Source organism: Coregonus lavaretus, assembly GCF_964263955.1.
Source record: "Coregonus lavaretus genome assembly, chromosome: 26".
Taxonomy (NCBI): Eukaryota; Metazoa; Chordata; class Actinopteri; order Salmoniformes; family Salmonidae; genus Coregonus; species Coregonus lavaretus.
In genome coordinates this window covers 10,499,217-10,571,305 of record NC_140013.1, presented here as the reverse complement: position 1 = coordinate 10,571,305, position 72,089 = coordinate 10,499,217, and the positions used below count along the sequence as shown (strand labels likewise).

General features: G+C 41.7%; 2 protein-coding genes across 2 annotated transcripts; both read left to right on the top strand.

Moving 5' to 3' along the window:
- Positions 1-31,233: 31,233 nt before the first annotated feature.
- Positions 31,234-32,421, top strand: LOC311101508 (echinoderm microtubule-associated protein-like 1; the record flags this gene model as incomplete). Its single annotated transcript, XM_084142656.1, has 3 exons — positions 31,234-31,434; positions 31,935-32,067; positions 32,313-32,421. The coding sequence occupies exons 1-3, from the start codon at positions 31,254-31,256 to the stop codon at positions 32,419-32,421; spliced, it is 423 nt and encodes a 140-aa protein (XP_083998782.1). The 5' UTR covers positions 31,234-31,253.
- Positions 32,422-33,698: 1,277 nt separating this feature from the next.
- LOC311102187 (echinoderm microtubule-associated protein-like 2) lies at positions 33,699-47,664 on the top strand. Its single transcript, XM_084143437.1, has 19 exons — positions 33,699-33,822; positions 36,879-36,901; positions 39,331-39,460; positions 40,195-40,344; positions 41,224-41,293; positions 41,628-41,738; positions 41,929-42,024; positions 42,259-42,393; positions 42,522-42,621; positions 42,810-42,964; positions 43,224-43,349; positions 43,548-43,679; positions 45,388-45,455; positions 45,646-45,734; positions 45,930-46,027; positions 46,130-46,217; positions 46,306-46,401; positions 46,819-46,949; positions 47,155-47,664. The coding sequence occupies exons 1-19, from the start codon at positions 33,806-33,808 to the stop codon at positions 47,278-47,280; spliced, it is 1,941 nt and encodes a 646-aa protein (XP_083999563.1). The 5' UTR covers positions 33,699-33,805; the 3' UTR covers positions 47,281-47,664.
- Positions 47,665-72,089: the final 24,425 nt, after the last annotated feature.

Below are 72,089 nucleotides of genomic sequence, written 5' to 3'. Positions count from 1 at the left end.
TCTACTTTGAATTTCAACAGAGAGAAACCACAATATTTTTTCCATATAACCCGCAACGTTTTCCTAAAACATGGTGACTCAATCCAAAATAAATCCATTATCATTTAAGAGCGACTGCACTTCTGATTTGGCCTCATTTTTCATGAATGCTCATAAAAAAATGCTAGCGGCCATGACTGATGGGAAACGAGAGTTTTTTATTTATTTATTTTTAGTAGACACTCTTATCCAGAGTGCCTTACATGAGCAATTAGGGTTAAGTGCCTTGCTCAAGGGCACATCGACAGATTTTTCACCTAGTCGGCTCGGGGATTAGAACCAGCGACCTTTCAGTTACTGGCACAACGCTCTTAACCACTAAGCTACCTGCCGCCCCGTCTTGGGGGTGTGGTTTGATGTGGGTGTTTCTTGGGTGTGTCTTTGCCATTCAATCATAACAAACATGGACAGTAGCTAGCCAGTTCGAGTTGAAACATTTTTTAAAGCAAGCTGGCATCATGCATCAAACATGTCGTCAGCTTTGCTTGATACACTGTATTGTAATCCAAACCCTCACCCTCAAGTAAGTCATTACCAAATTCAGTTTTGGACAAGACTGACTTTATGACAAACATTATCCTATTTATACTTTGTAGTAGATTTTGACACTATAATAAATATTTCTGACTCACATCAGGCTCCCGAGTGGCGCAGCGGTCTAAGGCACTGCATCTCAGCGCTTGAGGTGTCACTACAGACCCCCTGGTTCAATTCCAGGCTGTATCACAACCGGCTGTGTTTGGGAGTCCCATAGGGCAGCGCACAATTGGCCCAGGTTTGGCCGGTGTAGGCCGTCATTGTAAATAAGAATTTGTTCTTAACTGACTTGCCTAGTTAAATAAAGGTAAAATAAATAAATATCGATGCCACATAGGCTGTTTTCAAAAGGAGGAGTTGGAAAGGGCAGTTGATCTTTAATAGTTCACCTCTGCATCTATATTGATTAAAGAGATAGTTTGGGATTTTGGCAATGAATCCCTTTATCTACTTCCATTTTTATGTCTCTATGTCCAGTATGAAGGAAGTTAGAGGTAGTTTCGCGAGCCAATGCTAACTTGCTTAATTAGCTAAGCTAACTAAGCAAAATCCTGAACTAGGCTATCACATTAATACTACATTTGTATTTGTATTTATTATGGAACCCCATCCTGGGGTCCAGCAAAATTAAGGCAGTTCATACAATTAATGTATTAAAACATTACAATACATTCACATATTTCACAACACACTGTGTGCCCTCAGGCCCCTACTCCACCACTACCACATATCTACAGTACAAAAATCCATGTGTACTTGTGTGTATAGTGCGTATGTTATCGTGTGTGTGTATGCATGTGTCTGCGCCTATGTTTGTGTTGCTTCACAGTCCCCGCTGTTCCATAAGGTGTTTTTCTATCTGTTTTTTAAATCTAATTTTACTACTTGCATCAGTTACTTGATGTGGAATAGAGTTCCATGTAGTCTCTATCTTGAAATAAGTACAAAGATTGGCTGCAGTTCACGCTAGATGTTGCCAGATGGGGGACTGGCATTGTAGGCAAACATTGTTTTTGCATGATATTTGAATATTTTTCGATGGCCTTATGAAATTAGCAATGATTTAAATCACATAATTTACTTAGAAACAAATTGGTAGACATTTTGGAACCTGTCATCCCACACTTTTAAGGTTTCTTGTCCAGCTCGGATCAAAGACGGAGCGGTCAGGTTCAGCTCTCTCTCAAAGCCAACTCCATGTGAATACACTCTGGTCTCTCTAGATCTCCAACATCTCCAACATCTCCAGGTGTCAGGGCTGTGGTGGTAAACTGTAGTTTCATCCCTGAGTGTTGAGGCTGAAAGATGGTTCAATCTCTCTCTCTCCCTCCCTCTCCTCTCTCTTTTCCTCTCAGTTTCTCTTTCTTAATCAAAGCTTAGCTGTCTACAGTATTACAGCCACAACACTCCAATACTCCAAGGTCAGTCAAGGTCAGTTGCCCGTTAGCTGTCTGGGGAGGTGCTGTCCAACCAAAGACTGCTAACTCTTAATGCCACACAGAAGATATATTGACCCAAAAGCAAAAGATGGAGAAAAGTAAGTCAGTCGTATAAACATCAACTACAAGGCATCCATCAACATCAACATAAACTACAAGGCACCCATCAACATCTACTACAAGGCATCCATCAACATCAACATAAACTACAAGACATCTATCAACATCTACTACAAGGCACCCTCTCCTTAGCAGCATACTCTAAATTCTATTTGTACTGTATGCTGCTCTTCAGAAGCAAACACACCTACAGTGCAAGCTGGAACAAACTAACAGTAAGGACTTGACTCTATTAAAGCACTCTTTAGAGAATGACAGGATGTTCATGTGAAATGCAACCATTTGAAAAAACTGTATGTAGCCTACTGATAGACGGATTCCCCCTTCGCCTGACTATAAACTACAGATATTTCAGCAGTCAATTAGTCTCTAATCCAGAACGATTCAGGAAGAATAGGTGTTCAGGCAAGCAGCTCTCAGCTGTTGCCTCTCGGCTGGTGTGAGTGTGTGTGACCAACTCGACCACTCGTTGACAAGCCCGGTGGCAGCTCTCTTTGTGCAAACATGTTAAATAAAGTGAACAAATTCAAACAAAAGCCACAAGCTTAATGGACTCCCACTATGATGACTGAGAAAGGCAGCAGTCATTTGGCTATGTACGGGAAAGCCCTACAATAATCTACTGTACATTATGCAATGTGGAACAGACCAAAATTATCATCAACAAACTTCAGACATATGGAAAATCCCTCTGAGAAGCTTTTGTCTTTCTGGTGATGTTTATATTAGCTGATCCTGATACTGTTTTAGATGTGATTTAGTGTTTCATTGTCATTGTGGCATTGACACCCCAAAGCCACAAAGCTACAGTGTTATGAGATGGAGCATCTGGCAGTGGCTCAACAGATATGAGTTAGGGCCTACCATACTGACAGTCATTAAATATTGTTTTTAATGTGCTGTCCTTACGCACTTCACACTCCACAGACCTTGTTGCCCGCATAATTTACTGGTTTATACTTGCCATTAAATTATCTTAATTCAATTTAATCAGCCCATATGTTTTATGTTCATATGGAATCAAGAGCAAACAGCCAAACAGCATAAGTGGTCACAGTGAAATTGGACATTAGTTGTCCTCAATGTAACTGTTTAACACTTCAAAAGGTTAGGCGAATTGTATCACTTGTATGTTGTTGTTTACATCTATGCAGAGGCCTTTTGCTCCACTAGGAGTTAATTAAGTAAAAGTTAAGTAAGTCATGACATCTATGCATGTGAGTAGCAGTGGAGGCTGCTCAGAGGAGGAAGGGGAGGATCATCCTCAGTGAATTTCATCAAAATACATTTTTTTAAACATTTAAAAAGTTATCCTTTTTAGATAAAACTATACTAAATATAATCACGTCACCAAATAATAGATTAAAACACACTGTTTTGCAATGAAGGTCTACAGTACCTCAACAGCACTCTGTAGGGTAGCACCATGGTGTAGCAGGAGGACAGCTAGATTCCGTCCTCCTCGGGTACATTGACTTCTACACAAAACCTAGGAGGCTCATGGTTGTCACCCCCTTCCATAGACTTACACAGTAATTATGACAACTTCCGGAGGACGTCCTCCAACCTATCAGAGCTCTTGCAGCATGAACTGACATGTTGTCCATCCAATCAAAGGATCAGATAATGAATCTAGTACTGAAAGCATCAGCTACAGCTAGCTAGACTGCAGTGCATAACATGTGGTGAGTAGTTGACTCAAAGTGAGAGAATGACAATAGTTTAACAGTTTTGAACAAATGAATTTCTTCCAGAAAGAAGGAGAAGCAAGAGAGTGATATATATATATAGAGAGATTGTCATTTATTTTCAGTTTCACTTACTTAGCTAGCAAATGCAGCTACCTAGTTTAGCCTATTCAAATGCCCTGCTTAAACAGAGGGATGCTACGTTAGCTAGCTGGCTTTGAGTATCCAACACAACACCCTTCCAAGTCAAGGTAAGCTTTTGGTTTTACTAATTTATTGCCACCGGGGCCCACCGGTGTAATTGCTAAACTGCTTAGTGACTGTCCACTGTAACGTTACTGCATGATTGTAGCGGGTTTACTAACTCATTAGTTCTATTAGCTATGTTGACTATGACGTTATTTAGCTAATATGGTGACAACGATGTAGGCTGTGTGTAGTGGTTATGATGTGGTTTGGCTTGGAAAGGTTTTTTCACCTGGTCACATACAGCTGATGTGTTGTGCATTGAAGTCCACAAGCAAAGTGAGAAGGTGAAAGGAGAAGAGCGCATAGACGCGAGAAGGAATACAACGTGGCTGCTATGAAAGTGAACGTTGTTTACGCGTGATCAGGGGTGTATTTATTCTGCCGATTCTGTCACTGTCTGTCACCTCACATTTTTCTCTCGACCTGTGTGCACCTAAGTTGTAAGCTTTCATTCATAGGCGTGTATCATGTAGTAGCCTACACTTATCGCTCTTACATTGAACTGGGTGAATGGATTATGAATGACAGTCATCCAATATGCTGTAATAGAAATAAGGCCAAGCTCATGAAAAAATAAATTGTCCTCCCTCATCTTAAACGGCACCGACCGCCACTGGTGAGTAGCCGTAGGACCACATAGCATTTGACAGCTACTGTACAGTCTAGCTGTCAAATGCTTGCCAGATAATATCATAGTTAACATGACCTTTACGAATTATGAAGCCTTTAGATGCTTTATGTGCTTGTTTTGATTACATACTGTAAATGCTTCAAAATTCACAAAAAGGGACGTTAGCTGATGAAGATTATGTCATAGAACAAAACATATAAGATTTCCTAAGCCTGTGTTTACCACAGACCTTGTTTTCGGCGTTTATCCAAAACTCCTACAAAAACCCATTACTTTCCCCATAGGCTTTGTCCAACGAACCATGGCAGAGTTAGTGCCCACAAAAAGATGCCAGTACTATTGCTCTCTATAGCTACACTGTTTAGTACAGTATAAAATGATTGAAGAGGGAAATGAAGGAACACATGAACAAACGGCAGCCTATGTTAGTGCATTCTCCCATTAATAAACTGAACACACGTCATACATTCTCCTGATGTGACCTGACTTAGTCTATAGCTGCTCGAGGCTGACATAACAGGATTAAAAGTAACCTACACTGAGGTCTGACCAGACATGAGTAGTACAGAAACCAGAGTTGTATGTGATCCCTCCCATGTTGGGATTACAGTAAGATCAAAAAGTATCACTAAAGACTAAAGACCTTTTGAAAGTCAGTCTACATGGTAGGCTTACATCTACAGTTGGAATTACAGATTACAAAAAACAATCATGCATACTTGTCAATCATTTTTGATATATAATCAATTCTTCACTTGCACAAGAGAAAAACAGGATTAGAAGTGACACTGCTCATCATTACTCAACATCACCTGTTCCTCAGCTCACATTAGCATGAAAACCTCAGTAGCTATTCGCTAATAAAGGTTTAATGAAGGGATTCATCCAGGGCTGCCCCAGATTGCTTTAACCCCGCTCTGATCAGTGATCACACAGCATCCAACTAACACATCCATCCAAAAGAGACCTGGCTCTTAATTAACTTAGTTTGAGTCCATCATGGAGCAGCTTAGAGAGTCGAGAGACAATGCTTAATACATTTTGTTTCAATTAAAAGGAATCCAGCAAGTTATTTTTCATTTACTGGGTTTGTTGTCTGTGGTCAGTGAGCAGCAGTAGTTCTCTGATCTTTGTCAAAGTCATAAATAGTCATTGTTGAAATAACCATCCTTGTGCCAAAATGTGGACAATTTCAATTTGCCCTGAGCATATACACAGGTATTTTGTTAGAGGTAAAAGTTAAAGAGAGTAGTGTAATTTAAAGTCTCCAATTTTCCTACAAGTCTTTTTTTCTTAGTAGACCGTAGCACATTACCAACGCTCAGGTACACAATTTGACAATGATCGTAATTTCACATCATCACTTCCACGGCCAGACCTGCATGTTTTCTGAGGCAGACTCATTCCCTTTGTGATGCACTGACCGAGCTAAAGGAAGGCTAGCTACTGGCCAGTGTTCTAGGCTTTCCCCTCGCGCTGCTTGCGTATTCATCAGTATTAATGCAGCTCACGTGGTGGAGGGCCATTATGGGTTATCACACACTGCAATTGTAATGTATCTCCCACCCCATCAAAGAGCAATGAACAGACAGAGAGGGGGGAAGATATTGACAGACGCGCATTCCTAAAGCCAGTATTGTCTGCTTCAGACTAGTCTCCTGCTGAGAGCGTGACGGCTCTAGAATCTGGTCTCCCTTCATGCCTGGTAACCCCTCTGCTCCACACATTCAACCCCCCTCTATAATAATCAGCCACGATGAATGGTTTTCAGAAAAACACATTATATAGCGCAGAATGCATGAAGACAAGCTTTATGTTTGTTTGTGTTAGCAACCTGGACTCAGTGGTAGACATAACATATGTTACGTTTCATATGGTACGTATTAATTTGTGAATGTCCATCATCCATTTCATATGATATGTTACGAATTACAATTTGTACAATATGTTGCGAATTGCACTTCGTACAATAAGTTAATAATTTGCAAAACATATGATATGTTATGAATTCCAATTTGTTGTGGCTAACGTTAGCTAGGTGGCTCTCTTCCCCCTCAGGAGGTTGAAAAGGTTTGGCATGGGCCCTCAAATCGCATGGTGCTACAGAGGGTGGTGCGAACAGCCCAGTACATCACTGGAGCCAAGTTCCCTTCCATCCAGGACCTCTATATCAGGCGGTGTGAAAGGAAGGCCCTGAAAATCATTAAAGACTCCAACCACCCAAGCCATAGACTGTTCTCTCTGCTTCCGCACAGCAAGCGATACTGGTGACTCAAGTCTGACCCCAACAGGCTTCTGAACAGCTTCTATCACAATGCCATAAGACTGCTAAATAGCTAACTAAATAGATAACATAATGGCTACACGGACTATCTGAGTTGACCTTTGTATTTTATTCTTATCGCTATACACACAGGGCTCAACACACCGATACTCCAACACACATACATTTACATTTTAGTCATTTAGCAGACGCTCTTATCCAGAGCGACTTACAGTGCATACATTTTCATACTGGCCCCCCGTGGGAAACGAACCCACAACCCTGGCGTTGCAAGCGCCATGCTCTACCAACTGAGCTATAGGGGACTACATACTCACTCCATCATTTGCTCACTCACACATAATATGCACATACATTTATACTGACTCTACACACACCGACTCACATACAATCATCATATACGCTGCTGCTACTCTGTTTATCATATATCCTGATGCCTAGTCATGTAACCCCTATACATATCTACCTCTATCAATCCAGTATCCCTGCACATTGTAAATATGGTACTGGAACTGACCCTGTATCATAGTATGTTTACTTTATTGTGTTCTTCTTATTTCTTATTTTTATCTTGTGTGTTTTTGTTCTACCTTGTTATTTTTAGTATTACATTGTTATTAATTACTGTGTTGTTGGGGTTAGAGCTTGCAAGAAAGGCATTTCACTGTACTTGTGCATGTGACATTAAAACTTGAAACTAGGCTAGGGGTTAGGGGTTAAGGTTAGGGTTAAAAGTTAGGTTCAAGGGTTAAGATTAGGGTTAGGGGAAGGGTTAGCTAACATGCTAAGTAGTTGCAAAGTTGCTAATTAGCAAAATACTAAAGTTGTCCGTGATGAGATTCGAACACGCAACCTTTGGGTTGCTAGACATTCGCATTATACGCAACCAAACCATAATACTTTTGATTTTGCCTTAAGTAACCTTCTGTCTCATGTAACCATACCAAACATAACATATCATCCTAATTTGAGTGTCCCGGATTTACATGTACTATGTTACGACTAGCCTATGAGACCAGGCCGGTGTTAGTGCAGTGGAGTGGAGTTGAGCAGCGATGCTCAGAGGCATGTCGGCTCCTCTGTTAAGCTCCTGGATGTTAAAGGTAGACTGTCTGGTGTTCTGGGGGCAGCACAGTGGGGCATCCATGCCAAATGCAAAGAGCCACGGTGGTGGCCCTGGAGTGCTGGAACAAGGCTAGCATGTAAACACTGTGGATGGAGCTGGTCTCTTTCATTGACTTCATATTCTTACTCACGTTCACACTTCTTCACTGGATTGATGTTAGGCCTGGGGTCCTGTCAAACACTACAGTGTAGCTAATGATGTGATGAAAGAAAGAGCAGTTGTGCCATTATCACTGTATCTATGAATATGAGATAATACTGTATTCTGAACACACACACTAATGGATTTCCATTCTAAGCTGTGGTACTTCACTACAGTTCCTTTCACATGCATACACACGCCCACTGACACACACACATACACACATGCATACGTGCACGAAAGCAACCAAACCCAACCCAACCCAAAAAGAAAACAGTTAAATTCTACACATTTTGCCATGGGCCAAAGAAAAATAAAGCGCTGTTTTATTGTTAATCTCATGCTATTCTACACACCCTGCCATGAGACAGAGAACATTTTGTTGTTACACATTTTGTCATGAGGCTGAGATATTGTTTTTGCCTTTTTAGAGCTAATGTCCTGCGGGTGGGGGTCCTCCAGGTGTCCCTTTGTCCCTTCTCCATCAATGGCAAGCGTAGCCTCTCTTTGACCAGCCATCTGAGAAGTGTGGCATTGCCATGTGGGAAAAGAACATGAGGAAGAGAGAAAGAGCAATGAGTCATAATAATTCATTTAATTTGTAAAGCACTTTTCTCACACCCAAGACAGTGGACTTGCATCAACAGAGTGTATGCATCGGGCATATTGTTGTTAGTAAGGTTAGGGGTCTTCTGTACAGCTGCAGTCAAAACACTGGAGCGTACTATAACTTGTACACTGAGTGTATAAAACATTATGAACACCTGCCCTTTCCATGACATAGACTGACCAGCTGAATCCAGGTGAAAGCTATGGTCCCTTGTTGATGTCACTTGTTAAATCAACTTCAAATCAGTGTAGATGAAGGGGAGGAGACAGGTTAAAGGAGGATTTTTAAGCCTTGAGACAATTGACACATCGATTGTGTATGTGTGCCATTCAAAGGGTGAATGGGCAAGACAAAAGATTTAAGTTCCTTTGAATGAGGTACGGTAGTAGGTGCCAGGCGCACAAGATTGAATGTGTCAAGAACTGCAACTTTGCTGGATTTTTCAAGCTGAACAGTTTCCCGTGTGTATCAAGAATGGCCCACCATCCAAAGGACATCCAGCCAACTTGACACAACTGTGGGAAGCATTGGAGTCAACATTGGCCAGCATCCATGTGGAACGCTTTCGACACCTTGTAAAGTCCATGCCCCCAATGAATTGAGGCTGTTCTGAGGGCAAAAGGGGGTGCAACTCAATATTAGGAAGGTGTTCCTAATGTTTTGTACACTCAGTGTGTAACATCGGGCTAGGGTAAGTGTACACTTGCGTAATGAAGCGCATTGACCCGATATCTGAGGAAAGAGTTTCAGCTTTATTTTCACTAATTGTTCTAAATGCTGATATTGATGGGAGGGATAGGTTTCCCCCGAAATGGACAGATAGTCAATTAAGCTAGTCTAGCCCTCTCATCAACTAAGAGACTGGTAGCATGGATCATTGAGCACGATTGGTGCTTCACAAAGTGATTGGACCAGTGGTTTTGTCTGGGTTGTCTTGGCAGCAGGAAGAAAAGGCACCAAAAAACAAACCAACAAAAACATGTGTGTTCACCTGTGATTTGTTATGAAAGACAGTGATCTGGATTAGTAATAAATATCATCATCAACGCCAAAATCAGTTATTCAGCCAGAACATTGATGTTCCCCTCTGAAGATATTTATACAAATACAAATCTCTAGCCCTCTAAAGCCACAGGATATTGTCATATCCCTCAAGATACAGTACAATATACAGTATTTGAGCTCACAGAGTGAGTAGTCCTCTCTTCTCTGATACTGGACTCCAGTCCATCATACAAAAGCATCACTCCAGTGCTAATTTTATAATATTTCTCCAATTGCATTTTGCACATTAACACCTAAAAACACTTTAAATAAACCTCTTAACCTTTCTGTTCAGCCTAATTTTGAACAGATTGAAATGATTAGCATCAATAACAGTCTACGTTTAACTTAAAATGAGAGATATGACAAAAATGCAACTGGTTCACGAAACTGATTTGATTGTTGTTCCAGTACAAGGGGAAGCATGGAATAGGGGGGGGGGGGGGGGATAAAGAATATGTTAAATAAAGTCTGTGGTTTCAGGCCCCACCTCTACTTCCTGTGGTCTCTGTGTCCCCTACTGCTGATCCAGCCAGTCCAAGAGAGAGCAACAGTGTCCTGAAAGGAAAAAAAACATTGCTACAGTTATATAGTGAACATACTGACACCCTATACTAAACTTATATTCAGTACATGTAGACGTAATAAGGTTCAGCAAAAGGTTGGGCATCGTAATAATCACAAACATATATTAGAGACCACAGTCCAATAAACACATGTTAACCTAAGCAAGGAAGTGGGATAGTGGAATTGGTTCCTTCACTGAACCTGCTCTTCTCCCAACACAAATAAATCAAGTATCCTGTGATGGCAGGCTTTCCGTTAAGCAGTCAAAGTGGTGTAAATTATGTGGCTTTTGGGTACACACAGTAAATAACCACAAATGGCCAGCAGAGGGATAATTAGAGCATGTGCATTGCCAATAAAAGTCTGCAGAGAGGGAGATATACAAACACAGGTCCACAGCTCAGTACACAGCTGCAGCCAGGCAGCCAGCACAGTCAGAGCATCACTCATCCTCCATACACAAACCACCCTCTTAATGGAACCACTGAATAGTATTGTTGTCCTCTCTCATGGTGGTACAAGCACAGACTCCTTCAGGAGGTGGAAAGGACACATCTTGGCAGTTGTGTGAGAAATGTGGAGTGTGTTAAAGGTGATTATAAACTGGGTGGTTCAAGCCCTGAATGCTGATTGGCTGACAGCCGTGGTATCGTATACCACGGGTATGACAAAATATTTATTTCTACTGCTCTAAATAGGTTGGTAACCAGTTTATAATAGCAATAAGGCACCTTGGGGGTTTGTGGTATATGGCCAATATACCACGGCTAAGGGCTGTGTCCAGGCACTCCACGTTGCGTCGTGCATAAGAACAGCCCTTAGCAGTGGTATATTGGCCATATACCACACCTCCTTGGGCCTTATTGCTTAATTATGATGTCCCGCTCATAAATTATTCTGGACACGGTGGAAGGCATGCAAGGTTTACCCAGCAGCCCGTTGGTCAAGACATGCGCGCCTGTGTCACTGGACCCTTTTAGTGCACCTAAATTACTTTAGCAGCACTGTGGCCTGCAATGCCGTCTCATTCCGTCAAGCACAGCAACCTCAATAAGAATGAATTTTCACTATAAAATGGCAGACGTTTTAGTCAGTCTGAAATCTGCATACAGCAGGCCCACAAGAGAATTATATTACAATACAGGGGAAGGACTAATCAGCAGTACATTCTAGTGGTAGAGGAAGAGACACTGCAGCTACAGTGTTCAGGGAGGTGCTCTGCGCTCTGACAGTCTTGGATGGGACCCAAAATCCCCTGAAAAGCAAGAGCCCCAGCTCCCATGGGGCAATTCCCTTACACTACCTGCAGAGAGATGCAATAGATCCTCACATTCTACGGTTCTATCCCAACTGTGTAACTTTAGAGGTAAAAGCATAGATACAACATTTCTGTCAGGATTAGAAATAATGTGCTCAGGAGCTGTGCAGTCATTGAATTCGTTTGCCATTCTATTGCTTTCTAGAATAATTACCCTGTACTGTGTTGCACATTTTCTTGTCAGTTAATATTTAAAATAAGTTAATATATTTGAGGAATTGTGCTATTATCATCATCTTCAATTAAGTTGAATTGCCTTTTTGCAGATTTGTACGGTCTTATTGACAGCTCATTTCCAGGTTTTACACATCTTGGAAACCTTTTGCAAAGATGAAATGCTCAATTGCTCAGAAATATACATGAGTGGGCGTAGAAGCCAAATATGCAAGTCATTTGGCACAGGATAGCCATTCTCCTCCAAGACTGGTTGTGGTTACAGTGCCAGCGCCAGACATACATCACTCCTGTCAATTGTCAGATGTGTCCTTGGATTTCAGTAAGGCAGCATTTGAGGTCTAGGGAGACTTTTCAGCACAGGGAGTCAATGGCGTGTTTCCTATGCTCATGTCAAATATGCTGTCCTTATAATAGCTATGTTCTTACTTTTACTCCCTCAAAATGCAAAAGGAAGACATATTCAGAGCAAAATACTATTCCTTGAGTACAAAATCCATTTAATTGCATTCGAACAAGAGGGCTTTATATAACATAGGGTTTGATCCAGGGAAGGCACAAATAACATTAGTCTACCCATTGGTTGGATGCATATCTCCTGAACATATATTCTGTAGAAGATCTAAAAGCATGTCAAATGTAAACATGTCCATCATGTTCAGGAGAGTGGAGCAGACATGAGTCTATCCATTAGCATGGGTGCTCTTTCTGTCTGTCTGACTGTCTGCTCGCTGTTGAGAGGTCTGTGAGGTAGATGCACATACTCAGGAGTAATCAGAGCCTGTTAAAACCCTATCTAGAGATAGGAGAGCTGCCTCTGGTTTGGTTTTTCTGCCCTAGGCCTCAGTGGGAGGCTCGCTGCGTGTCTTCCCAAAGCTCCTCCTCAAGGCAAAATGGAAATCAAACTGACTAAGTGCAACTGGAACACAAATTGATACACATTAAAGTAAGTCAGTGAAATGTGATTCTCATTCTTATCACAGGGTGTGGTGCATGCAGAGGCACTGGACTCTAAATCTGGCCATTACTAATAGGACTGCCAGACCTTATAACATTATTCACCATGTCTCTCTCTCTCTCTCTCTAGCATGTGTTATCTATTTCAATCTGCAGCAGTCAGAAACTGGGGTCAGTTGTCTGAATGCACTTTGGCATCTCCTCCTCCTGTACACAAATAAGGTTATCACCGGCCATTTCTGTATAGTGTTACCCTTTGGTTTTGACTTTAAGTGCTGTGTTGGCGTGCTGTGCTCATACGGGAAGCCTCACCTTCTTTGAGCTGTGTCATAGGTGTTCCATAGCTGCTGCTGAGATTTTCTTAAGCGATGCCTTCTGTGTGTGCCAGTGCTCTGATCTCAGCTATCACATTACTCAAGATCCACCAAGGTGCAATATTCTGTTCCATTGTGATCCTGCTCCAAACATGACTATGATGAAGCCGTTGAATTTATTTGTACATCTATTTGACCAGGGGTGTCATTAAAACTGTGTTTGACTGTCTGAGCTGTATCTTATGGCTAAGATTGGTGTTCTGTATATCCTACATGGGGTCAGCTTGCCAAGTTTGCTCTTTATACCCATTCTAATAAACACCCATCAGTTTTTAAAAGATCTGGAGATCAGATGCATGACAAAATTATTCAGCTTCAGTCTATTGTGGAAGTCTAAAGAAGTCAGTTGGGTTTACTGTCCCTAATTCTTCCTAGACAGAAGCATAAAGTCTACATGGAAATTCAGAACAACTGGAGATTAAAAAGACCATAGAGCAATGTAGGTTCAATTGTAATGAATAGCACAACAAATACTGTTAAAGTGCATTGTACCGTTTACTGCATGTAGGTCTACAGCACTACAAGGGCAGTTAAACCCCCATCACAATGCAATGTAACCAGTACTATAGGATAGTCATAAAACATCAGTCTATGTTTACCCTCTAGTGTAGCTTTGTTGTACTGTAGGGAATTGATAGAACATCACTCAGATATGCACAAATACGATATAACATTCAAAATGGGTGAATATTTTCTTTAAGTAGACCAAAGCCAGCTGTTATTGCATTGGTGCCCAATGGAGAGCCATACGATTTAACCAAATATGACATATTTCCCCCACACACAGTAACGGTAGTACATTTTAGTCAAATTCTATGACAAGCCGAATGCTTTCTGAGCCCAAACTGACATCGTTCCAATAAGTAAATTATGAGAATAACAACTTTGTTTGAGGTCTGTGCTAGTTCTCAAAGCGCATGAAGCAGTCGTCTCTGCCTGCTGATCGCTAGGCAGGGGGAAGCATATGCTGTTTGCTTCCCCCTGCCTAGTGAAACAGAAAAGGACGAAGTAATGAATGACAAAGATTTTAAATTAAACATGCTTTGTTACTGTAATCGTTATGTGTGTGTTATTGTGCTTAATTTTGGTTTATGATAATTAATTAGATGATAAGTGAGCCTATATAGCCATCCATTTAATGAATGACTGTTAGCTAGCTACTAAGGAAAAATTCATCAAACTAGTAAATTGTATAATGTGAAATAATCTGCCACTCCGCCACTCTTGGTAAATAACAAATACAAGAACTAGCCAAAGAAATGTATTTTAAGTAATGTTCAGTTTATGCCTAGTTAGTTCAATTAGCTTTACATTAGCTTCCTCTACGCTGGGATTAGATCTATCAAAAAAAGACCTCTACGCAAGCGCGCCCACTTACACAGACCGGAATCGTGACAATTTTTTGTCATTAAAATTGTGTAATTCTGTTACCAAATCGGTAACGGAATTTCTACAGTTGAACTGGCTACAATGGGAAATCATAGTAGTCAAAAACCACAATTGGGTCACCTGCTATTGCGCTCCATTCCATTGGCATACTGTTATGTTCAGCTCATGTTTTTTTAAAATCTTTCTGTCATCTGGTGGTCAAAGCAAGACTGTGAAAACAGCCTGGACAACCACTCCCTCCCTCTCACTCTCAACCTCTCTCTCTCTGCTTCTCTCTCTTCTCTCTCTGTCCAGTTAATGTCACCTCTCCCAGCACTTACTGACAACTACCATGACACCTCCCACCTACCCTCTGTCCATGGACGTCCATGGACGTTGAAAAGTAGTTTAAATTTGGTCAGTCCGCCCTGGATGGACCGAATCTGAACAAATCATAGACGTCTATGTTTCACAAGTTTGGACAGCACAGTACAGTACAGTAGAGCACAGTAGAGAACAGTACAGAACAGTACAATACAGTATTACTGTACAGTAGAGTAGAGTACAGTACTACTGTACAGTAGAGTAGAGTCCAGTACAGTAGAGCACACTAGAGTAGAGTACAGTATAATGTACTTTATTGTACTGAATGTATCTACTTTACTGTACTGAACTCTGCTCTACTGTGCTGTACTGTACTATACTGTACTGTACTGTGCTCTACTGTGCTCTACTGTGATGTCAAACTTGTGAAACATGGACGTCTATGATCGGTTCAGATTTGGTCTGGTCTGGAAGGATATTGCATATTCCTACCTTCGTGTACCTATTCAGGATACATCACCATGATATTCATATCCATAATTATGCATTTCTGTATAGTGCAGATCAGTGACCCATGATGTAATTCCGTTACCGTAATTATGTTACGGGATGTAAATCCACGTCACCTACTGTAGTTCAATAACCAAAATATATTTTTTAAACTCACGGTGTCATATTTTAGCAGACACCCCATTCTTTCTGCAGAAAACGTTTAATCATTGTGGGAACATTGTGGGAAAGTAATTGTTCTAATAACCAAAGAAGAACCTTAAGGGCACGTTGCTATTTGGTAGGGAGAATCACATAGTTCTGAGAACGTTCAATTACCTTTGTAAAATAACGTTATTTTGTTGGAATTCAATAAATTTTACATAACGTTCCCCACATAGTTGTAAAAAAAACTATTCCCATAGCATTCTGGGAAAGTTATTTTTCTAATAACCAAAGAGAACCTTTAGGGAACATTGCTATTTTGGTAGGAAGAATCACATAGTTCTGAGAACGTTCAATTAACCCCCAAAAAGTATGTTATTTTTGTTGGTGTGTTAGAGAACTTTTACATAACGTTCCTCTGTGTTTCCCGTTTGGTTGTTTGAAAAATAACCTTCTCCTAATTGTCTGGGAACCTTGCATATCTTTCTTAGAGCTTGGTGAGAGCGTGGTTGTCCTATGGTTATTTTGCATACAACCTTCCCACACATTTCTGGGAATGGTGCAGGATAGTTGCTTGGCTTTGGAACATTCTCAGCACATTTAAGGAACGTGACCCCAATTTTTTAATTTTCTTGGTATTTCATTACTTCAACAGAACATTTTCTAAAAGTTCAAATATGGTTACAATTGTATTAATGTTCTAGAAATGTTCTCCAACTGCTTTGGCATTGGGAATGTTTTTAAATAATTCAGAGAACGTTAAGAAATAACATTCTTCTGTGGGAATTTCAATACTTCAGCATAACATTTCCTACAGGTTTCCTCATGGTTCTAAAGTCATGTTCTCAAATTGTTCCAAGAACTTAAAGAAACAACATTCTTCTGTGGGAATTTCAGAATTTCAGTACTTCAGCAAAAGGTTTCCTATAGGTTTCCACATGCTTTTATTAAAAGTAATGTTCTCAAATTGTTCCGAGAACATTAAGAAAACTTTCCATAAAAACTGCAAAATATATATTTTTTTACATTCAGAGAACGTTGAAAGAATGTTATTTAAAAACATATACATTCCATTCTCAGCATCAACAAAACTCTCTCTATCCTCTATATTGTTAAGTTTGTTCAGGTGTGTTGGGCGCGCCCACTAATTGGCCACACCTGATCTTAATTAGAGCTTGTTTCCTTTGAAATGGACTCTGTTTGAATAGACTAAAATGAACAGCTTTGTATGCATAAAAACATGGCATGCTAGCTCCATCCTGGTGGCTCAGTGGACTTAAATCCAAGGATGAAAATCATAGGTTTGAATCTCACTGATGCCGTGTCATCAATAAAAAAGAAATGTGTTTGCATTATTAATTCCTAAGGAAATTAATTTCCATATGTCCTATTTGTGCATTGAGTTAAAAACAAGTTAATCCAAAATAAGATAGCAGTGTAATTAAAAGTCTTATTGGAACATTCAATAAAAGTTTTAAGGAAGTTATTCAAAAACGGTTCTCAGAGCGTTAATAAAACCTCCCAGGAAAACTTTAAAGGAACTAGAGTAAAACGTTCTCAGAACCTCCCTGCAACCTAAAAATAGAAGTTCGCAGAACAGGATACATTTTCACTTCTTTTCTCAGAACGTTTAAAAACGTTTAGTTCTACCGGCCATGAAACAAATAGCTTCGTTCCCACAACCAATGTGAAACCAAAAACATACATTCCCACAACTTTAAAGGAACCAAATGTGCTAGATGAGTACTCTTGGGAATCCCAGAACTAGCTGGAATATTATGGGAGGCAACCCATCTGGCTAGAAAGACTATTATGACATCCTCACTGTGTTCTGATCATCTCTGTAGTAAACTGCTGGAGATGTCGTAGAGCATTGCTGTAGTTATATGGAAAGAGGGAAACGGTCTGACTTCCTCCAGTAGACTATTGAGATCCAGTGGAGTGATAAAGACAAGTGCAATGTCGCCCTCCAGTGATAGGAAAATATAAACCGTCAAATCACCAATATTATTTGTAGACACATTGCAGGTTTGGCATTTTGGGCCTATGAGGCATGACATGCAGCCTTTCATGAAATAATATATCAATGTCTTGGAACGTGTGGCCTTGATGAAATATAAGAGAAAATTGGGAACTTCTCCTTTGTAACAATAAATATTGGATGTTTCCTAATAGGCCTATCAACAGCTTAAAATTTAATATTTGGCCGTTTCGTTGCCTAAAGTCGAAGTAAAGCTACATCACAGATTATCCATTATATTGACCAGATACTCTAGTGGCCGCTCTAACAATGAAAATAAATGTCTTCAAAAATGGAAGGCAGTCGGAGGAGGCAAGATCAGGTGGGACCATTCTAGCCAATGAGAGGGCATATACGCGTGTGAACAACAGCCACAACGGTTTCCACTACTTACCACAGTCACAAAGTCAAAATATCGTGGCTTTATAGTAAAAATTCATGTAAACTAAAATGTGCTTTGTGGCTTTAATTTAAGGTTAGCGTTAGGCATACGGTTAGCGTGGTTAAGGTTAGGTTTATTAAAATCATATTTTAAGAAGATAAATTGTAGAAATAGGCGGGGTTTATGACTTTGCGGCTATGGTAACTAGTGACGACCAGGCAAGACTCCGATATAAAGTGTTTTTCTCAAAGTTGCCGTGTCCTACTTATATCAGTACCCTTGTAACAAGCTAATCATTTAAAAAACGTATATTTGATCAAGTAAACCACACGTAGCAAATAAGCCATTAAATTTTTTGTTAACCAAATTCGACACTGTCATTGACCTCCATACAAAAACTCCTCGCTTGGTGAGCGAAAAACACGATAACCACCTGCTAGAAAAGACAGATTTTGGGTCGAGTTATCACTCTCGCTTCGCCTCTTCTCTATGATTACATTCCATTCTCCACATTGAATCCTCTAAGTTGTCCGTTATAGTAATTATATTTCTAAGCAGGTATCAATTAAGTGTCACGTGCTCAGAAAAGACACCTTACTGCAATAAATTATTCAGCATAGTAAGCAAAACCACTGGTAGGCTTATACGATCGGCATTACCTTTCAATTAATGAGAGTTGTGGATAAACACATTTCATGTAGACAAAATGTTTCATTTCAAATTCGATCAACTATTTAATATCGTCTCCATTACCTACCCCCGTTCTGAATGGTTGGCAAACTCTATGGTGAGGCTGTTGCTATAGTAACAGATACGGAGAGCAGACAGTAGTCGCGCCGGTGAGCGACAAACAGCGAAAGGTGTTGAGGGGTTCTGAATGTGGAGAAGTGCGGATTAAGAGGCTTCAAGAAAGGGAAAGTGACGGGTCTGATTGAAAAAAAGAAATGTCGGAGAGGATCGCTTCATCATGTGGAAACCTTTATGATACCGCTTCACTCCTTCTCCAGTACTGCAATGGTGAGTTCACATTTGACTTGCTTGAATCTCTGAGTCGACCGGTTTTGATATGAACCGTGGCACATGGTGGTGGGACTGTAGGCTTTCATGCACCTGTTTGCAGGTTCCTTACCAGTTTACACGAAACAGAGATGTGTCTCGAGCTACAGATTGTTTAATAGAATGTTAGTTTGCATCGTTAGAATGATCTATGATCTATCCATCCATCCATCATAGAGCAGACTGTCGTGAACTTCATGTTCACCCACTGTTATATTGTGATTGATAGGTTTAACCTAGAGACATGTATTTAGAAATATATATATAACTCTAGTGTAGCCTATGGTCGACCTGCCAACCCACTTTGACTATATGTAAAACATTATCCGGCTGGGGGAAAACAGATAGGCTATCTCGATGTTAATAAATAGTGGAACTATTTGCATATTATGGTTTCACTGTTTCAGATCAAGTTTAATTCCCTTCGAAAGAAGAGTGTTGTAAAGTAGAGAATGGTGTCCACTTTTTGAGGAGCAGCAGGGGCTGGACATGACTGTAGTGTAAAGAGCTATCATAACAATACAGCTAATCAAAGAAAAGCTGATGCAATGATGCTGTAACTGGCCACACCACAAGACCAGGTTCATGCATGTCCAGTGTCCACTGAGTGTGAGAAGAAAACAAACCACACAATGTAGGTATTGTCTTTCACTCTACAGTATTTATATTTTATGCACCCATGCTATCCAATAAAATTTGACATGGTTCACTAATCCACTTATGCATCAACACCTCTTTTGCCATATAAGCAGTGTGATGAAATTGAACTGAGAGGAAACATAGGATATTTGAAGGGATGTGAAGCGTACCTAAATAGACTTGCAAGGTGTTAAGTTGCGTCAATTCAAATCTGGTATAGGAACAAAAAGAGATCAATACACGTCTTCTAAAATAGACTAGTATTTAATCACATCTAGTTATAAGAAAATAGAACCCCACAAAGGTATTCGATGTATTGCTGAACAAAAATCTGTGAAACTCAGAGGTTCTGTGTATTGGGCTACATGTAGGCCAACATATAGCCTATAAGTAGAACCATATTGAGTGACAGGTGGACAGACATGGAGAGAGACATGTAATCTGTTAAAATGGCCAGGCTGTCCTGACCCTGTAAGCCTGAGTAGATATTTCCCAAGGCAGGGTCTGGTATGCCCAGTACCCAGCCTGGGTGTCCTGCCAGGATCTCCCATGGCCAGTGCCTACCCAGCTAGCACATAACGTTCTGAGAACCATATGTTTCTTAGAGCTTGGTGAGAGTGTGGTTGTCCTATGGTTATTTAGCATACAACCTTCCCACAACTTTATGGGAATGGTGCAGGATAGTTGCTTGGCTTTGGAACATTCTCAGCACATTTAAGTAAATTGACAAAAAAAAAGCATTATTTTCTTGGTATTTCATTACTTTAACAGAACATTTCCTAAAAGTTCAAACATGGTTACATTTAATTTCAATGTTGGTAATGTTCTAGCCTCGTATGAACATCCTGATCTCGCGAGCTTACATTCTGTTTCGCTACACGGATACAATCTGGCCACGACAAGATTCAAACCGTTTGAGCCCCTCCCTTCTATCCACCGTATGGCCGGACCAATCAGCATCATCTAATAATCTGTGGGCGCAAATCATAAAAACAATGGCTGCTCTTGGTGTTGGTGTTGATGCTGCAATAGGAGTAGTTATATCAGAACTGGAGGACATAACTTAATTGAAAGAAGAGCAAATAACTGCATTGGGGGAGATGTTTTTGCTCTTCTTCCGACTAGGTTCGCCAAGAGCTTGATTTACTAGCTAGCTCCACTGGTAGTCAAGAAAATGGGATGGATCGAGAACCCAATACTCGTTGTTGTCGCCGTTGGTCGCCCTCCATGGAGGACCAGATCGGAGAGGCTGCGAAGCTGGGGATCACTGCTGGGGATCCATGAACGTTGCCAGGTTGTTTACAGTAGCTTAGAGTCTTGGTTGCTGAACAACAGGTGTTGGAATATGCTGGCATCAACAGTGTATGGAGAACCTTGTTGTGGATAAGGTTCACGTTACATACAAATGGTAACTATAACTACATAATTTGATATTAATTGAGTCCACGCTATGTTGAACATTAATTGGACTCCTAGCTAACTAGCTAGCTAATAGTGCATACAGTGAGGGAAAAAATTATTTGATCCCCTGCTGATTTTGTACGTTTGCCACTGTCAAAGAAATGATCAGTCTATAATTTTAATGGTAGGTTTATTTGAACAGTGAGAGACAGAATAACAACAACAAAAATACAGAAAAACGCATTTGAAAATGTTATAAATGATTTGCATTTTAATGAGGAAAATACGTATTTGACCCCCTGACAATCAGAAAGATTTCTGGCTCCCAGGTGTCTTTTATACAGGTAACGAGCTGAGCACACTCTGATCTCAGCTTGTTACCTGTATAAAAGACACCTGTCCACAGAAGCAATCAATCAATCAGATTCCAAACTTTCCACCATGGCCAAGACCAAAGAGCTCTCCAAGGATGTCAGGGACAAGATTGTAGACCTACACAAGGCTGGAATGGGCTACAAGACCATCGCCAAGCAGCTTGGTGAGAAGGTGACAACAGTTTGTGCGATTATTCGCAAATGGAAGAAACACAAAAGAACAGTCAATCTCCCTCGGCCTGAGGCTCCATGCAAGATCTCACCTCGTGGAGTTGCAATGATCATGAGAACGGTGAGGAATCAGCCCAGAACTACACAGGTTCTACAAGGCCTATGGTCATAGCCAATATGCCTACAGGACCCTTCTATTGACCTTGCAAGTCATTGCCACTCTTTCCCCTCGGTTGGCACACAGTCTTACCTGGAACAGGTTCTGGAAACGGAAGGGAAAGAATATCCCTCTTGACTTACACCTGGAACACCTCCGCTTCTTGAAGTCATTTTTGAAGGGTCTGGGTCCAAACATGACTGAGCAAGCAACAGACAGGATTAGCAAGTCCATTGGTGTCCTCAAGGACTTGATGGACACCACAGACGCTGAGTTAGAGTCATCAAAGTCTAGTGGCATCCATCATGCTGCTCGCCAGACCGGGGACATTCTAGCCTTTGGGGAGGTTGTCAGGGAGGCAGAGCTGTTCAAAACCCAACCAGGCAGAGTTCACAGCATTCTCTGGTTTAAACAGAAACATTCTCAGTGAGTTGTTCTTTTGAAACAGCTTAGGTGCCAGGCTAGCTGGGGATGTGGTTGGCGTAGTCTGACCATCAAACCCTGTCTAAGATGTAGACAGTGATCGGGAGTTAAGGAGCAGGAGTAGGCTAAATACACTGTTTTCACTGTAAATATTTCTTATTGACTTGTATTTATCAGTACAACTGTTTATCTGCTTTTATCTGTATAACTTTCCATGTATCATTGTTTTGTTGTCTACTGTAACAAAGTAAAAATCGAACTTTGATTTATGCTTCTTGATTAATTCATAATTTAAAAAAAATCCATAATGTTAACAGTTTAAATTAAACAACATCACTGACAGTTTTGATCAACAGTTATGACGGTTTGCATTTGGACAAGGAACAACATACAGATAGTAACAAATGCTCATTTTTGAGCAGTCATTCAACTATCTAACTACTATAGAACAACATTGTCCGCAGCTAAAATTGCGTGTTGTAATCTGAATACTGAAAGGTTGTTGACAATGTAGGCACTGATGCTGTCAGCGCCAACACAGGTGTACCTGAAACACAAATACAGTGAGGGAAAAAAAGTATTTGATCCCCTGCTGATTTTGTACGTTTGCCCACTGACAAAGAAATGATCAGTCTATAATTTTAATGGTAGGTTTATTTGAACAGTGAGAGACAGAATAACAACAAAAAAATCCAGAAAAACGCATGTCAAAAATGTTATAAATTGATTTGCATTTTAATGAGGGAAATAAGTATTTGACCCCCTCTCAATCAGAAAGATTTCTGGCTCCCAGGTGTCTTTTATACAGGTAACGAGCTGAGATTAGGAGCACACTCTTAAAGGGAGTGCTCCTAATCTCAGCTTGTTACCTGTATAAAAGACACCTGTCCACAGAAGCAATCAATCAATCAGATTCCAAACTCTCCACCGTGGCCAAGACCAAAGAGCTCTCCAAGGATGTCAGGGACAAGATTGTAGACCTACACGAGGCTGGAATGGGCTACAAGACCATCGCCAAGCAGCTTGGTGAGAAGGTGACAACAGTTGGTGTGATTATTCGCAAATGGAAGAAACTCCCTCGGCCTGGGGCTCCATGCAAGATCTCACCTCGTGGAGTTGCAATGATCATGAGAACGGTGAGGAATCAGCCCAGAACTACACAGGAGGATCTTGTCAATGATCTCAAGGCAGCTGGGACCATAGTCACCAAGAAAACAATTGGTAACACACTACGCCATGAAGGACTGAAATCCTGCAGCACCCGCAAGGTCCCCCTGCTCAAGAAAGCACATATACAGGCCCGTTTGAAGTTTGCCAATGAACATCTGAATGACTCAGAGGAGAACTGGGTGAAAGTGTTGGGTGAGACCAAAATGGAGCTCTTTGGGATTAACTCAACTCGCCGTGTTTGGAGGAGGAGGAATGCTGCCTATGACCCCAAGAACACCATCCCCACTGTCAAACATTATGCTTTGGGGGTGTTTTTCAGCTAAGGGGACAGGACAACTTCACCGCATCAAAGGGACGATGGACGGGGCCATGTACCGTCAAATCTTGGGTGAGAACCTCCTTCCCTCAGCCAGAGCATTGAAAATGGGTCGTGGATGGGTATTCCAGCATGAAAATGACCCAAAACACATGGCCAAGGCAACAAAGGAGTGGCTCAAGAAGAAGCACATTAAGGTCCTGGAGTGACCTAGCCAGTCTCCAGACCTTAATCCCATAGAAAATCTGTGGAGGGAGCTGAAGGTTTGAGTTGCCAAACGTCAGCCTCGAAACCTTAATGACTTGGAGAAGATCTGCAAAGAGGAGTGGGACAAAATCCCTCCTGAGATGTGTGCAAACCTGGTGGCCAACTACAAGAAACGTATGACCTCTGTGATTGCCAACAAGGGTTTTGCCACCAAGGACTAAGTCATGTTTTGCAGAGGGGTCAAATACTTATTTCCCTCATTAAAATGCAAATCAATTTATAACATTTTTGACGTGCGTTTTTCTGGATTATTTTGTTGTTTTTCTGTCTCTCACTGTTCAAATAAACCTACCATTAAAATGATAGACTGATCATAATAATAATAATAATAATAATAATGATAATATGCCATTTAGCAGACGCTTTTATCCAAAGCGACTTACAGTCATGTGTGCATACATTTTTACGAATGGGTGGTCCCGGGGATCGAACCCACTACCCTGGCGTTACAAGCGCCATGCTCTACCAATTGAGCTACAGAGGACCATCATGTTTTTGTCAGTGAGCAAACGTACAAAATCAGCAGGGGATCAAATACTTGTTTCCCTCACTGTACATGCACCAATGCATCAGTAATAATAACAATTATAATAGCCTAAAGTTCGGGAAAGTTCTCAAAAGAAAACCTGTGTCATATCTGATGGTTTTGAAAATATTATAGAAAGACTTCTGTGTTTCCAGATGTAATATTTTTTCAACCATCATCTTAGCTAACACTATCCACCCCGACCAACTACCCTACTTTCGTTTTTGCCTTAAGTAACCTTCTGTCTTATGTACAGTGCCTTCAGAAAGTATTCACACCCCTTTACTCTTTCCAAATTTGGTTGTGTTACAGCTTGAATTGAAAATGTATTACATTTAGATTTTTGTCACTGCTCTACACACAATACCCCATAATGTCAAAGTGGAATGATGTTTTTCAAATGTTTTACAAATTTAATAAAAAATTAAAAGCTGAAATGTCTTGAGTCAATAAGTACTCAACCCCTTTGTTATGGCAAGTCTAAATAAGTTCTGGAGTAAAAATGTGATTAACAAGTCACATAATAATTTGCATGGACTCACTCTGTGTGCAATAATAGTGTTTAACATGATTTCTGAATGACTAGTACCTAATTTCTGTACCCCACACATACAATTATCTTTAAGGTCCTGCAGTCGCGCAGTGAATTTAAAATAAATTCAACCACCAAGACCATGGATATAAATAAAAAAAAACAGACATTGAATATCCCTTTGAGCATGGTGAAATTATTAATTACACTTTGGATGGTGTATCAATACACCCAGTCACTACAAAGATACAGGCGTCCTTCCTAACTCAGTTGCCGGAGAGGAAGGAAACCACTCTGAGATTTCACTATGAGGCCAATGGTGACTTTAAAACAGTTACAGAGTTTAATGGCTGTGATAGGAGAATTGTAGTTACTCCTGTACAGAATAAAACATATTCCAAAACATGCATACTGTTTGCAACAAGGCACTAAAGTAATACTGCAACAAATGTGGCAAAGCAATGAACTTTTTTTTTCTCCTGAATACAAATTCTTATGTTTGGGGTAAATCCAACACTACACATTACTGAGTACCACTCTCCATATTTTCAAGCATAGTGGTGGCTATGCTTGTAATAGTTAAGGACTGGGGAGTTTTTCAGGATCTAAAATAAACGTAATGGAGCTTAGCACAGGCAAAATCCTAGAGGAGAAGCTGGTTCAGTCTGCTTTCCACCAGACACTGGGAGATTAATTCACCTTTCAGCAGGATAATAACCTAAAACACAAGGCCAAATATACAATTACATTTTACATTTTAGTCATTTAGCAGACGCTTTTATCCAGAGCGACCTACAGTTAGTGAGTGCATACATTTTTCATACATATACACTGGAGTTGCTTACCAAGAAGACCGTGAATGTTCCTGAGTGGCCGAGTAACAGTCTTGACTTATATCTGGTTGAAAATCTATGTCAAGACCTGACAATTGTTGGCTAGCAATGATCAACGACCAATTGGCAGAGCTTGAAGAACTTTGAAAATAATAATGGGCAAATGTTGCACAATCCAGGTGTGGAAAGCTCTTAGAGACTTTCCCAGAAAGACTCACAGCTGTGATCGCTGCCATAGGTGATTCTAACATGTATTGACTCAGAGGGTTGAATACGCATCTAACAAGATATATTAGTGTTTTATTTTTCATAAATATTTTAGAAATGTTATCATTTTTCTTCCACTTTGACATTAGAGCATTTTGTGCAGATTGTTGACAAAAAATTACAATTAAATCCATTTTAATCCCACTTTGTAACACAACAAAATGTGGAAAAAATCAAGGGGTGTGAATACTTTCTGAGGGCACTGTAACCAAACCAAACGTAACATATCATACTAATTCCAGTCTTCCGGATTTACATTTACTATGTTACGTTTAGCCTATGAGACCAGGCTAAACGGCAACACTCAATCTGTCCCATTTTCTTGACTACCAGTGGAGCTAGCTGGTAAATCAAGCTCATAGCGAACCCCAGTCGGGAGAAGAGCGAAAACAACATCTCCCCTGAGATGCAGTTATTTGCTGTTCTTTCAATGAAGGTCTGGCCATACAGTGGACGGAAGGGAGGGGCTTAAACGGCTTGAATCTGGTCGTGGCTAGGGTTAGTCCATTGTTGATATAGTCCCAAAATGTTTTGCATGTCAGCAATCAAGTTTTCAAGATATATAACTTTCAAAATACAGAAGGTATGATGCTTTGAAAGTGTTTTATCTTGAAAACTTGATTGCTGAAATGCAAAACACTTTGGGACTATATCAACAATGGACTAATGAAACAAATGCCAAAATATCGCTTTTGAGTTTTCCTTTAGGTGTGTTGTCCCGTGCCAACTAATTGGCCACACCTGATCTTAATGAGTGCTTGTTTCCTTTAAAATGGGGTCTGTTTGAATAGACTAAAATGAACAGCTTTGTATGCTTAAAAAAACATGGCATGCTAGCTCCATCCTGGTGGCGCAGTTGACTAATTCCATGGCTAGAGAACAGAAGATTATAGGTTTAAATCTCACTGATGCCGTGTTGCAATAAAAAATAAATGTTTGCATGAATAATGCCTATGGAAATACATTTCCATGTGTCCTATCTGTGCTCCAAGTTCAAAAAAGTTAACCCCAAATAAGCTAGCAGTGTTATTGAAAGTCCTATTGAGAAAAAGTTTTAAGGAAGTTAAAGGAAGTTAAACCTCCAAATAATCTATAATTTCCATTCTCAGAGCATTAATAAAACAAAAACACTTTTGTCACATACATTATGTTTTATTGTCACATATACTGGATAGGTGCAGTGAAATAAAGGAACCAGATTAAAACATTCTCAGAACCTCACTGCAACCTACAAATAAACGTTCCCAGAACAGGCAAAACATTTAAAAAAGTTCCGTTTTACCAGGTCATGTGAAACCAAAAACATATGTTCCCACAACTTCCAAAGAACCAAATGTGCTAGCTGGGTAGCCTGGATGTGCTGCAGACTTAGGATCTGTTCCAGGCTGTGGATCGCCCCAGACGGTGGAATACAGAGGGGAGCAGCTCAGCTCCTCTGCCAAAAGGAGATAGAATTGGCTTTGGAGCCATCTTGGTCAGGGTTGACCTTTACTGTAGATTGGTTGCTACATTTGTGTCTGTGACCAAAGCTCTAGTCCGGACACTGAATGGTCTGGTGCTGGTGGTGATGGTTTAGCTCCTAGTCTCACTATAGGTTAAGCAGTTTAACAGCTGAGATAACAATTGACTGTAAAGGTGTATTTTATCCCACAACAAGCTATTGATTATCATGAATGCAAACAATAGAAAGTAAAAGACTTGCAAAGGTAAATGTACTTGAACTTGTGACCATCTGGCCCATTTGTGTTATTGACTGCCTCAGACGGCGTGCAACAACCATGGTTCATCTGTCATGAAATCGAATACCTACAGGTCAGTATTTAGGTGTGTTAACCGTTGGCACACATGGTGTAACAGCAGGTAGTACCATCCCGTCTCTAGGGTTTGCTCACATTGTTACTCATGTAGACTCTGTTCTCAGTGGTGTGTGTGTTATTGATAGAGAATACCTCAGTGACTTCCTTGGAGATGAAGGGAGGGGGGTGAATTGTGTCTGTCATTCTGTCATTGATATTATGTACAGTATGATTCCAGCCATGCCATGGTGTGCCTGATGTGAGCACATACACATGTATCTCTTTGTGTGTGTGTGTGTGTGTGTGTGTGTGTGTGTGTGTTTGAGGAACAGGAGAGGCATGAGACAAGAAATAACTACTCTACTAGCCTCCCGAGTGGTGAAGTGGTCTAAGGCACTGCATCGCAGTGCTAGCTGTGCCACTAGAGATCCTGGTTCGAATCCAGGCTCTGTCGTAGCCGGCCACGACCGGGAGACGAATGGGGTGGCGCACAATTGGCCTAGCATCGTCCAGGGTAGGGGAGGGAATGGCCGGCAGGGATGTTGGTAGAGAATGGCGTTTGTAATGCCAGGGTTGTGGGTTCGATTCCCACGGGGGGCCAGTATGAAAAAATAAAATACAATGTATGCATGCATGCACTCACTAACTGTAAGTCGCTCTGGATAAGAGCGTCTGCTAAATGACTAAAATGTCAAATGTACTCAAGTGTGTGTTTGTGTGTCATGAATGGTGGAGACTCAGATCCCACCCACTGAAGTTCACTGGTAGTGCCTGGCTCTTTCTGCAGCAGCGTATAGGTCTGGCCCCCAGCCAAGCCAGCCTCCCTCCCAGTCTCAGGCGGCATCCACTGTTACAAACAGTGACTCGCCTGTCTCTTTGTGAGCCGCATGTACCGCTAGGGAGAAGGAGGAAAATAAGTAGGAGGCGGGGGATTGGTCCAGGGAGAGAGAGGCAGAACAGGCACTTACATCATCAAACCCTACATCAGAAAGAAGCCCATCCCGGGAGCCCCCAAGAGAGCTAAGGAGAGGAGAGCTGACTGAGTGACTGGTTGGCTAGCTGGCTGAGTGACTGAGCATGACAGGTAGGGGATGGCAAGCAGAGCCCAGAGCCCTATGAATATTTCAGCAGGCTTTGGTTTCTCCTCTGACCTCCATTGTCCTCTCGCAATACACAGGGGTTCATCCCTCTCCACCTTACACTATAGAGCTAACCTTCCCTCTCTCCTCTCCCCATTTAGTCATTTTCATATTATATCATTAGTAGCCATGCATTTTTAACACAGCTGCCACCTGCTTTTCATTAACAAAGTAATGGGATGGCGTTCATGTGGAATCGTTGTTGAGTAATTAGGTAGGTTTAAATGAATGAATGATCACACTTAATTCATTACCAGAAACGTTTCAAACAGGTTTTTTAGTTTGTGACATGGGAATGGGTGGAGTAAACCTCCATAGCTGTGGTTGTTTTGTAACTTGGCCGTTCAGAGGCAGTGTTATTTACATTTGCTGCAGAGGCGATTTTAAATCTTATCCATTCTTTACTCAGCAGATTTCAAATTGTGACCAAGGTTATAAAGCACGCCATGGTTATTTGACAGCAAACTATACCGAAGTCCCCATAAGATCCAATAGGTATTTGTCATGTCGGAGTATCCAGTTTGACATGTTCTTTCATTTTCCCTCCTGCTGAATAAAAACATCTAACAGATGTTGGGATCTTTTTAATCAAACTCTCCGCTATGCCCAATTTGAATGTGTGTTCTTCTACAATCTTTCTGACTGAGAGATTAGATAATTGGTTCCACAGGGTCAGACATGTTACAGGCAGAGTAAATAGGCATGTCAGTCAGAGCAGCATTATACTAAGAAATCCTGTTGGTAGTACTGCATGACAGGGGTGCATATTAGTCCAGGTAGAATTGTCATATGCAAATATCCTTCTCCAAAGACACATTCATCTAACAATGTCTCTTGGTCATTTGAATGGCATCAGTGGTGTAAAGTACTTAAGTAAAAATACTTCAGGCTGACTCACTGAACACAAATGCTTAGTTTGTAAATTATGTCTTGAGTGTTGGAGTGTGCCCCTGGCTCTCCGTAAATAAATAAAAATATTCTGATTTGCGTAATATAAGGAACTTGAAATTATTTATACTTTTACTTTTGATACTTAAGTATATTTAAAACCAAATACTTTGACTTTTATTCAAGTAGTATTTTACTGGGTGACTTTCACTTTTACTTCAGTCATTTTCTATTAAGGTATCTTTACTTTTACTCAAGTATGACAATTGAGTACTTTTTCCTCCACTGAATGGCATATGATGATAACAAATACCAGAATTTTGTCAAGTGACAAACAGTCGTCAACTCAACATTATACTGCATGTACAGCATGCTGTTACATTGTCACAGAATCTGTTTTGACTGCATTGTTTTGTTGAAAGACATTTGAAAGAATTGTCAGACCTTTCAGTTACAGTACATCCTATCTGATATTGCAGAGTTAAGCATTGGAGCTGGAACAGAGGATTACATTGGACAGCCAAATGATGTCATCCCAGTGAAGGACGAGAAGTTAGGGTCTAGCTAGCATCACACAATGGCGAAGGTGCATAAAGATATCGGAATTCAGAAATGACGTCATTGTTTTACCACTACCCACTGAGTTTTTAAAGTACGGTGCGCGACATGGTTCAACGCGCTAATAAATCAATAAATTCAAATTGCCGCCATCTTGGAGCTAGAACTGGGGTCAGGTATAATGTGCTAATGCCAACACACAAAAGAGTAAAGGAGGCCAATGTACAATACAGTTAACTTAGCAAACGAGGCATTTGTGTTAAGTGCATGGGGGCCGCCATCTTTATGCATCTCTGCTATTCTTCAGAGATGTAGAGACAAAATCTTCAAAATGGGGTTGGCCTCAATTTTGTTTCAAGCAAATACCGCTTTTCATCTGTCAGAAACCCCAGAACTGACATTTTTGGTCGTCTTTGCTGTAGGAATCTAAGACCAACATATTGTTTGTCAAGGAAGTAGCCTAGTGTAATCTTTATTAGCAAAAACTAACACACAAAGCATGGAGAATTATGCAAATTCCTGGTTCTGTACTGGGTGAACAACAAAACACCTTTGTTCCATCCTCCTGACACCAGCTCTATCTGTCTCTCTGTCCGTTTTTCCTTCTCCCTCTCTCTCTCCCTCCCCATCTCCCTCCCTCTCCCCCACTCTCTCTCCCTATCTCTCAGATGACAATGTGTCTGCTGGCAGCACCATGGAGGTGGACGACCGCCTGTCCCACCTGGAGCAGCGTGTCCAGTTGCAGGAGGATGAGATCCAGCTGCTAAAGGCCGCACTGGCCGACGCGCTGCGCAGACTGGGCTGCTGTGAGGAGCTGACTCAGCCTGGGGCCGGAGCCGGGGCGTGGAGGCCTACCTTGGCCCCACCCACCAAGGGTGAGGAGCTGGGAGGCTGGGACCACGTTAGACCACCGTAGTCTCGTCAACATACTAGCTGTGATAGGAGAGTCTAGAAGCCTGATACCGAGGAGGTTGCATTATAAACCTGACGCACAAGGCATGGAGAGTGTTGGTTGCCAGCCAGGGGGAATTGTTTTACAAAGGATAATTTAGGACCCCTTAAGGTATCAAAACATACATATACAAAAAATTGTTGATTAAACATTTAATTTGGCCCATAGAAATGCATTGAATAACAGCTTCATACATGGATAAACAAATAGTCCAAAATATATAATCTGAAGGAAGTTTGTTCTGAAGTGTCTGTCCAAATCTGAGAGAAACTATATATATATTTTGTATTTAAAAACTTGCAATGGAGAGATAAACCATGTACTGTATGTAGTCTTTGGTAAGAATTTGCAGTGTCGATTGAAAAACTTCAACAACATACATCTGTTTACTGAACCATTATTTTCTCCCTCTTTTGATGCCAGTGCGCCAACTCCTGCAAGCCTTACCATCCAAGCCTCTCACTCTCAGCAATGGTTATGTCCAGCAGAAACGTATGGGGGGATACCCTTCCTCCCCCTCTTCTCCCCAAAAGGAAGTGTTGCTGTTCATCAAAAGGTAAGACATTGTCCAAATGTGTGGATCTAATACTGTTTTTCTTGGTATCCTTCTATTGTGCATTTCCAAGCTAATCCTTAGGGTGGCAGTGTGGCGTTGAATCTACAGTCTGCACTGCAAACCTATGACCGGGGACATTTCATATCCCTCTCAATATCCTGGTTCACTCTCCCCCCTCTTTCCACCTCTCGTCTTTTTCCCCTCCCTCTTCCTCCTTCCCCCTCTCACCTATCCTCCCCCACCAGGAAGAGCATGTCGACGGAGCGTCTGTCCACGGCCAGGAGAGAGATGGTGTCTGACAGCAGAAGCAGAAACACCTCGTCAAGCAGCTCCACATGTGGCAGGAGCAGGTGATTGTCTGATACAGCACAGACACCGCTAACCCTCTAAACACAGACACTGACTCAGCTAACCCTCGAAACACTGACACAGCAATCACTCCTGCTCTATCTGGCAAACTGAGAGAGCATCGTGTGCAGCCAAGCAACCCTCTGACTGACAATGATGTAGTCATTGGCCAGAGAGAACCAAAGCAGTACCGTAGCATTGCATTCTCACATAAATGTATGCTTAGGCAGCTCTGTGTTACAGTTAGCTATGATTTGTTCCACTTTAGCGCACATCAATGTCCCTCTTTTATCCATAAGACATCTGTGTCCGTAGCTCACATCGGTGCTAATATACATCCGTGCATACCTCATATACATCTGTGTAGTCTACCCAACATCTGAGAATGGGTGTACAGCTCATCTCTGATCTCTGAGGAAATGATCAAGATAGCTTGTCACATCCTGAGCAGCCATATCTGCCTCACTTGCCAGATAAAATACCATTTCTTTCTCCCTGTTTGATCAGACAGGTGACATATGGTGTGGGTCTGTGTTCTTCCTCGGGCTGACATTGTATTCTGACAGTAGAGGTCCCAATGTCTCAGGTGGTTTTGTTGTCGTCCAATTTAGGACACTCTGATCAGTAGACGAATTGTTGTTTTTAACCTCTTGCTGTTCAGATCAGATGACAAAGGATCATTAAACACTTGTGTGAATGCACCACAGATGCATTGCTGTGTAACACCGTGGTGTTGTATTTCTATGGAGAGAGCATGTGAATGCATGCTGGATGTTTGACTGGCTTGAATAATTTCGACCCCAGTATGTGTAATGTCTAGGGAGGAGAGGAGACAGCCAGGGAGTGTTGTTATGACCTCTCTATGTCGACAATACAGATCTACTGATGTGTTTTAACATGTACTTCCATCATTTTAGTCCAGTGCAGTGTTATGTAGGCTACTGTATTTAACAGCATCAGTCGATTCATAAAGGAAGATGGAACAGTGTATTCACAGTCAAATGCATGGATGGTTGCTTGTACCAAACAGAAATGCCCCACACCTGCTCATTGTTTGAATAGTAGATAACAAGATCTGATTGGTTTTATGGAGGTGCTATTAAGCTTTGAATGACAGATGGATACAGCCAGTCCATCCACTCCCTCCTCCCTCAATGAGCTCACTCTGCTGAGGGGTGTCAAATTTCAGGGGCTTAGGTAACGGAGGTGTGGTTACCGAGCAGAGGGGAGGTCCAGCAGAGTTAGGAAGTGCCTCCCCATTGGTGGAAAAAGTGCCCAGACTCAGGACACAGCTAAAGTAAACTGAATAAACAAGGAAGATTGTTAGTTGTCGACAGGGTGTGTGAATCGCGTTGCCAACACTGTGCTGTTACCTAACGGATTAGTTACCATGAAGAGATCACCCAGGTAAATTAATACGTAAACATTTTGCAGTTATGAAGGTGATTGTTTGACAAGCCATTTTGGGTGGATGGATAGTTTTTTCCAACAGGAAGCAGTAACTTTTATCTTATGTGGGACCTTTTCACGCGTTCTCTTTCAGTGGGGTTTGGGGAGGGGCAGCAAAGAAACAAGGTTAGAATGATGCAAACACCAATTATGATTTATAACAGAAACTAAAGCCACAGATAACACATGACTAGGAGATCAAAAGAAAATCAGAGTTTACACACTGAAATGCAAGTACTTTTCATTGTATCGTCTCTTTAAGAACATGAATGTTTTCAAACGTTTGCATGGGGGAACCCAAGAGGGCATTCTGCCTTATCCCTAGGGTTCTCAGCGGTAAGTATCGGCCACAGCTGGGACCATGTGAACTACAATCCCGACACACTGTTTTAACGTTTAGAAACGTTAATAATTCTCGCTTGCGATACGGTTTTAGAAACATAAAGCCCTCCTCTACTTTCACATCACATCAAAATAATTTCACAAATATAAAATATACACTTACTGTACACTGTTTTAACCATTTTTAACACAGTTGCAGCCCAATGTATTTTTCAGTTAAAACACTTTTCTGGCGTCCTTCCGTTACACACAGGTGTTCGGAGCACGCTAGATAGCTAATTAGCACAGGTGGTCGCCTCTGTCTTCCGTAAACAAGCGCTGTAACATGGAAATATGACAGTGTGGGAACCCTAACCTTATAAAGGTGTGTAGTAATTTAACCTTTTGTTTTAAATAATAATAATCTCACTGATATGAAAGAAAAGGTCCTTATGTTTCCAAAACTGTACCGCAAGCGATGCATGTTAACGTTCAGACCTAGTGTCGGGGCTCTTAACAACCCTCCCTGAACGGAAGATACCTTTGTGAATAGACACTAGGGTTAGCGTCTATGAATAGGCTAAGGAGAGCTCTGTCCCATTCCAGTTTTAGGCAGATCATTTACGGGTTTGCATTACGGATGTGTGAGTCAACAAACCAAAAAGAATGGGCATTTTTCTATCTGGGGTTGATTTTTCTATACCAGAGAGGGGCTTACTTGACATTCCCCCCCTTGCTGTTGCAATGTTTCATTGTGATCGTGGGTGGCTGGGTGACTTATTTATTTGGATGACTGATGCCTTTTGCTTTGCAGAATGACTATTGATTGGCACCTTTGCTCATCCACATGCATTAAACATGTCGACTGACGCACCCTGATTGATGGGATAGCTGAGCCTGAGGACGAGGAACAGATTGCATGTATTTGAATGGCAAATTTGATTCAGGGGTCTGAATGCAGGCAAATACTGGTTGAGGAAGAGAGGATGACCACTTTTCTATCTCTTACTGTTTTTAAAGGCGATAATGCAGCAATCTGCACAGAAGTTGACTGGATGTATTTGCATATTTTGTTCTCTGCATTCGGGTAGCACCTGGAATTTAGTAGGTAGGCCTAATGATGGTAGGTTATAACATTTTACATTTTAGTCATTTAGCAGACGCTCTTATCCAGAGCGACTTACAGTTAGTGAGTGCATACATTTTGGTTTTCATACTGGTCCCCCGTGGGAATCGATCCCACAACCCTGGCGTTGCAAGCGCCATGCTCTACCAACTGAGCTACACGGGACTCAATGAGTACTTTAATATTTACTTCATAGATTTCAACAGTAACTTTCTACCAAATGTTACAATGTTGCTTGTTTTGAGGAATCTTAAAGAAACAAACACACATTTCATCCATTTAATTACTTAGTAAATACCTTGTCATTTCTGTCCGGTAAAATGAAGTTCTGCTAACTGCATTCCTGCATTGTCGGAGGCTTTTCAAGCCACACCATTATTTATCTCTCTGGCCTTCCTGTTTCCAGTTCCCATCAAGTCTTGCTTTAATTAGTAGTTTTGGATCTTTCAGCGTCTCATTGGACACAACAGGGCCTCTCCTCATTTTGAAAAGCCGCATGCAGGGAGACAAACAGGCCTTTATGTAGCTACTTTAAAGAGAGCCCTTCCCCGTCTGTCTCTGTGGTTGTCCCACAAACAACCAGGCTCCAGATATAATACACTGTAGTGGATGAATGCTCAGCCAAAGACAGAAACATGAAAGCCTCTCTGTTTACTTGCTCTTTTTCCCCCATGTTTTCAGTCTGTCCATCTATATTGGATCTTGGTGTGTGCTATGCCTTGCGAGCAAACTTGTATTTGCCCAAATGTACTACTAATACAGTTTCAGTTTGAATAGCATGAATTAATGAAACAAGCTGTCAAATAAAACAATCTGCAGTAGTATTGTAATTGTATCCAGTCTTCCTCCAAACGGAATAACCTACTGCTCTATGCTCTCGGATTGGTTAAGATGCTCAAATTGGCTATTTCATGCAATTCACATTCCTTACAAACCATGATAAGAAATGTTCCTCCTAGACTAGTCTCTCTCATCTTACTTACCATCACTCCTGTGACTGTGTTGCCATGGTAATCTCAAACTGTCCTAGCTAGGCAACCTATCAGTGGCCTTGACAGAAACTCATTGCTTTTCAGCTGATGTAGGGGAGTGCTGGAGAGGCCACTCGATAGGATATTGACTGTCGCGCTGTCTCTGTCACTCTCTCGTGCTCTTTATTTCATTCTCTGTCACTCTCTCTCATAACTGTCCTTATCTTCCATTTCATGGCATTGCACCAGTTATATTTTCTATATCTCATGAATACAGTAGTTTCCCTTCCGTATTGTGTCTGTGAATACTGTATTTAATATGTTTATGTTTTCTATATGCTCTATAGTATGAACTACTGCTTTTAATATTGCAGCACTATTTGGATAATGCTGACCGTGCATTGTGGAGCTGGTTGATGGGCTCTAATGTGGAGGTCAGGAATAAAGGATGAGGTCACTGAATAATGTAGTCCATTGCAGCAACACCATGAGTTAAAAACTGCATCTCAGAAACTTCCAAACTGCTCCCACCAAGTGTCTTGTCATAACAATAACCTTTGATGTGTATAACAATCTACTGATTTATCTCGTTTCAGCAAAGAATGCTCCGTCAATGCAGGTACGTCTTAGCACAGCAACAGGCCTGTGTGTGTGTGTGTGATTCCTTTACCATACTTGGCACCCTTTTATACCTCACTGTTTGACTGAAGAATAATACAGTGTACCTTAGCAAGATAATTCATTATATTATATTAATTATGTGCTAACAAAAACATCATTTCCAGGCACTGAGCATTTTGAAATACTACCCCCATAACAAATAAGCATTGCCCAGTTTACTACACAGAAATCCATGAAACAGGAGCACTGAAGTTAAGAATGAAAATGTCCAATAAACAACCATTTTTAACAAGCTATTTGCCTGCATTTTCCCTTGTCCTTTCTGAGTGCTTGGGTAAATGATTAGGGACCACAGAGCTGCATGGTAAGAGCCAGCGAGGAGAGCACACTGCTCTATTAATGAGCTCAATTGACTCACGTTATGACAGCAGCTTCAGCACTATAATGCAAGTCATAACTGCAATTAGTTTTTTTAATGATGTTAGGTCAGCCAAGAGAGACCGTATTATGGGGTACATTGAGTAATTGTAGTGCCTCAACAAAAAACAATTCTGCAAAGCTTCAGAACTGTTTGAAATGACATACATTAAAGCTATATATTTTGGCGTCATGCTTCAGTGCACATCCTGCCTCTTACATTGGTGGGGAAACAGAATTTGTTTGAGTGCTTACAGTGGGGAAAAAAAGTATTTAGTCAGCCACCAATTGTGCAAGTTCTCCCACTTAAAAATATGAGAGAGGCCTGTAATTTCCATCATAGGTACACGTCAACTATGACAGACAAATTGAGAAAGAAAAATCCAGAAAATCACATTGTAGGATTTTTAATGAATTTATTTGCAAATTATGGTGGAAAATAAGTATTTGGTCACCTACAAACAAGCAAGATTTCTGGCTCTCACAGACCTGTAACTTCTTCTTTAAGAGGCTCCTCTCTCCTCCACTCGTTACCTGTATTAATGGCACCTGTTTGAACTTGTTATCAGTATAAAAGACACCTGTCCACAACCTCAAACAGTCACACTCCAAACTCCACTATGGCCAAGACCAAATAGCTGTCAAAGGACACCAGAAACAAAATTGTAGACCTGCACCAGGCTGGGAAGACTGAATCTGCAATAGGTAAGCAGCTTGGTTTGAAGAAATCAACTGTGGGAGCAATTATTAGGAAATGGAAGACATACAAGACCACTGATAATCTCCCTCGATCTGGGGCTCCACGCAAGATCTCACCCCGTGGGGTCAAAATGATCACAAGAACGGTGAGCAAAAATCCCAGAACCACACGGGGGGACCTAGTGAATGACCTGCAGAGAGCTGGGACCAAAGTAACAAAGCCTACCATCAGTAACACACTACGCCGCCAGGGACTCAAATCCTGCAGTGCCAGACGTGTCCCCCTGCTTAAGCCAGTACATGTCCAGGCCCGTCTGAAGTTTGCTAGAGTACATTTGGATGATCCAGAAGAGGATTGGGAGAATGTCATATGGTCAGATGAAACCAAAATAGAACTTTTTGGTAAAAACGCAACTCGTCGTGTTTGGAGGACAAAGAATGCTGAGTTGCATCCAAAGAACACCATACCTACTGTGAAGCATGGGGGTGGAAACATCATGCTTTGGGTCTGTTTTCTGCAAAGGGACCAGGACGACTGATCCGTGTAAAGGAAAGAATGAATGGGGCCATGTATCGTGAGATTTTGAGTGAAAACCTCCTTCCATCAGCAAGGGCATTGCAGATGAAACGTGGCTGGGTCTTTCAGCATGACAATGATCCCAAACACACCGCCCGGGCAACGAAGGAGTGGCTTCGTAAGAAGCATTTCAAGGTCCTGGAGTGGCCTAGCCAGTCTCCAGATCTCAACCCCATAGAAAATCTTTGGAGGGAGTTGAAAGTCCGTGTTGCCCAGCGACAGCCCCAAAACATCACTGCTCTAGAGGAGATCTGCATGGAGGAATGGGCCAAAATACCAGCAACAGTGTGTGAAAACCTTGTGAAGACTTACAGAAAACGTTTGACCTGTGTCATTTCCAACAAAGGGTATATAACAAAGTATTGAGAAACGTATTGTTATTGACCAAATACTTATTTTCCACCATAATTTGCAAATAAATTCATAAAAAATCCTACAATGTGATTTTCTGGATTTCTTTTTCTCATTTTGTCTGTCATAGTTGACGTGTACCTATGATGAAAATTACAGGCCTCTCTCATCTTTTTAAGTGGGAGAACTTGCACAATTGGTGGCTGACTAAATACTTTTTTCCCCCACTGTATGTTCAAAAGATTGTTACATTTCACTACCTACCGTACATGCTATCATGCTTGCAAGGAACGGTACAGAGAGGAAGTGTTTCACCATTTAAAAAAAACTTCTCTCTGCTGCATGTTCTTATCTCCCTGTTATCTCCCCCTCTCCTGTATCAGAGGATGGCTATGTGAGGATGTTCCTGAGGGGTCGGCCAGTCACCATGCACATGCCTGACCAGAAGAGGGACAGCTACAGCCTGGACCACAAGGGGGCGCTGCCTGAGCACAAGCTCAAACTGCAGTGGGTGTATCCTTCTGCCACTGACAAACAGAGAGTAGTGCTGCTAGGAATACAGGGGTGTATTCACTAGAAACCAAACGGAACAAAACAGGGAGGGACCTATCTGAATTATTCCAATATAAACTTTTGTTGAACATGTTTTTCAGTTTGCTAGGGTTGGACTAATGATTACACCCCAGATGAGGCAGGGAAAGCTCGGTGGGGGAAATGGCTATAGAAGTATATTTAAGCAATAAGGCACGATGGGGTGTGGTGTATGGCCGATACACCACGGCTAAGGACTGTTCTTATGCACGACGCAACACAGAGTGCCTGGATACAGCCCTTAGCCGTGGTATATTGGCCATATACCACAAACCCCCGAGGTGCATTATTGCAGTTATAAACTGGTTACCAACGTAATTAGAGCAGTAAAAATAAATGTTTTGTCATACCTGTGGTATACGGCTTGGTATATCACGGCTTTCAGCCAATCAGCATTCAGGGCTCGAACCACCCAGTTTATAATGTGCATTTGAGAAAGGACATTTCCGTGTTTCATTACTGTCATCACAAAAGAATATAGTACCACATTACTATAGTTGATGACTTGTGTGTGAGTTTATGACCTCTGGAGAGTAACTTCTTTGATTTGTATTGTACTTCCCTTCCATAAGTTCTGAGATAGCATCAGCCTCCTACTGTTCAACACTGGTTGTTCACAGGGTTACTGTTGTGGTCCTTAATCCTCGGTCGTCCAGGTATGGGTACAGGGGCAGAGACTGCCGCACCAACCTCTACCTGCTCCCCACAGGGGAGATAGTCTACTTCAATGCCTCTGTGGTGGTGCTCTACAACGTGGAGGAACAGCAGCAGAGACATTACCTGGGCCACAACGACGATGTCAAATGGTAAGGCTAGTGTGCTTGGTTCAGCAGCTCCCACTACCATAACCTTTAGATGACTGGCGCAAGCACACAACTTTTCTTCAGGAAATGTATCTTATTTTTCTTTGCCTTAGCTTTCACTCCAGATGATGATGATACCCCACTGCATTTAGTGCAGCAATGCACGTGATAGGCTTCGCAAAGGGCAAGATGTTTCATTTGGAATTAATTTAGCTGAATGTGATTGCTCACTAGATGGCATTCACAGTTTCATCTGATAATCATCAGCTATCATTTGATTCAAATCGGGGCAAGGTAGAATTGCATTTTCCAAGGCTTACTGTGCCAAGAGAACTTCCTTGAATGACACATTGATTCAGAATAAACTAACTTTATTTAAATTAGGTCCTGTTCGAGGCTCTGTGTCTCCTGTGCAAACAAAGGTTGGGCTGGTATATGGTAATGTCCTACTTGCACAGTATCATTTTCATACATGTTGGGCTATAGCTAACTATTTGATATGCCTGACCAGCATACTCTTTCATTAGTATTGTAGACTGTTTTCAGTGTGGCTATAATAATGTCGAATTTACCTTCAAAATGTGCAAATGCGTTCATGAAAGTATTATGTATCATCACAACACTTATGCTTCTTCAAGGGCTCTTCATACCAGTGTATTTGTTGTAGGGCCCATTATTTGCTTGTTGAAGTATCATTGACTGTTTGTTTATTTCATGAGTCATTATTAAAGGTCTGAATAAATGAGTTGACTTAGACGGCATTACAGCCGTTGTATACAGAGATGGAAAAAAACAAACAAGAAGTCCCCAGAGGACAGTGGGAAAGGTTAGCTTGGCCTTATGACTCACCACATCACTGTCACTGTGCTCTCTTCCCGGCAGCTTAGGCATCCATCCAGACATGGTCACCATAGCCACTGGACAAGTCGCCGGAACCTCCAAAGATGGCAAGGTACATTTTAAAATAAAACAAATGATTACGTTCTGAAGGAATGACCTCTTCTGATCTCTTATGGGAATCGTATTGTGGTTCACAGTAGGATGTCCATGACTGCAGTGGTTCCAATTTCTCTCTCTGACCTACTCTCTCTCTCTTTCATTAATTTCATTATCAGCTGTTAGAGGGCAAGGTACATTTAAAATCAACAAATTCTGAAGAAATGACCAGTTATGTCCTGTTATGACCATCTTATATTTTATATTATTCAAATATATTATACATTTCAATGTAATGCATGACAGCACTGTATCCACTTTCTTTCTCTCACACCCACTCTCTCTCTCAGCTGTTGCCTCCTCATGTGCGTGTGTGGGATTCGGTCAGTCTCAATACCCTGCATGTCATTGGGATGGGCGTGTTTGACCGTGCGGTCACCTGTGTGGCCTTCTCCAAGTCGGTAAGCCCTCCACAACCTGATTACAGACCTAACTTTGAGAAAGTAATTCATAGTAATTCATTATTATTTTGAAAGCATGTTCCATGACAATATATATATGTTAAATATCTATAAATTGTCTGAAACAAATAGAGCCATTTATTTACATGATATATATATATGGCTCTGATAAATACCTGTCCTTCAACAGAATGGTGGCACTCATCTCTGTGCCGTCGACGATGCCAATGATCACATCCTGTCTGTGTGGAACTGGCAGAAGGAGAAACAGCTGGCTGATGTGAAGGTGATGAAGCCTCACAGACTAAACTACAGTATGCATGAGGAGAGCTGCTATCCTTGGTATTGCATGGTATATCACGGCAATAAAGACTAGTCATGATTGATCACTGTTAACATAAGGAAAAGTGAAGGCGTCAGCAGTGTAGGCTTGAGTATGAGAAAGTGTTGTTATCTGTGGTGCAGTCAGTCACCATCGTCTGCCAGTTCAGGGGTCTAATTCTCCTGTCATCCCCTCCAGTGCTCTAATGACTCAGTGCTGGCCGCAGCCTTCCACCCAATGGACGCCAACCTGATCGTCACCTGTGGGAAGTCCCACTTGAACTTCTGGACCATGGACGGAAACACTCTCACCAAACGCCAGGGGCTGTTCGAGGTGTGTGAACAACCAAAAAACAACTTAACTTCTGTCTCCTGTTACAACTGGTAACTGTAAAAAATATGATTTTGTGTACACAAAGTAATTATTGAATTATAACAGTACTGTTAAACATTTTCTCCCAGAAAAACGAGAAGCCCAAGTACGTGCTGTGTGTGGCCTTTGCTGAGAACGGAGACGCCATCACAGGAGACTCCAGTGGGAACATCTACGTCTGGGCCAAAGGTCTGTTTGAAGACAACAGCCTTCTCAGCCATCGTAACTTAGTGCTCTGCAACCAGTCATTCAATTCACACATCCATTTCTTTACTTATATGAAAGCAATTTATTACAAATAAAGTACACATCACACAAGTCCACCTCAAACGTCCCTCCTTGAAGCATATTATTTGACAGCGGTTTGTGATTGACAGGTGGGAACCGGATCAGCCAGGTGGTGGCGCGGGCCCATGAGGGCGGGATCTTCTCCCTGTGTGTGCTGAAGGACGGTACGCTGGTGTCAGGTGGAGGGAAGGACCGCAGGATGGTGCTCTGGGACCACGACTATCACAAGCAGAGTGAGATGGAGGTGAGAGAAGAGGGTGTGAATGACTCAGAAGGATGAGTAAACCTTATGCAGATAAGGACATGCTGTACTCTATATGAACCAAAATCAAGACTGCTGAGCTCATAGCTTCCCTTGACCTTTTCCTTAGCACATGACAGTTACAAAGACCAAGTGTTTGTTAACTGTTTAGGTGTCCTTTGGGCAGCCGTAATGCAACTTGAGAATGACAGATGAGATGTATAGTTTTATGCTTTTTGCTGTTGTGTGTCCTCTCTCTCAGGTCCCTGAGGCGTTTGGGCCAGTGAGAGCCGTGACTGAGGGGAAGCAGGGGGAGCTGTTAGTTGGGACCACCAAGAACGCCATCCTTACAGGCTCATTCCCTGAAATACTCAACCCTATAGTACAGGTACACAACCTCTCAATTGCCACTGTAACTAGTTATTTCCTACATATACGTTTTTACCTGTTTTATAACGCCCATATTTCTCTTCTCTCCCTTCCTCTTTTACCGTTCTTCATCATCTGTCTCCATTTTGCTTTTTCTGTACATGCAATACCCTTTCTCTATAATCTCGCCTCCTCTCTTAATCTCTCCATCTCTCAGGGTCACACAGATGAGCTGTGGGGGCTGGACATCCATCCTTCTATGGAGCAGTTTGTGACTTGTGGCCAGGACAAGCAGGTCCACCTATGGGACACCAACTCCCATCAGCCTCTCTGGAGCAAGACCATAGAGGTGCTCAATCTTCCGACTCTTCTCTGTAGCTACACTCCTTTGAATATACGGTCGTGGTCAAAAGTTTTGAGAATGACACAAATATTAATTTTCACAAAGTCTGCTGCCTCAGTTTTTATGATGGAAATTTGCATATACTCCAGAATGTTATGAAGAGTGATCAGATTAATTGCAAAGTCCCTCTTTCCCATGAAAATGAACTTAATCCCAAAATGTCCACCCTGCCACAAAAGGACCAGCTGACATCATGTCAGTGATTCTCTCGTTAACACAGGTGAGAGTGTTGACGAGGACAAGGCTGGAGATCACTCTGACATGCTGATTGAGTTAGAATAACAGACTGGAAGCTTTAGAAGGAGGGTGGTGCTTGAAATCATTGTTCTTCCTCTGTTAACCATGGTTACCTGCAAGGAAACACGTGCCGTCATCATTGCTTTGCACAAAAAGGGCTTCACAGGCATGGATATTGCTGCTAGTAAGATTGCACCTAAATCAACCATTTATCGGATCATCAAGAACTTCAAGGAGAGCGGTTCAATTGTTGTGAAGAAGGCTTCAGGGCGCCCAAGAAAGTCCAGCAAGCGCCAGGACCGGCTCCTAAAGTTGATTCAGCTGCGGGATCGGGGCACCACCAGTGCAGAGCTTGCTCAGGAATGGCAGCAGGCTGGTGTGAGTGCATCTGCACGCACAGTGTGGCGAATACTTTTGGAGGATGGCCTGGTGTCAAGAAGGGCAGCAAGGAAGCCACTTCTCTCCAGGAAAAACATCAGGGACAGACTGATATTCTGCAAAAGGTACAGGGATTGGACTGCTGAGGACTGGGGTAAAGACAAGGTGCGCGCTACCAGCAGTCCTGTGTCATGCCAACAGTAAAGCATCCTGAGACCATTCATGTGTGGGGTTGCTTCTCAGCCAAGGGAGTGGGCTCACTCACAATTTTGCCTAAGAACACAGCCATGAATAAAGAATGGTACCAACACATCCTCCGAGAGCAACTTCTCCCAACCATCCAATAACAGTTTGGTGACGAACAATGCCTTTTCCAGCATGATAGAGCACCTTGCCATAATGCAAAAGTGATAACTAAGTGGCTCGGGGAACAAAACATCAACATTTTGGGTCCATGGCCCGAAAACTCCCCAGACCTTAATCCCATTTGAGAATTTGTGGTCAATCCTCAAGAGGCGGGTGGACAAACAAAACCCCACAAATTCTGACAAACTCCAAGCATTGATTATACAAGAATGGGCTGCCATCAGTCAGGATGTGGCCCAGAAGTTAATTGACAGCATGCCAGGGCGGATTGCAGAGGTCTTGAAAAAGAAGGGTCAACACTGCAAATATTGACTCTTTGCATAAGGTTAATGTAATTGTCACTAAAAGCCGTTGACACTTATGGAATGCTTGTAATTATACTTCAGTATACCATAGTAACATCTGACAAAAATATCTAAAAACACTGAAGCAGCAAACTTTGTGAAGACCAATACTTGTGTCATTCTCAAAACGTTTGACCACGACTGTACACCAGCTTCAAGAAGAGAGTTGTAGTTGGTCCAGATCCACACTTCGTTACCCTGCTGTAATGACAAAGGCACCTGAAACATCTAGCTTAGTGAATTTACATCAGTCCACAGTAGTTGTCCTGACTTGTATGTGATGGGCACCATGCAGCCCTGTTGATCCTCTGTCTCCCTCCATCCTCCAGGACCCAGGGCGCTCTGCAGGGTTCCATCCCAGTGGAGCTGTGCTGGCAGTGGGGACCATGACAGGAAGGTACTGTACATCCTCAGATCCTCTCACATTTGCTTGACAATCATCTTTAATTGGACAATGAAATGCTAACAGCACACTTCATTTAGACAGGATGAAGGATTTGGTATGGAATTTGATTACATAGTATTAGGGCAAAGACACCATCAAATGATCTCTCCTATACTTCCTCATCCTGTCTGTGTGTCTGTAGGTGGTTGGTGCTGGACACTGACACCCGAGACCTGGTGTACATGCACACTGATGGCAACGAGATAATCTCTAATGTCAAGTACTCCCCAGGTACTGTACAAGAGACGTCATTTACAATATCATATATCCCTCCTTAAATATACACATTGTTAATGGCTCCAATAAGTGACATCTCAGAAAATGGCTGACCATCTGTCTGAACAAAACGGTACAGGATTATACAGTATTCTTATCCACCTCCTCCTACATCCACAATCACAACTAACCGAACTCTCCTGTTCTTAGATGGCAACTTCCTAGCTGTAGGTTCCCATGACAACTTTGTTTACATCTATGCCGTGACGGAGAATGGCAAGAAGTACAGCCGCGTGGGGAAATGCACTGTAAGTAATAAAGACAATCCCATTTATGGGAAATTAAATCCCTCTGTTTTCTGAACTATTACACTAACATTTTTGTGATTTGTTTATTTATTTTCCTCATAGGGTCACTCCAGTTTTGTCACCCACCTGGATTGGTCCGTTGACAGCCAATACATTGTAACCAACTCAGGAGACTACGAGATCCTATTCTGTGAGTCTCTTTTGTCCAAATGGATAACTTTGTCTATAACTGCGGTCTATTGTGGTACATTCAAGCTTATCTTCTGTTTGTGGTAAAGGGGAAGCTTCCAGCGCCAAACATGTGACGAGCATAGACCTAGTTCGTAATGTGCAGTGGGCAACTTCCACTTGTGTTCTAGGCTTCAGCGTCTTTGGTGAGTCACCACTTCCTGTTTCACTTGTGATATGGGGTATTGATGGCAAAACCAGACTGTAGCTTTATAAATCCAAGAAACGAAACTTATCTGCGTCAACTGTAACTCACTGAGTTCTTTAAACCGTCTGTTCAGGTCACTAGCAATTGGCGATTGTGACAGCAGTCCAATCATTTTAAAATGGAGCTGTTAGTCTTTGCAATTGTATCAAGTGAGAGTCTCTGTTTCCTGCCTCTGGGCTGGTTTGGTTCTATCTAGTGGAGTAGTGGAGGGTAAACGCAAGTAAATAGTCTACCCACCTTTTGTGGAAGAATGCATTAAAAGTATACGAACTTAAGCATTACTTTTTTCACCGCAACTGGCGATCACAGTTTACCCACCTATTTTTTTTACACCTACATCACTGGTTCCATCTAGGTGTTTGGCCCGACGGTGCTGATGGCACGGACATTAACGCCGTGTGCAGGTCACATGACTCTTCCCTGCTGGCCTCTGCTGACGACTTTGGCAAAGTGCGCTTGTTCTCCAACCCCTGCTCCCAGCCAAGGGTACGTTTGCAATCATTTACATCTTATACGTTTTTATTTGAGTGTTTTCTCATCCACTTAAATTAACCTGTTTGCATCTAAACATATGAAAGTTAATCATTCAGGGGACATTTTTTACTAAAGTGGAAGTTAGGATTTGCCCCTCAGTGGATTAATTATTAACCTTCTCTTTGTGTCTGTCTCCCCTCCTTGTCACGCCATGCAGGCCCCAAGCCATACCTACAGTGGCCACAGCAGCCATGTGACCAACGTTGCCTTTCTCCACGACGACAGTCACCTGATCTCCACAGGAGGGAAGGACACCAGCATCCTCCAGTGGGTGGTCGCCTAGACAACCCTGCTGCATCAGTCTCCACCTTCGCCTCCTGCCCACCAGAGGGCAGCACTTCTGTGCCTATAAAAACACCCACTTTAACCCTCTCCTCTGCACTGTTTGTCTGATGGTACTGTCCTGAGGTGCCACTAGGTGGGGCACTGACTTCAGAGAATAAGCATGTTGAGACTATTTAAGGCTATTTAAACACAGTTGTAGCTGCTATTTATGTTGCAAGGTCTATAGAGGTATATTATACAGTATATCTGAGTCGCTGTGAGATTCTAATATTAACTGTAATGTGGTGGCGTGGCACCTAGCACTTCATACATATTTAGGAGTGAGTTTAAGCTGTGCTTTGCCTTTGTTTTGTTAATAAAGTTTCTAACCCAATCATGTTTGAATACGCTCTGATACTGTATTTAAAGAGCTATCTACCAGAGGCAGTGACTCAAATGGTGTACTGCGACTTTTTAAAAGGTAGCCTAAAATAATAATGTTTAATGTAATGTACAATTGCAAACATTTTGGGTCTTCTGACTTGCTTTGGAGCTACTACAGTATACTCATCACTTCCTGCCTATGAAACATACAGGAAGTTTCAAATGTACACCCTAGGCTTTTTCCCAAATGCCAAGGTGAGGCATACTTCATTGTATTTTCACAAGTTTTTCACAAGTGACCCCTGCTGTGTATTGCAGTTCTCTTTAGACAGTCAACATGCTGACGACCATAACATCCCTTTTAACCTATTTGTTTGAAGGCTCAAGGCCTAACCTGTTGTTATTGGTCATGAGGCTGATGTGGAGGTGACCTGTCAACGCGTGCCTGATTAGCAAGGAGGAAGAAGGTCATGGTAAACCTCAAACAGCATTAACGTCTCCTCAATTGTTTTGCCCTCTGTGGTTCAATCATATGGAGGAAGTCATGTTTTTTCCTGTAAACCTTACGCAAACAGACAATGTCCTTGATCACTGTCCATTTGCCATCCTATTTTACTCAGTACTTCAAAACACTTGAAAGGGTCATAGTTGGTGAATACACTTTCAAGTAGTTTGTTGTGGAGTGTTTTGCACCAGAAACCTCTGCAATCCTACTTGCACATCAAAGTAATTGCTGTCCCACTTAAAATTAATCTGTCAGCTATTCAGAATACCTAACTCATCATTTAACAAACATTCCCATTTAGTACTGAAAACAAACAAGAAAATGGTGGTGCAAGTGCGTTGACTGTCTACATATACCAAGCCCTGCCGTACTGTGTTATATAAAACGGAACTCTACAAACCCAAGCTCAAGCAGGGAGGTTAGTGGATTTTAATCTTCAAAGAGGAAGTGCATATCTTGGGTAATTGGTTGCTGGGCAATGGCTGGGTTGATGCTGCTGTGGCTGTGTTGAAGCCCTGGTATGTGGGAACACTAATCTGCCTCTTTCCAGGCCGCCTCAAGATGCTCCTTCCCTGGTCCTCACTGAGGTTGGAGGGTGGGGGTAATAATATCGACTCCTTGGGGGATATGAGAAGTTAAACAATATGACAAAAATTCAAGTGGAATTAGGCGGATGAGACTCCCAGCATCTGGGCCGAGCAGCCGCTTGTTGAGTGGCTTTTGCTGTGTTTTCACTCAAAGATTAAAGCCCAGGCTCAAAATAGAACAACTTCACTTACATTTAACTTTTTGCAGTGTAAATAAATCTGAGTTGCTTTTCTCTTACTGTCAGGACCATGGGCTCAGAAAGACGGATGGATATCTCAGAAAGACTCATTACCAACCAGTATTTATCCATATTTAGCTCTAATACTAAACAGTCTCAAACATCAAATATTACAGCTTTAGGCAAGAATCCAAATCTAAAAACGAACTGAGGAATACAAATATAAGAATACAAATGAAATGCTACGCCTTTTTGTTTCTTTTGAATTCCTTTTAAAAAGTGTATTTTAAATTTCACTGCAAGGTGCCTGTTGATTAAGAATTGATGGGTTAACATTTGTAGACCTAAGAATGGCCACAAGGGGGTTATGTCTCCAGGCCAATATCAAGATCTATAAAGTGTGGTGCCTATAGGATGTCCAGTAGTAATTCAAGTCTATAGCAAATTCGGAGGAATCATTGATGGGGTTGTCTCTTGAACCATTCAAGGCCAGAATATTTCTGATTTATGTCTCCATATAAATGATTTATCTCCCTGTATCAATAGAATTAGAATGGAATGAATCATCTTAAAACAAAGTACATTTTTTAGTAGGCCAGTGGGAATAACTGTTTGATGTTTACCCCTTAGAGATGGTGATTCAGGACAGAAAATAAGTAGATAGGCCAAAACAGATTCCAAGTAAAACTGCAGCGGGTGGAAGAGTTTGACTCGGGTCTCCCACAGAACATAAAATGACGCTATACATCTATTTGACTCTCTGAAACTCGTCTAGCCTGTGCTGAGTCTGTTTACCATGCTTTTGATCACACTGTTCCCTTAGCCCACCACACTGGAGAGAAGCCATTGCTCTTTCCACTCTCAACGAGGACCATTTAATTGATCACTTTCCAATTCACAAGACTGGGAAGGCTGATACTGCATGTCTTTCTCTCTGACTATCGCCTGTAGCACTCACTTCTGTCATCATGAAGTGCTTTGAGAGGCTAGTTAAGGATCATATCACCTCTACCTTACCTGACACCCTAGACCCAATTCAATTTGCTTACCGCCCCAATAGATCCACAGATGATGCCATCGCACTGCACACTACACTATCCCATCTGGACAAGAGGAATACCTATTTAAGAATGCTGTTCATTGACTATAGCTCAGCATCAGTGGCGGCTCCTGAAAAAATTCTCAGGGGGGGCAATTTTTCTGATGATTTAGGTGACCTACACACATTTTAAAAAAGATATGTCCAGCAACAACATGAAGACAGGGGCAGCATATAAGTCAATACCAGAAGCATTTATTGACTGATCTCAAAAGTGTTGGCTTACCAGGGTTGGTGGAGCCCTCAGTTTCATCTTTGCCTCGCAAAGCTAACTCAAACACTCCGCAAAACTTCACACACTGGATTAGCCGGCTGAGGATGTGGCGGTTCTTGCTAATGTCGTAGTAAATATATTTGTTATAGTGAATATGGAATATGATATGTTGAGTAAAATGTTGTGCTAAGATCTATTTAGGTCAGGAGCTGGTTATAAGTTCTGTTCCTATCCAATAACAATGGACAAAAGGGTCCTATCTTGTCAGCCTTGTCAGTTTCAGTTCTCCAGTAAACTTGTGATTATCAACACTAACCTCATCGTTGTGGCGGCGGACAGCTAGCCTGTATCCCTCATCCAGTTGAGTGGGAATGTTCACTCTCCCCAAAGCAGACAATCTCAAACAGCTATCCATGTGGGTCTTTGACAGCTCATGTTTCTTAATCTTTCCTGAAAGATGGTGCATGTCCGTTACACACCAGTCGCTGTCCAAGCGGTGCTGTCTGCCGTGCCGCCTTCAGGGTGAAAGAGTAAGCAGGGGGTAGCAGAAGACTGCATTAGCTACATCGCAGCCTGCTAGCCAGGTTTTTCGTTCGTACCAATTTTTGGAAAATCCTCGGGTGTAGGACTTCCCCCCTTTAGTAGAAATCTGTTGAATTATTAAATTTGGTCTGGGAGGTCCTAATTGTTTCGTTGCCAATTTATCTTCATTTGTTCGCCGACAAAAAGGAACTTCTTTCAAAGACACAATCGAGTTGCACTGAAGCCTAGCCATTTTGATAGTAGTAGTGAATTGATTGATGCTGCTACCCGCTCTTTTCTTAGTTACGTTCATGGTTATGTTACGTATGACGAAAGCGCGTAAGTGCAAGCCCTCAGAAACCCATAGAGATTGTATTGAAAGCTCTGATATTTGAAAAAAATAGATTTTACATGGGAGTCTATGACAGACTTCTGGGCGATTTTCCACCTGACTGAAATCGCCCCAAAAGGGGGGGGGGCCATTTGAAGCACGACTTTAGCCTGATTGGACATTTAGTGGCACTGTGGCAGATCAGACGTCTAGATTACAACACTGATAACTACTGTTGCCGTGATATAATTGATTAGAAAAAAAATCCCTTCCTTTTCCCGTTTGGCAGTGCGTCGCCCATATCGCCCTATTGAACACACCGCCCCTGCTCAGCATTCAACACCATAGTACCCTCCAAGCTCATCATTAAGCTCGGGGCCCTTGGTCTGAACCCCGCCCTGTGCAACTGGGTCCTGGACTTCCTGGCGGGCCGCCCCCAGGTGGTGAAGGTAGGAAACAACACCTCCACTTCGCTGATCCTCAACACAGGGGCCCCACAAGGGTGCGTGCTCAGCCCCCTCCTTTACTCCCTGTTCACCCATGACTGCGTGGCCATACACGCCGCCAACTCAATCATCAAGTTTGCAGATGACACAACAGTAGTAGGCCTGATTACCAACAATGACGAGACAGCCTACAGGGAGGAGATGAGGGCCCTGGGAGAGTGGTACCAGGAAAATAACCTCTCACTCAACGTCAACAAAACAAAGGAGCTGATCGTGGACTTCAGGAAACAGCAGAGGGAGCACGCTCCTATCAACATCAATGGGACCGCAGTGGAGAAGGTGGAAAGCTTCAAGTTCCTCAGCGTACACATCACTGACGATCTGAAATGGTCCACCCACACAGACAGGAGGCTGAAGAAATTTGGCTTGGCACCTAAAACCCTCACAAACTTTTACAGATGCACATTTGAGAGCATCCTGTCGGGCTGTATCACCACCTGGTACAGAAACTGCAGTTGCGGGCGGTGTGGTCTGCCCAATGCGTCACTGGGGGCAAACTACCTGCCCTCCAGGACACCTACAGCACCCGATGTCACAAGAAGGCCAAAAATATCATCAAGGACATTAACCACCCGAGCCACGGCCTGTTCACCCTGCTATCATCCAGAAGGCGGGGTCAGTACAGGTGCATCAAAGCTGGGACCGAGAGACTGAAAAACAGCTTCTATCTCAAGGCCATCAGACTGTTAAATAGCCATCACTACCCGGCTTCCACCCGGTTACGCAACCCTGCACCTTAGAGGCTGCTGCAAAAATACATAGACTTGGTATCACTGGCCACTTTAATAATGGAACACTAGTCACATTAATAATGTTTACTTACTGCTTTATTCTTCTCATATGTACACTACCGTTCAAATGTTTGGGGTCACTTAGAAATGTCCTTTATTTCGAAAGAAAAGCATTTTTTTTGTCCATTAAAATAACATCAAATTGATCAGAATTACAGTGAAGACATTGTTAATGTTGTAAATGGCTATTGTAGCTGGAAACGGCTGATTTGTTATGGAATATCTACATATGCGTACAGAGGCCCATTATCAGCAACCATCAGTCCTGTGTTCCAATGGCACATTGTGTTTGCTAATCCAAGTTTATCATTTTAAAAGGCTAATTGATCATTAGAAAACCCTTTTGCAATTATGTTAGCACAGCTGAAGACTGTTGTGCTGATTAAAGAAGCAATAAAACTGGCCTTCTTGAGACTAGTTGAGTATCTGGAGCATCAGCAATTGTGGGTTCGATTACAGGCTCAAAATGGCCAGAAACAAATAACTTTAGAGATACACACACGTGATTCCTTTTCCATTTGTGGCTTGCTTGTGAATTATAGATGTGCGCTCACTTAGGTGCCCCATTCTGTCTTCTACTTTATAGCCCTGATTCCATCAGACTGTATGAAAGACTAATTGGATCTCACACCATCACAGCGTAGACTCACAGGTCATGTGGACAGATGCAGGGATGCAGGTTCTACAACACACCCTATTGACCACTGACATGGAAAGTCTACAGTGGGGTCCCAAATTATTGACAGACTTGATAAAGATAGGCAAAAATGACTGTATAAAATAAATAATTCAAATACTGAGCTATACGCTCAAAAGAATTGGGGAATTATAGTATTTTATACTAATACAGAGAAAGAGATTTTGTTTAACAAGTAATACTTTTTTCTCTCAAAAAGGTAGGGGTCAAAATTGTTGACACCCCTAAAGATTCTTATAAATAAAGTAGTCAAAAGTTTAGTATTTCGTCCCATATCCCTAGCACGCAATGACTACATCAAGATTGTGACTACAAACTTGTTGGATGCATTTGAAGTTCTTTTTTGTTGTGTTTCAGATTATTTTGTGCTCAATAGAAATTAATGGTAAATAATATATTGTGTTATTTTGGAGTCATTTTTTATTGTAAATAAGAATATAATTTGTTACTAAATACTTCTACATAAATGTGGATGCTACCATGATTATGAATAATCCTGAATGAATTGTGAATAATGAAGGTTACAGAGGGTCAAAGATCATACCCCCAAGACATGAAGAGACACAAACAGGCACAGGCACATGCATACACACACATGATAACATACACACGTACTCATGGATTTTGTGTTGTAGATATGTGGTAGTAGAGTAGAGCCTGAGGGAACACACTTGTGTTGTGAAATCTGTTGTGAAATGTATTGTAATGTTTTTAAAATGGTATAAACTGCCTTAATTTTGCTGGACCCCAGGAAGAGTAGCTGCTGCCTTGGTAGCAGCTAATGGGGATCCATAATAAATACAAATACAAATACAAATGCTAACCTCCCCTGTTATTTGTAATGGTGAGAGGTTAGCATGTCTTGGGGGTATGATCTTTGACCAATTTCAGACCCCACTGTATTTCCACATCAGACACTGTGAGCAGGAATGTTGTTGTCATCATGTGGGAAAGATACCTGCCCTGTGTGAAAAATAATAATAGATACCTACTATTTGTAGATATATACCCTGGGTGAGAAATCCCTTTCTCTGTGTAAGGCTTTAATCCTATAACTATAATGTAATGTTTATATATATAGTATATAGATGTGTAATGTCTGCTTCAGGATATAGAGGTAGGAAATGTATGTAAGTCCTTAGGAAATGTTTGAAGAAACCTGCCTGGGTGAAAAAGTCCCTTCTTTAAATGTGGAAAGCTATACACTTTATTAATGATAAGTTTATGGTGTGCTTATATATGTCTAATGAATGCTTCCTTATACATTTAATGTAAATCATTACCTAATTTTACCGCCTATGTGTAAATCCCTCTCACTGTGACCTCTACGAAACATTCTCCCTGTGTATACTGGATATAGTATTTATGACCTCTTCAATAGACCTTCCATCAATACTATAGTCTGAGTTATATCAGAGCTCCAAATCTGTTTGATAGCTCAGTTATTTTGCCGTTGATATCCTCTATTCTGTGAGCTCTGCCCATTACAAAAGGGCAGGAAACAGAGGGTCATTTCTCTCCAGAATACATATATCAGTCTTCTCTCACTGTCAGGCTTAAGAGCAGAGTGGGGTGACCTTCCACCTTACGGACTTTCTGGGAATTCTAGGAACTCTCTCTGGGAATATTTCACATATCCAGACGCTTAAAAAAAAAAAAATTATGCTAACTTTTTATTCATCAATCATAACAGTCGGCCTATGTTATGAAGTCATGGTCAGTATAGGCTGTTATAATTCTGTACAAGAGACTACAGCATCATTTCAACATGTGTTCTTTGTTGTTTATGATTACAGATGCTTGAAGGCATCTAGATGACCTGACTCAAAGCATGGTGATGCAGCAGTGTGCTGTCCAACATTTTGTTGACAATATGAGTGTGTTACTGGAAAATGTTACTCTTATAACAAGCCCCAAAAGAGCCTGGTTTTGGCCTGGGTCAAACCCCAGACCAAGACAAAAAGACACAGCTAGGAATGTATGTCCCCCCAAAAATTAATTGACACCACAGTGATCCATATATGCACAGGTGTGTTTTTGAAGTGGAATGTTGATGTTGATGTAGAAACACCTTCCTAATATTGAGTTGCACCCCATTTTGCCCTCAGAACAGCCTCAATTCGTTGGGCATGGACATTACAAGGTGTCGAAAGCGTTCCACAGGGATACTGGCCCATGTTGACTCCAATGCTTCCCACAGTTGTGTCAAGTTGGCTGGGTGTCCTTTGGGTGGTGGACCATTCTTGATACACACGGGAAACTGTTGAAAAACCCAGCAGCATTGCAGTTCTTGACACAAACCTGTGTGCCTGGCACCTACTACCATACCCCGTTCAAAGGCACTTCAATCTTTTGTCTTGTCCATTCACCCTCTGAATGGCACACATACACAATCCATGTCTCAGTAGTCTCAAGGGATAACAATCCTTCATTATCGTGACTCCTGCCCTTCATCTACACTGATTGAAGTGGATTTAGTCCCCGACATTTGTTTAATGTTTGGCCCAGTGCTTGTAACAATAGAAGCATGGTGGAAAAACATGCATCTAGCAAACAAGCATCTGATCTTACTTGGACATCTGTATATGCTACAATGCATTGCTCCATAGGCTACCGTAGGTAGGTGACTATGACGCCAGACCTGCATTTGCCAAACCCCTTGCCTTTATCTCTCTTGTAGATTATAATTCTGTGGGCCCTGGCTATCGATCTCTGTGTCTCTTTGGAGGTTTGGTTTTATCAGAGCTATTTGTGTTGTGCATTTGATACATTCCATTTGCCACAGTAGTGGGTTGGCAGGGCAGGGTGCTATGCACCGTAAAATGAGGAAGATGGCTCTTTTAATGGACTGTAATGACTGTTGTTGCTAGGATAGAAGCCTTTTAGTGTGATGTACGGAAAGAGGGGCCATGATTTCAACATGTTTCATTTCACATTGGATCCCTCTTTCGATGTTGACCATTACTTTACAATAATTTATGTCTTGTTCATGGCAGCAATTTAATCACTATCTTTCTCACCTCCACTGCTAGGATGGAGGACTTTAAGTGTGAGGGGCCATGATTTTAACAGGTTTCATGGCAGCATTTGAATCTCTCTCTCTCTCTCTCTCTCTCTCTCTCTCTCTCTCTCTCTCTCTCTCTCTCTCTCTCTCTCTCTCTCTCTCTCTCTCTCTCTCTCTCTCTCTCCCTTTCTCATTCTCCCACACACACAAGAACACGCACGCACGCCCTCTCATATATACGCACGCACTCTTTCTCGCGCTCTCTCTCTCGCTTTCACTCTCCATTCTCCCTATCAATTTTGGGGTTTTCCACATAAGTTAAAGAAATGTGATGTCCGACGATAAGCAACTGATGGCAAATATGAAGCATTCTGCCAGATAGACTACAGTGTGCATATTGCAGACGCGTACCGCTAGTGCACTGTCCCAGTGGCGCCATCCACATGAGGTGAGCAAAGGAGAATTCGACACAGCGCCGAATCAGTTGTACTATGGACAATATCGTGGATGTAAATTGAGACCGAACGTCCCTGAATGTAAGTGTTTCACCGTGTATTTAATGTAAACTCTAAATGCCAATTTAGACTTTATAAGTGCGCGTGCCTGTTATCACCTGCTTGAGAAAGGATGGGCATTTATTTTAGGAGTATGTTTTGTACCATAATTACATTTATCATTGCCTTTTTGTATTAAGCTCTCTGTTTTCTATCTATCTATCTATCTATCTATCTATCTATCTATCTATCTATCTATCTATCTATCTATCTATCTATCTATCTATCTATCTATCTATCTATCTATCTATCTATCTATCTATCTATCTATCTATCTATCTAGCTATCTAGCTATCTATCTATATCTATTTAGGGTAGACCTATCGAAAGTAATGTAAGTGTGAATTCCTGATAAGATAACATTTACAATTGTTGATGGGTCTAGTGAAATGTGAAAATGAATCTGCTATATTGGCAGCATTTATAGTAACTTTATTTAAAGATTTTACTATCTCTACCAATCCCACTTATTTAACAGTAACAAAACAGTTAATTGAAAGCAAGTCCTCAAGAGAATTGCTCTCCTGCTATAAGAAATACTATTCCATTGAGGTATTTGATCCCCTGCTGATTTTGTACGTTTGCCCACTGACAAAGACATGATCAGTCTATCATTTTAATGGTAGGTTTATTTGAACAGTGAGAGACAGAATAACAACAAAGAAATCCAGAAAAACGAATGTCAAAAATGTTATAAATTGATTTGCATTTTAATGAGGGAAATACGTATTTGACCGCTCTGCAAAACATGACTTAGTACTTGGTGGCAAAACCCTTGTTGGCAATCACAGAGGTCAGACGTTTCTTGTAGTTGGCCATCAGGTTTGCACACATCTCAGGAGGGATTTTGTTCCACTCCTCTTTGCAGATCTTCTCCAAGTCATTAAGGTTTCGAGGCTGACGTTTGGCAACTCGAACCTTCAGCTCCCTCCACAGATTTTCTATGGGATTAAGGTCTGGAGACTGGCTAGGCCACTCCAGGACCTTAATGTGCTTCTTCTTGAGCCACTCCTTTGTTGCCTTGGCCGTGTGTTTTGGGTCATTGTCATGCTGGAATACCCATCCACAACCATTTTCAATGCCCTGGCTGAGGGAAGGATGTTCTCACCCAAGATTTGACGGTACATGGCCCCGTCCATTGTCCCTTTGATGCGGTGAAGTTGTCCTGTCCCCTTAGCAGAAAAACACCCCCAAAGCATAATGTTTCCACCTCCATGTTTGACGGTGGGGATGGTGTTCTTGGGGTCATAGGCAGCATTCCTCCTCCTCCAAACACTTTATTTCTCTCACTGTTCAAATAAACCTACCATTAAAATTATAGACTGATCATTTCTTTGTCAGTGGGCAAACGTACAAAATCAGCAGGGGATCAAATACTTTTTTCCCTCACTGTATGATATGTTACAACTTCTAGCTAGGTGGCTAGCGTTAGCTAGCTGGCTAACGTTAGCTAGGCTAGGGGTTAGGGTTAGGGGGTTAGGGTTAAGGTTAGGGTTAAATTTAGGCATTAGGTTAAGGTTAGGGTTAGGGAAGGGTTAGCTAAAAGGGTTAAGGTTAGGGGAAGGGTTAGCTATCATGCTAAGTAGTTGCAAAGTAGCTAAAAAGTAGTAAGTAGTTAAAGTTGCTAATTAGCTAAAATGCCAAAGCTGTCCATGATGAGATTTGAACCCAGAACATTTGGTTTGCTAGACGTTCACAATATATACCTACCCATACACCCCGACCAACCACCCTACATTAGTTTTTGCCTTAAGTAACCATCTGTCTTGTGTAACAATACCAAATGTAACATATCATACTAATTCAGTATCCCGGATTTACATTAACTATGTTACGTCTAGTCTATGAGTCCAGGCTGCACCTACAGCATGGTCAATCAAGTTAATGTTTCTGACATTTTCGGACTACTAAACAACTATTGATGTAGAACACAAGTGGTACCGCAAGTCACAAAGAAAACAGGAGATGTCTCCACTATTCCAGCACCAGTTCAACTTCAATATTTCAACATCATCAAATCCCCTGTGCTTAGTCTAATACAGGGACAACTAAAAGATTCCAAAAACAATTTAGTCCAATCAACGTAAGCTAAATATCATGTGGCTGTCCATGGTATGTATTTTTGTGTGTATGTGTGAGTGTGTGTGCGTAAGTAGAAAAAACATGTTGACTCACCCTACTTGTAAAGAAACGCGATGCCATCCTCATCTCTTTCATGTTGCCAAAACGATCTAAGACTCTGTCATACAGTACACGCTTTTAGTTTTTGTTGTCCTATGCTACATGGCTAAAATGCTTGCTCACTAGCCTAACTTCCTTTCATGGGCAATGATGAACCAGCTAGTTAACATTAGCCTACTACATCTAGCTACATATTGAACTTCCATCTTCTCAGGCCACGGGCACAATGTATGAATTTATGGTTGGATCAGAATCGCTGTTATAATCATTGGCCAGTATGGAGAATTAAGTAAAACCACAAGTCCAAATCCCTATCTCCATCCATGGCTAATTTAGGAAAGGGCCCATTTTAGCTAGCTAGCTAGCTAGCCACCGGAGGACAACAACACAATTAAAGTTTTTTTCTGTCAATGTGATGTGATTGGTGTGAAGCCAATGTGGGTTACACATACAGAGAGATGGGGCGCTGTTTCGCTCGCTCTGATGCTTTCTCCAGTGAGAAACATTCAGCCTCTTGCGAATTGAAGGACAATTATGAAACACAGAGAGACGAACAGTAAATTATTTGATATATTTTTTCTTTTATATTGGTCAATGTTTTGGGGAAGCCTGACTTCCCTTGGCATCCTTGAATACACACCACTGATACTCTCCAAAATACCTCATATGTTTAATCGGGAACAACCTTTCAAGTCACAGGGATAGATCAGCGATTTAGCAAGTTTTTACATTTGTTTCCTTACCTTGAAAGCGGTCTATGGACAACGAATGACCGCAATCCACACTGCAAACAATTAGCATCATGAGCATCGTGGGATCAATGTTGCAGTCACTCCTTGTCCATAGACTGGAAACAAATATCTAAATATGTAAAAATGCTATCCCTTTAACTTGGTGAGTTAAAGTACAGTACCCTTCTTATACACTCACTGTGTATTGGGTTGCATGCTGGCACCATGCCTACTGTAGTGTACTGTACCCACTGAACTGGCACTGTGGAGGGTTTTACCGCCTCATTGACTGTGTTCTCATGGCATCATATTAAATCATGTCCACACACAATGGCTGGTGGATGATATCTTCCAGGTCAACCAATCATGAGTGTTCAGTAGCTAGTCCTCCTGCCTCTGTCTGCCTGCCTGCGTGCCTGTCTCTCTGGCGCTGGGTCCTCAGTATCCAGGGTCACTGAAGAGGGAATCGCTCACACGTTTAAGCTAGCCGAGCTTGCGCCATATAATTGCTCACAGTCTCACACGGGGGACGTGTGATAAGCATGGACACTTAAAGCTGCAATATGTAACTGTTTGGGCGACCCGACCAATTTCATATAGAAATGTGTGTTATAGATCTGTCATTTTAATTGAAAGCAAGACTAAGAAGTGGTAGAGCTGTTCTATGTGCGCTATTTCTATGCTTCCCGTTCTTAAGTTTCGTTTTTGCGTCTTTTACTTTAGGTTTTGCACACCAGGTTTTGTACACCAAGATTTGTAGTTATGGAAAATATATTTACAGCTGTATAGATAGTACAATAATTCTACTCTACAGTATATTTGCTTGTTTTGTCACATAAACTGAAATTAGGTGAACTATTCTAATTTTAGCAACCAGGAAATGGCGGAGCGATTTCTGCACAGTGCATCTTTAATAGCCTGACAAGTGAAGTGGTTATCGCCCAATAACGAGTGGGGCGTGCGCCTCAGCCGGCCCAACCACAGCTTGGTCTAATTGGATATTGTTTTCCAGGTAGAGCTGGATTGCCTGCTAAGGTGTTGTCATTTGACTGTAGTCTCTAATTTGTGGTGCAGGCCACTTAGGTAAATGTTTCACTGAGAATATGCCATGAAAAGGCTTTTGACATGTTTTCAGGAGTTGGGTTTTCATCTTAATGATGAGGCATTGAAACTTTTCAATCCACATGCCTACTTGGCATCCTAACTCTACATCAAATCCACACACAAAGTATGAGCTCATATCCCTAGATTTGCTGTACCCTCATAAAGCTAACTGAAATTTGCATTGCAACAATCCATCTAGTCACGTCTCCTGTGCTTTTTTGTGTTTTATTGGTAAGGCAACAAAGCAAATATGTGTATATTCAAATATCAAAGGGCAAGCCTCCTTATGCCCATCTGGTTGAGGTGCATTTTTGATGTATGGCAGCTGTGACCAATACCATGCCATATTTGACCTTTTTAAATCTGATTTTTCATATTAGAGAAGATAAAAGGTTTCACTCTGGTTTTCAGTCTTGATCACCTTTGCTGCTGTTTCTGACATTCCAGGTTTAGCACCTTGGTAGGGGTCAATTCCATTTCAGCTTGCTCAATTCAGAAAAGTAATTAATGCTGAACTGACTCAATTAACATTGGGATTAGGGATATTAACGGTTAACTGTTAATCGGCCCGGAAATACATTTGACTGGTCATGCTTATCGGTTTATAGGTTAATTTGCATAATTTAGTGGCATTAAATTGGCCACTAAATGGTATTTTAGTTAGTCGTCATGTATCTTATTTATCACACACGCACAGCATACATACAGCATACATACATTGTTGCCAACTCCTCAGTAAGGAAAGTAGCTATTGGCTGTCCTAAAAGTCGCTAGAAGTCGCTAAATCATCACCTAATTTGCATAATCGGCCATGTGCATGTAATTGTGATGGACGCTGTAGGAGAGAGGAATAACGTTGTGGGAGAGACAAAAAGTGAGTAAAAAACACCCTAAATATGTTTAGTTTTCTTAAGTTTGGTTTGGTTTTTAACCTTATGGTCCATGAACATTTTTAACCATAATTTTTTTTATTTAATTTGTATACAATCAACATTAACAATCTAAATGGACCAAAAAGAGACAATAGAAAAAACTGTCAATGGCAATGTGAGAAAATGATGGTAACTAGTCTGGCCCTAATTCAGGTAAAACATATTTTTTTTCAGACCCCCCTCCACACACACACAGGCTGTGCTGGCTCACAGAACGAGTGGGTCATCGTCATTTTGGTCAAGGCTCTCTATGGCAGGTTCAGCAACTGAGGGAGCTGACTTAAATTAGTAAGCAGCTGAAGTGCCAAAAAGCTGCAAAACATTATCAGGCAGCTGGTGCTCATAGCAACCCTCATCAGACAGCTTCAGTCCATATCGAATGTACAGGATAATATAAATATAATATGCCATTTAGCAGACGCTTTTATCCAAAGCGACTTACAGTCATGCGTGCATACATTTTTGTGTATGGGTGGTCCCGGGGATCGAACCCACTACCTTGGCGTTACAAGCGCCGTGCTCTACCAGCTGAGCTACAGAGGACCAGAGGATGGAGTTAAGGGTCTGCAAGAACATCCGATTTCTAAGTTTGGTTTTTACCACACTCATCTGGCTGAATACTCTCTCGACTTCAGCATTCGAGTGTGGCAAGGACAACACAGCAGCCATGGCAAGTTCTTGAAACGTGTTGATATCAGCTGCATCCCTGAACTTCCAAATCTCACTCCAGAATCCCAGTGTGTTTTTTGTCTCATTCCATTTACTAAGATGGATGGCACGCCATTGCTGGACAATCTTGTCTATCTCTGCAGGGGAATAGCCAAGGAGCTTGGCTATTTTTTCTATTTATCCAGGGCTCTTATTGTGCTTTAGAGTTTCCTCCACATTTGCAAGAAATTCTAAAATCCTGTTTTGGCTTTGCCATTATGGGGTATTGTGTGTAGATTTATAAGATTTTTAAAAATTGAAATCCATTTTAGAATAAGGCTGTAATGTAACAAAATGTGGAAAAAGTCAAGGGGTCTGAATACTTTCCGAATGCTCTGTATATTGTTTGTATATACAGTAATAGTCAAAAGTTTGGACACACCTATTCATTCCAGGGTTATTCTTTATTTTTACTATTTTCTACATTGTAGATTAATAGTGAAGACATCAAAACTATGAAATAACACATATGGAATCATGTAGAAACCAAAAAACTGTTAAATAAATCAACATATATTTTATATTTGAGATTCTTCAAAGTAGCCACCCTTTGCCTTGATGACAGCTTTGCACACGCTTAGCATTCTCTCTACCAGCTTCATGTGGTAGTCACCTGGAATGCATTACAATTAACAGGTGTGCCTTTTATTTCCTTCTTAATGCATTTGAGCCAATCAGTTGTGTTGTGACAAGGTAGGGGTGGTATACAGAAGATAGCCCTATTTGGTAAAAGACCAAGTCCATATTATGGCAAGAACAGCTCAAATAAGCAAAGAGAAACGACAGTCCATCATTACTTTAAGACATGAAGGTCAGTCAATCCTGAAAATTTCTAGAACTTTGAAAGTTTCTTCAAGTGCAGTCGCAAAAACCATCAAGCGCTATGATGAAACTGGCTCTCATGAGGAACGCCACAGGAAAGGAAGACCTAGAGTTACCTCTGCTGCAGAGGATAAGTTCATTAGAGTTAACTGCACCTCAGATTGCAGCCCAAATAAATGCTTCACAGAGTTCAAGTAACAGACACATCTCAACATCAACTGTTGAGAGGAGACTTCGTGAATCAGGCCTTCATGGTCGAATTGATGCAAAGAAACCACTACTAAAGGACACCAATAATAAGACGAGACTTGCTTGGGCCAAGAAACACGAGCAATGGACATTAGACCGGTGGAAATTTGTCCTTTGGTCTGATGAGTCAAAATTGGAGATTTTTGGTTCCAACTGCCGTGTCTTTGTGAGACGCAGAGTAGGTGAATGGATTATGTCCGTATGTGTGGTTCCCACTGTGAAGCATGGAGGAGGAGGTGTGATGGTGTGGGGATGCTTTGCTGGTGACACTGTCAGTGATTTATTTCGAATTCAAGGCACACTTAACCAGCATGGCTACCACAGCATTCTGCAGCGATATGCCATCCCATCTGGTTTACACTTAGTGGGACTATAGTTTGTTTTTCAACAGGACAATGACCCAAAACACACCTCCAGGCTGTGTAAGGGCTATTTGACCAAGGAGAGTGATGGAGTGCTGCATCAGATGACCTGGCCTCCACAATCGCCTGACCTCAACCCAATTGAGATGGTTTGGATGAGTTGGACTGCAGAGTGAAGGAAAAGCAGCCAACAAGTGCTCAGCATATGTTGGAGCTCCTTCAAGACTGTTGGAAAAGCATTTCTTATGATGCTGGTTGAGAGAAAGCCAAGAGTGTGCAAAGCTGTCACCAAGGCAAAGGGTGGCTACTTTGAAGAATCTTAAATATTTTTTGATTTATTTAACAGTTTTTTGGTTTCTACATGATTCCATATGTGTTGTTTCATAGTTTTGATGTCTTCACTATTATTCTACAATGTAGAAAATAGTAAAAAATAAAGAAAAACCATTGAATGAGTAGGTGTGTCCAAACTTTTGACTCATACTGTATGTGTTGGGGTTTATAGATTTTTTATTTGTATGTGTTAAGCTCTTAGTGAAATATGTCCGTTCCTTGTATGCATGCATAGTATTTTCTGTTGGTCACGTAATTTTACTGTTTGGAAAAATGTTTACCGTTTGTTGACCGGTTCATGAGGGTCGGTTAGTTGACAGCAAAATTGACCGGAATTTGCATCCCTAGTTGGGATGGATTGAACTGTACAGTCTGTCTCAGTGTCTCAGATGTTTTATGTAAATGATTACCATGTAAGAAACAATACTAACAGATATTTCAAAACCTCTTTGACCGTGTCTCTGTACACCTTTGTGTAAAGATTTAAACACGTGTCTCCGATGGCCCCCTAGAACAAGGAAGCAGCCTCCTAGAGAGGAATGCTGTGGCAGAATACAGAGTGTTTACAGAGACAGGGATGAGGACCTCATAGACAACAAGCATTTCAAGACGGCGTCAGGTTGTCAGCACTTTCACACAGACATCACAGAGGGAATACAAGCCTCTGAGTGGTCTGCACTCTGTCTGCACCTGCTACCAGCACTTTGCCTAATCTGCAGGTCTTCGATTACACAGTGCTCTGAAAATGTAAGTGCATGTTGATGAAATATCATATAGGAAGAAAGCCTTGGGGTTAGAAGAGGAATATTTATTCTTCTGTGGTTGGAAAGTGCAGTCATAGCTCCACGGTACTTTATCCATGAGCGCTGTTGTGACATACATGATGATTTGGATTGTGAATGTGAGGGCCAAAGGATTGGAATAGCAAAATGGTTGGTTTAGTTTAGGTGGAAATTATGGTTGAAATATGCTACATCTTATTGAGGGACCATTTCTATAGGGGCCGAGGGCTATCCTTCCTGTCAGAAGTTGTTTTTATTTCATATTCACTGGCAGGGGGACCGCTGCTTGTAGACTGGAGGATTTCCTGACTTGGAGTGGTGTTTTCAACAACAGATGGGAAAAACACACAGAGCAAAACATGTCAACTTGAGTTAGTACTGCCTCAGATTCCCTGGCACTTCACAGAAACCTTTTATGGTGGGCTAGTCCTCTTTCCTCCTTTTAAACAGTAAAAAATGTGTCCTTCCTCACCCCTATTCTCTCACTGTGAGGACAGAGGAAAGCTTGTTGGGGACTTGTTTTCTTGACCGTTAATCAAGTAACGTATGGTTAATTTGGGCACCCGTCCCGCACGTACTTTTTGGTAAAATGCTGCTTCTGAGCTCCCATGGGGATCACACAGCTGGTTACTAATGCACACACATACACATACACACACACACACGAACTACGGAGCACCGTGCTCATCAACCCACAACAGAACCGTTGTCTGTGTATTACGGTCATGTCTCATTAGGTTTCATTCTCTATCCAGGCACCTGCATGCCTGGCCCCTCTCAAAGACAACACTGGTCACCAGCATTATGAGAGTATGAATTAGAGCTTTGATCTGCAATAATGTTTGTTTGACCTTTTATGACCTCATGGCAAGCTGCGTGTTTCCCCCAGAAGAGTACTAATCTGTCAAACTTAGTTTAGTTTAGTTGAACAGGAAGTCACAGAGGGATTGACAAATCCCGGCGGCACCCCATACCTCCTCCACCCCAGATCCAGGCCTCTCTTCATTGAAGTGATCTATTTGCACTCTGGCATTCACCTTGTTGTACCACCATATATTTCCTCTTGCGGGCAGTTGTTTTAAATGTCTAGGAAGTGTCAGTGGCATTCTTCCACTGTGTACTCTGGGTCTGCTGCCACTTCAAGCCTGTCAACCAGCAGGCTGATAACAGTGACTGGTGGGACTTTGGTTCAGGGGGGATTTCAAAGCCTGAATTCAGACTCAGAAATAAAACAAAAGGAGCTTTCAGCTGTGATCACTCAGACTGTCATAAAGTGCTGGTGTTTACAAAAATCCCCCAGACCTTGTTTATCTGTGGCAACTTGAATGCCCCGGTGTGTCCCTGGAGGTGACTGGTACTTCAGCATCAGACCTCAGAGAGAGAGGAGAGGGTGATACATCTGTTGTCTTGTAGAAACCTCAAGAGGGTCGACAGCTCAGAGTGTGGCCACTGTCCAACACGCATTCATTCATTTCCGGCGCAACAAGCTGATTGGGCCAAATAATGCTCAGCCAATAAAACCCTCCGGTGGGAATTTGAGTGGAAAATGTGGCAATTTTATTGGAGTCATACATTTTCCCTGCAGAACGCCTGCCCTTGGCTTTATAGAGACCTGACGTTGGCTCTCCAGCTGAGTGTGAAATGAGCAGCCTGCTAGGCCAGGATTAAATACCTACTCTCTGCTAAGGGCCAAGTGAAGGTTGCTGCGGCCGACACCGCACACGGGCTGGGCTCCCCCTCATCAGTCACTGGCTGTATAAGTCACAGGGGTGATGCAGGGAACTAAGGACACTCTGTGCTGCAATGGTTTGCAGTGCAGACGTGGGGCCAAGGGCGATGGCAGCTGACCTTGCCCTTCATCTAATGCACAGTACAGTATTTCACATCATAATGTCTGTGGAATGGGATGCTGGAGCTAGGGTAGGTAGTTGACCTCCACAATGTATCTGTCACTTTAGATTGACAGACTTTGCCATGGTATGAAAGAACAGATCGCCACCAGCCAAATACAGGTCAGCATTCAAATCAAATCAAATGTTATTTGTAACATGCTTTGTAAGCAACAGGTGTAGACTAACAGTGAAATGCTTACTTACGGGCCCTTCCAAACAATGCAGAGAGAAAGAAAAAGGAGAAATTATAGAAAAGTAATAACACGTAATAATAAATACACAATGAGTAATGATAACTTGGCTATATACACAGGGTACCAGTACTGAGGTGCAGGGGTACGAGGTAATTGAGGTAGATATGTATATGAAACTAGGAATAAAGTGACTAGACAACAGGATAGATAATATACAGTAGCAGCAGCGTATGTGATGAGTCAAAAAGGTCAATGCAGATAGTCTGGGTGGCTATTTGGTTAACTATTTAACTAACTATTGTCGTGACGTGCCTTTCATTATTGTGATGACTATTATTTATCGAAGAATTACCTACTATGTTTAATTGTTACTAGATTAAATGAATAATGTAACAATTAACTCATTAGGAATGTGGGGCACCACGGGAAAAGTTGTTTAACGAGTTACCGTTTCCCGAATTAACTCTAAAGATATCTAGATATCTCTTATAATTTAACAGTCATTTATTAATCATTTACCTCATATCAGTCTCATTCTGAAAGTTGTAGGTTCTTTAAGTCTGCACGAACCCGGGTGTTACTGATCATTCCGTACCACACAAATTGATTTAATTATTTATTTACTAACTAATAAAAAATTATAACACAAGATACAAACACATACACGGTATAGGTAGGGATTAGAAACTTAATACAATGAAAACGGGTCCCTAGCGGACTAACACAATATGACACTTGTTACAAAAGATTTATAGAGAGAGAGAGAGCAAAAAGAAAACACTTGGATACACATGGACCTATACTCATAGTAATCCTAAGAATTTGCCAAGAACTGCCGCCCGTTTGGTAAGAAGTAATACATGTATTTACTTGTTTGTCTTCGTCGTCTCTGTTGGACCCAGGCCTTTGTGGGAAGGGTCGATTGGGCCTTCTCTTTTCAGATGGCCTTTTAGATGTAAGGTTCAAATGTAAGGCTCAGCTTGTCCACAAGAGGTCACATTGGCCTTCTTCTTAGTCGTCTGTTTACTTTCACTCATTCTGGAAGTGGTCTTCTGAGGACGGCTAATCAGCCGTGTCGATGATCCCCTGTGGGGTGATGAGAGCCGTGTAGTAGACGATGGTTTGAAGAGAGCAACAGGATGGTCCCACTTAAATTCACCTTCTTAGCTACAGTACTTAGAACAGCTACTCAGCCGTAACATTGATTGTTAGTGGAGGCAACTTTGTCGTCTTCACCTCGTGTTGATTTTCAGGGTCGGGACCAATATGGACAACAGCTGCAGCTTGAGGTCCGTCTAATCTGATCTGATCATTCTTATATCAGTCTTTTATGCACTCTGGTAAAGAGGGGCGTTTCCGTCATATTGACACGCTCTCTGAGCTCCCTCGGGCGTGGCTAGTTACGAGGCAAAAGTATTATTATCACAATGATTTTGTTAGAAAGCTAAAATCACATTCCTATCTTCACAGAAACATTGTCTTCCTCCTTGATATTTTCTACACAAGGTAAAGGATGTAAGCCTGATATCCACAGTGTAAAAGCTCTTCAAGTCACAATGTTTACATTATAACGCCTTTATACAATTTCTAATGACATCACAAAATATACATTAATTTTCCATATTCCATTTCTCATCATTCCCAACGTTTGGATGTTGAAATATATTGTCCCAATGTTCATTGTTGGATGTTGACGTTTTTGGGCGGCAAAAGTCTCTGAAACGAAGGACATTCCTTTCACCATACTACAGGGCCAGAGATAGATTCTCCTATCTCTAATTTATGGCAGTATTAAGGTGTCAAGACCAGCACAGTTCAGGCTCCTGTTGGTTCCAGACTTGGTGCATCGGTACCATTTGCCATGCGGTAGCAGAGAGAAGAATCTATGACTTGAGTGGCTGGAGTCTTTCCTCTGACACCGCCTGGTATAGAGGTCCTGGATGGCAGGGAGCTTGGCCCCAGTGATGTACTGGGCCGTACGCACCACCCTCTGTAGCACCTTGTGGTCAGATGCCAAGACGTTGTCATACCAAGCGGTGATGCAGCCAGTCAAAATAACCTTAATGGTGCAGCTGTATAACTTTTTCAGGATCTGATATCCCATGCCAAATCTTTTCAGCCTCCTAAGGGGGAAGAGGTGTTGTTGTGCCTTCTTCACGACTGTGTTGGTTTGTGTGGACCATGATAGATCCGTAGTGATGTGGACACCGTGGAACTTGAAGCTCTCGACCCTACCACCGTCGTGTCATCAGCAAACTTAATGATGGTGTTGGAATCGTGAGCGGCCACGCAGTCGTGGGTGAATAGGGAGTACAGGAGGGGACTAAGCAAGCACCCCTGAGGGGCCCCCGTATTGAGGGTCAGCATATTTAAATCGCAAGTCACCATTATGAACGTATTAAGGTTGGTCAAATAGATATAACTGTAAACAATATATCACAGTTATATTTGATATGATCAAATACATAACTTAAAGAGGTATGGAGGCCGCTGTGCTTCAGCAGTGTTACTCCTGTAGCTTAGCATCCGCTTCATCAGACCACTTCCGTCTTGAGCTGGTACTGTACTTCCTGTTTGAGTTTTTGCTTGTAACCATTTGCCAAATGGAGGGCGAGGGGGAGCTTTGTGTGCGTTTCTGTGTGTGGCATAAAGGTGATCTAGAGTTTTGTCGATCTCTAGTTGCAAAGGTGACATGCTGGTAGAAATTGGGTAAGACAGATTTCAGTTTCCCTGCATTAAAATTCATTCTGTTTCATGGGTACTGTAGTAGCCTAGGAGAGCCAAATTGCGACGTATGGTGAGGTAAGTTTGTGTGCGTGTGCTCTGCATAGGAGATGTGTATGTTTGCTCTTAAGACCTTTACCAAGCAAAATCCTGACCTAATCCTAATTAGGGGGCTAAGTGCATGATGACGACTGAGCACACCACATAGTCTAGACGGTGATAACTGCCCTGACACCTAGACTCACTATGGTTAGCAAGGCTGTAATGATCTACTGTGTCATCATGCCTCCAACTCCCATTCTGAGCTGCTTTACATCGATGAAATAGGAACTGAAACCAGTGTGTCTACTGAGCAGAAAACACATTGCTTCCTATGATCTTATAACAGAAACAGGATCACATGAAGACTTATTCGCTGCCCCTACTGAGCCCACGTTTCAGATGATCAGTGAGTCGGATTAAACAAAAAGAAACAGATGAGACCATGATCAAAAGCCAGCCTCTGTAAAGTAGAGCGGGGCGTTGTTTTTGTCAGAAGAGTAGAGACTGGCTGGGTAATGAATGTTTCCCTGTCCTGGTCTTAGCGCCTCTTATCCATCTCCCTCTCGCTGTTCCTCGCTAAATTGAATTTTCTTGTTCCTGGTTGGGTTGGGGCACTTCTTATCTTGTTATTTTCACCAACCACCTCATCTTTGATAGAAATGACACACACACAAAGCTTTGGTCTTATGACAGTCAACAACTCATACTTAAAGACAGTACGGTCAGAGTGAGTGACGATAATTATGATTATCATATATCAAGCGTGATAACTATCTCTTGCCCACCGTACTGGGTTTGGATTGCTTGTTGTGCGACTTATATTTAGGTCATGGCTCTGTTATCATGCTTGCGGTTTTGTTTGGCCGTGTAATGTACTTTTTCATCTCTCTTATGAGTAAATTTTTCAGTTCCAGCTAGTGTACATACGGATACAAGCACAGCTGGTAGGATGTAAGAGGTATCCAAACACCTAGTTATCAGTAATCTAATCTAAAGAATGCATAATCATGACTCACCTGTAAAAGGAGTAGCCTAACATTTGAAGTATATTCATTGTCAACGCTGGTATCCAGTTAGACTAGATGTGAACCATTGATAAGTCTCTGTCATCACCTATATGTTAAGAAAGGAACGCATTTGTGCTGGAGTCTGGCCTAGTGGTTAGACTGGCCCAGACTCTAGACCATATATCGCTGGCGACGTGGGTATGAATACCATCTCAGTCCTTTGTATCTGTCTCTCCTTTAGCCTACGTTTCCGACTATATCTGTCCATAAAATTAACAAAATGCAGGTCCAATGGAGCTGTTTTTATATCAACATCAAATCATTTTTGTGTAACAGTTAAGTACCTTGCTGTGATTGTGTTCAATTAAAATGGTCAAAAAGAAACAAATAGCTTCTTAGCAAAGAGCAATTTCTAAACAAGAATTTTGCTAGGACTGTCTGGGAGTGGTCTGAGTGGGGAGGGGAAACGGAAAACTAGCTGTTATTGGCAGAGAGGTTTGGAACTCTCTTTCTTATTGGTCTATTAACTAATTTATCGCCTGGCCAAAACTCCATCCCACCAAAACAGGCAGAAATTTCAGGCGGTCTTTTCAAACAGCTCTTACGCTAAAAGGACATTATCATCATGTTCACAATTTCACAGTATTATTCCAACCTCGTAGTGTGGAAATATATATATATATATATATATATATATATATATATATATACAGTTGAAGTCTGAAGTTTACATACACCTTAGCCAAATACATTTAAACTCAGTTTTTCACAATTCCTGACATTTAATCCCAGTAAAAATTCCCTGTCTTACGTCAGTTAGGATCACCACTTTATTTAAAGAATGTGAAATGTCAGAATAATAGTAGAGAGAATTATTTATTTCAGCTTTTATTTCTTTCATCACATTCCCAGTGGGTCAGAAGTTTACATACACTCAATTAGTATTTGGTAGCATTGCCTTTAAATTGTTTAACTTGGGTCAAACGTTTCGGGTAGCCTTCCACAAGCTTCCCACAATAAGTTGGGTGAATTTTGAGTCAGGTTTGTAGGCCTCCTTGCTCGCACACGCTTTTTCTGTTCTGCCCACTAATTTTCTATACAATTGAGGTCAGGGCTTTGTGATGGCCACTCCAATACCTTGACTTTGTTGTCCTTAAGCCATTTTGCCACATCTTTGGAAGTATGGTTGGGGTCATTGTCCATTTGGAAGACCCATTTGCGACCAAGCTTTAACTTCCTGACTGATGTCTTGGGATGTTGCTTCAATATATCCACATAATTTTCCTTCCTCATGATGCCATCTATTTTGTGAAGTGCACCAGTCCCTCCTGCAGCAATGCACCCCCACAGCATGATGCTGCCACCCCCGTGCTTCACGGTTGGGATGGTGTT

Bases quoted from the DNA above. Each gene is read 5' to 3' on its own strand.
- LOC311102187 (XM_084143437.1), top strand. The intron at 40,345-41,223 runs GTAAGGCTAGTG...TCTTCCCGGCAG, and splicing joins CACAACGACGATGTCAAATG to CTTAGGCATCCATCCAGACA. The intron at 42,394-42,521 runs GTGTGTGAACAA...ATTTTCTCCCAG, and splicing joins AACGCCAGGGGCTGTTCGAG to AAAAACGAGAAGCCCAAGTA.